Consider the following 72,089-nt stretch of genomic DNA (forward strand, 5'->3'; position numbering starts at 1 on the left):
GTTATAATGGTCAAATAGGACTTCTGCTTTTCTTGTATTTGAATTTTTTTACACCAATGTATCCATATATATCTCATGTAATTTTTTGTGGCAAGTTAACTTCTCATTTCTGTGAAAAAATTTCACTGTAAGAAAACAGCTGACTGACATTCAATAACCTCATGTTTTCTAACAGAACTTTTTTTTTTTGCGGTACGTGGGCCTCTCACTATTGTGGCCTCTCCCGTTGCGGAGCACAGGCTCCGGACGCGCAGGCTCAGCGGCCATGGCGCACGGGCCCAGCCGCTCCGCGGCATGTGGGATCTTCCCGGACCGGGGCACAAACCCCTGTCCCTTGCATCGGCAGGTGGACTCTCAACCACTGCGCCACCAGGGAAGCCCTAACAAAACTTTTGAAACATTTTTTAAATGCCTTACTGCAGTGAGCACTGTTGAAATTTTAGAAATGTTCTAATGAACAAAGGTAGTGATTTTATGTTCTGCTTATTTTATTTTTAAAAAATATAACTTGATAATGTGCTCTGCAATTTTTAAATGTCTTGAATTTATTACAAGGGTCTTATTTTCTAAAATACAACATGAATCTTCAATGTTCATACGAGATTTATGCTTGTAATGAGGTAGTTTTACATTCTTTTTTTTAAATATAAATTTATTTTATTTATTTTTATTTTTGGCTGTGTTGGGTCTTCATTGCTGCGCGTGGACTTTCTCTAGTTGCAGCGAGCGGGTGCTACTCTTCGTTGCGGTGCGTGGGCTTCTCATTGTGGTGGCTTCTCTTGTTGTGGAGCATGGGCTCTAGGCGCCTAGGCTTCAGTAGTTGTGGCTCATGGGCTCTAGAGCACAGGCTCAGTAGTTGTGGCACACGGGCTTAGTTGCTCCGTGGCATGTGTGATCTTCCCGGACCAGGGTTCGAACCCATGTCCCCTGCATTGGCAGGCAGATTCTTAACCACTGCGCCACCAGGGAAGCCCCAGTTTTACATTCTTTATCAAGCATTCTCTTTGTTTTTTCTTTTAGTTCTGATTGAGATTCCCAAAGAGAATTTTCTTCTTTCTCTTTCTCTCTCTCTTTTTCATTTACATGTTCATCTCCATAGCTAGCAAGATTTGTTGAATGAATTATAGAATTACTGAGGTCTTTGGCGTTTAACCTGTCCTTGCCCCCCTCCCTTTATTTTTTAAAGAACCATCTGTTTAGTGTGATTACAGGTCAGAGCTATTTGGATAGTAGGCTGGATTAGGTAATGCCTAGTGGTCACTTTAAACCTTGTGATTCAAACAAGAATTATAACGGAGACTTATGACCTCTTATTATGACCCTTCTAAAGCTATTAACTCTGTTTCTCTTTGGAGAAACTTGAAACTTTCTTAGACGGGTGTCTACAAACCTTTTACGGACAGGACAAGATAGGCTCCTTCGACTCTATTCCCTCAGTGAAAAGGGAGTAAAATTTTTTCCGTTGAATTTCAGTATCCTCATAAAACCAATAGAAATGTTCCCTTTGTTTTTGTATGCTTCGTCTAGTACAGTTTATTAAATTTTAGTGTTGAAAGGGATCTTAGAGAACATCAAGTCCAACGTCTTCATTTTATATGTGAGGACATGGTGTTTCACGAAGATGGAGCTAGTGCCTAAAGGTATACAGCAAATTATAGTCAAAGACAAAACAAAGCCAAAACAAAAATTCTGCTCTTCTGACGTCATCTGTAACATACTGGCTTGAGTCTGTTTCTTTTATTCAACATATTTGTTTTGTCGTATTTACTGGAGAAAACAGACACAGAATGGGAACATAAAATTCAATAACAGTTTGGCACCAGCATCTTCATGCAGAATGGAATTCATACACAAAAATTTTCACAAGGATGAACAAAAGTTCTGTAAAAAATGAAGAGTTCTTTATCAGGGTCAGGATTTGAGAGAAACCACTGCTTGCAAGCTGGGAATCTGAAGTCAGCTTTATGATAGACTTGCAAGGGCAAGAATAAGAATGTAACATATTATGACATGGAACACCTTAAAGTCCCCCGAAACAAAATCCTATGATCTTTCTGTTCTACTTACAAAACATCTCATGGAAAAGTCGCCAAAGGGTTCTTTGAGAGTTTCAAGTGAATGATATGGAATGGCTATACTTGCAGATCTGCACTGTATAGTAACATGTTTGAGGGCTAACTGGAAGGTAAATATAAGACAATATCGTTATTATGTCCTTTTAAAATAGGTAATAGACACACATACACACTTCTAATGAGGAAGCTAAGAGCCCTCCTGAACAATAATGTTGAATCAGAAAAATCAGGTGCTCATGGGTGTATTGTGGATTACCTGACATATATAGAACATATTTATGGTGCCTCTGTGATTCTACTAGCAAACATCCTTCCTACACTCACCCCACAATCCATGTCTCAAGCAGTTGGGGTTGATCAGATGTGTGATAGGTTCTGACTTCAAACCAAAGAAGAAAGTTCAGTCTCAAGTATGGTGGGATAGGAGATAAATTGAAGAACACCAACATTACTCTCAGAGCATGTCTAGAAAGCCCAGTGCATCCCCTGGGAGGTAGTCCTTGTCGTGGAACACATGAAGGCCTGCAAACTCTGCAGTCCTCATGCTGCATTCCTTAGGGTCATTCACGGGGTTCTTGGTGTGCCATTATTTGCTTTACAACCCTCTAGTGAGGGTGGAAGGTTGGGGGAGTATAACTTCACATTCAAAGTTCTCCTAAGTCACTTGGGGCTCCTTTAAATAACTGCAACTGTAGCAGTCATGATCTCATGTCACCAAAGTTCAAGGCCTTGGGCTTCTTCATATAAAATCCAGGATTAATAATAAAAAATTGCCTTACTTCTCTTCTCAATAAGTAAACAAGACAAAGCTAAACACACAACTCTCTTCCTTTATCACAGATTAAAAATATATCCTTATTTATTGAACAAACAATAGTTTTGATTACCTTCAAGTTGGGTGTAATTTCATCCACAAGCAATAAATAGTGCAGCTCTTCTACTGGTAAAGAAAGGCAACATCCACTATTACCATTGTTTACTGAACAACTTAACAAACTTCTCAGCTTTACATTCTACCACTCCCTTCCAGGTACCTTGATGCTCCAGACAAACTGCAATCCACTTGTTTGCCAAACAGGTCTAATACATCCCATTTCCATGTTTTGGTTCATCCGATTACTTCTACCTAAAATGTATCCTCTGTCCCACCACACTGCTCTTAGCCCATTGAAATTTTATCTCACTTATTTCATTCGTTCATTTATTTCAACAATGCATCATAAAGTTACAGTCTGCCTAAGTATTTAAGAAGACTGCACATGATTATCTGCTAATAATATTATAGATTTATGCACTTGGTAAGAAATTGCCATATACGAGCTCTAAGATGCCAGATACATCTAAAGTATTTTGTAATTCTTACCATATGACCCAGCAATCCCACTCCTGGGCATATTCAGACAAAACTATGATTCAAAGAGATACATGCAGCCCTATGTTCATAGCAGTACTATTCACAATAGCCAAGACATGGAAACCACCTAAATGTCCATTGACAGATGAATGGATAAAGACGATGTGGTACATATATACAATAGAATACTATTCAGACATAAAAGAGAACAAAATAATGCCATTTGCAGCAACATGGATGCAACTAGAGATTATCATACTAAGTGAAGTCAGAAAGACAAAGACAAATACCATATATCACTTATATGTGGAGTCTAAAATATGACACAAATGAACCTATCGATGAAACAGAAACAAAATCAGGGACATTTGAATAGACTGGTGGTTGCCAAGGGGCAGGGGGGTGGGAGAGGGTAGAAGTGGGAGTTTGGGATTAGCAGTGCAAATTGGTATATATAGAATGGATAAACAACAAGGTTCTACTGTATAGCACAGGGAACTATATTCAGTATCCTGTGATAAGCCATAATGGAAAAGAATATGAAAAAGAATGTGTATGTATGTGTGTATATATATATATAAAAACGGAGTCACTTTGCTGTACAGCAATTAACACAACATTGTAATTCAACTATACTTCAATAAAAAATAGATTAAAAAAATAAAGTATTTTATAAATCTACGATTAGCCTTAACATATATAACATAGTTGGAAAATGTAGACAACTTATTTTTAGAAAAGGAAGAAAAATATTTCAGATATAAATGTCATGTTTGGGTTTATAATTAATTAATGAAATTTATAAATTAAGTTATATGTTCATTTAAAAAATTTACAGCTTGTGTCCATGAATAATTTAAATAAGATTTTGGGAATATACTGCCAAGAGAAAGAAATATTTTTAAAATATTTATTTTGTAAAGCTATTTGAAACATTTTGCAGAGTGGAAATGTTGAGGGACTATAACTTCTTTTTTTTCTTTTACTTTTTCAAGTTTGTCATCACAGCATTTCAATCAGAAATTAGCAAAAGTAACACCACCATTAAAATGAGTTTGGTGAATTTTATCCCTTAAGTCAGCCCAGATAAAAGCAGGGAGGGGGACACTGGGGGAACTTTAAATATTAGGGGAATTAGAATCCACTTTATTGTCACCAACCCCAGTTGAGTCTCACAAGTCTGGGCCTGGAGACATTTGGAATCCAGGGGAGTCTTTGTGCTTAAGTAAAAAAATTGATATTTAAGCCCTGACTATATCTCATCTACATTTTAATTATAAATATCACTTTAATTATAAAAATCACAGATTGTGAAGTAGTTGGTTATGTGAAAGATTAAAGATCAAACCATACAAAGTAATATTCTCAAGAACATATTTATATAGCTTATTACTAGAAACTAAAGTTATATCCCCATATATGCAGAATATTTTCTTCTCAGATTTTATTTTAATTCCAAAGAAAATAACATCTTAAAACTTATTTGGATACAAATCACATTCTATACAATGGGGTATTATAGTAATTACATGTAAAACATTTCAAGAATCTAAATGATTATCCTTTAAATATTTGCATGAAAAGTGACAAAATTTTTACTAGATGAATTGGATGCATTTATTTACAATCTAAACCTTTAAAACAGCTAGAACAAGTAAAATGTAGACTATTACATAATTTTAAACTTGTTTGTTTGTTTGTTTTTTTGTGGTACGTGGGCCTCTCACTGTTGTGGCCTCTCCTGTTGCGGAACACAGGCTCCGGACGCGCAAGCTCAGCGGCCATGGCTCGCGGGCCCAGCCGCTCCGCGGCATGTGGGATCTTCCCGGACCGGGGCACGAACCCGTGGCCCCTGCATTGGCAGGCGGACTCTCAACCACTGCGCCACCAGGGAAGCCCAATTTTAAACTTTTTTAGATCACCGATCTCTCTGAGAAGCTGATGAAAATTGTAGAATTTTTCACCCAGATAAATACACATACTGAAGCCTGTCTAGGGACTGGGTATTCATTCAATATATATTATTATGCGTGCTCTGTCCCAGGGATCCAGAGGTAAATAGAGGTACAAGCCACTTTTCCTCATAGAGCTTACATCATGGAGATGAAGATAGAAAATTTAAGAAAATAATACATAAATAATCACAGGTTGTGATATGTGCTACAATGGATTTCAGTTATGAGAACCCCTAATTTAGGACAAGGGACAAACCTCAAATCTGAAGAAGTAATATTACTGTAGTAACTATTTTTTAAAAAGAGAATCCATTTTACATCTCATAAGAAAATGTCATTATGTAACAAAGGAAACTTTAAAAATATGTATTAAATCAAACAAATATTGCAAACAGCATAATAGGTAAGTGTATGAACTTTTAAAACCTGAGATAATGGACTTTATGACATTTAAGGTTGAAATAAACCCAATGATGTTGTAGACATCATGATACAATCTGTTAGTATAGGTCATAAAGCTATTTTAAAATTCACTTGGCTTTTAGAAAATGACAGGAAAATACCCTTTAAAAACACACTTTAGATTTCTGTCATATCCTGTCGCTTACAGTACTAGGAGCTAGGCTTTTTAGACATCCATGGAAAGTGCACCAAGACTAAACATGATGAAAGGAAAAAAGAAAGGCAAATTAGCAGATACCAGATAGTTGAGGTTAAAAAGTTAGTGTTTATTTCTGTAAACATTTTTATTTTAAAAAAATATTTCTTTTATTTTTCTTTGAATTTTCCCTCCTGTGTGTCTCACAAGGAAGGCATGGCATGCTTTGTTTATAAACATTTGTAGTGGTCTGGTGTGCTTAAAAATGAAGAGCTTTCTAAAATGTCCTTTGTAATTAGCATGTTAAAACTTATTTTTATTGTGCTATTTATAGCGTATGTAACCACCATTAAAATCCAAGTGTAAAAGTTATTTAAAATTCAAGTTTAAAAGTTTTCTTTTTAACTTATGTATGTAACAGCAAAAACTGGAAGAACATGACCAAAAGTTGACAGAATAATAGCATAGTAACATCCACTACATCAAATTACTTTCTCAAACTATTGCCTCTTCCCTTTCTCAAAATAATCTCCACAGCAAACAACAAAAACTCCCTTCAGAAAAACTAATTCAGCTATAAAGTTGCATTTTAAAAACTGGGCCTTATTGATATCCAGATTAAACAGTTTGGTTTTAAATCTAGAGTAAACATTCTTCATTAACAAGAATGAAATTGCTCTGGCAATAAAAAATCTTTGCCATATAAAATTGTGTGATTATACATAATTTTACTCAAAACAAAAACATTTTAACATTTACTCATCTTTATCAAACATTTTATGAAAATCTGCCTTTAAATTATACTCATATCACTGAATTTTTATGTTGTCTTTGAAAGACATTTAATAAACACTACTTGTAAAGAAAGCTAGTAGACAAAATCAAATTACATAAATCTACTATAGTAGCATTGCTTTATATTAGGTCTTATAATGACTTTCAGGAAGCCCTAGTTTTTGCAGTTCACATGTCATGGCACTTTATAGTTACAAAATGAAATGTCCATATGTTTATTTTGCTTGTAGAAGTACCTGTTCCTTGTATTATGATTAATTCCTGGATTAATGGATTAACAGTCAACTACCTACAACACTCAGTCGTGGATTTTACTGAAACATGTTTTATGCATAAGTTTTAAAAATAAAGTTATGAAACTTTTCACTAAAAGTACAGTGTCAGAATGATCATATATAGAGCCCAAAGCAGTTTGAACCTTAAAGAATTTCTTCAGTGTCTTCTATTTCTAAAACAGTACTTATATTGAATAAAATGCTTCACAGGAAAAGACTGCTAGAATGAAAATAACTAGATATATTTTATAAATCTCTACCAGACAATACAGAAACAAATGCATAGAAGGCAAACAAAACACCCTCCAATCTTGAATTTGGCTTTTATTTTAAAATACATTTAGCATGGAACTATCATAGGACAGAAAACAATAAATCACAAAGAAATGGAATATTTTCAAATACCTTTTAAGCTAGATATAAAAATTAATAAGATAGCATATACTCAAATTATGGGAAATAGTCCCTAAAATTTGATTCAGTGAACACATTTTGAAAGAAAAGTTCTTTGCACATTTTCCAACGTACCGTTATGTTCCTAAGTGCCTTGGTTTTCTGTTAACTAATAGGTAAATGTCGAAAATTTAGTTGCTTTATTTACAATTATCAGATTCACTACTGGCAAAAATTACCATGTCCCTAAATTCTCAATCATAATTATAAAAATATGAGCTCAAATAGTTATGCTGCCCAAAATAGAAACATCTTAAGTTGATACCTCTGGATAATCAGACAGATATTGCACTAAGTCAGTAATTCCATACCTGATGCTCATTTACATGGAAAGTTAATTCTCTTCTTTATGAAAAACTTAATACAAATAAACTTAATGTTAATCTAATTACAATTACACTTCAAAATATAAAGGCACGAACAGAATAAAGAATAGTTTAATATTTATACTCAAATATTCCACCATGAAAATAATAAAAGGTTGAAAAAAATAATAGGACCTAAAATACTGATACTTTAAAATTTTATAATTTACCATAGTAGCTAATAAATGGTATTAAAAGTTAACACTGCTAAACCCAATCATTTGCAAATAATTTAGAAAAATGGTTTGTTTACATATGAAATGTGCATTGTCCCATCTATAAAGTTCAATTACAGTTCCATTCATTGGAAATATCTACCTGTAGTATAAACGATCAAGACAATGTACAAAAAATATATCTTGTTCCTATAACTTACAATGCACAGAAAAATACCTACAAAAATGGAAATATTTATCCATTTAGGTTCCCAATAAATTAGTGAGAAAGTTTAGTCCATTCCACATTTCTTTCTAAACAAAGGCTAAAGAACTGAAGGTGGTTTACTGCTAGCCCTGTTAGCTTGACGATATTTTTTAAAATATTTGTCTGATTATATGTAACTTAAGATAAAGTTAGTCTTATTTTTATATCACAGTATACATGGCATTTCTTAATTCAGCAACAGAAAGGCACAATTAGCAAGCAATAAAATTCAGTACCTGAATTATTAAACTAATGTCCAGAACAAGTGCAAATAAAGTACATTCAACACAGTGTACAGAACTGGGGAACAAAAAAAAGGAATCCAAAAACTAATTTTTCTGAAAATTTGGTCCATTAAAAATGCCTCCTATGTTCAACGTCATGAGTAACATGAAAGGTGATGGCAGTATAAAAAGAGGCAGGAAATCAATATGTGGTAGCATACGAATTCTGGTCTAGTAATTATGCAATTTGATTAGGAAATGGCTCCCATAGTAAATAAACGTTAAATATATCTGTTAATAACAACATACCTGTATTAAGTCCAAATACACAGGCACAACTGTTTGCATATTATTATTGATTTTATAATACACCCCCATGGTTTAAAAAAAAACTTAGGCATATTATTTTATATATAACATATATTAGACACATAATTGTATATTATGTTCCTTAATATATATTATATATAACTTGAATCCGTAACAGAACAAAACTCTCCAAATATTACATGAACATTCCAAATGGATACTTATCATTTTCTCAATGTTGAAATAGCTCAGCTCACCTAAAACAATAACTGGATGTGCAATGATAAAATGCACTGACTCCTATGAATTTACTTAAATAATTATTTAAGTTAAATTCCTGCAAAAGCCTAACTCTGATTTGGCTTTTAACTAGAATATGGTTTTAGATATCAGTAACTGATACCCTCCTTTCTTATCATAAACAATATTTCTCCATCAAGAGATACCAATAAAGAAAAATATGTAAGGAACAAAAAATGTGATAGAGAAACCAACCATTCCATAGGTAATATACCGATAAGGAAGTTCAACTTCCATGTGCTGTCTTGCTTTTCGAACATCATTACATGGTATATTGAAGATTTTACAGGCTAAAGGAATAGTGATCCTTTTCATTATATCTCTGACTACTAGTACAAACAACATCCCTAAGAGAATCCGCAATATGGCTTTTCCAAACAGAGTCACTGAAATGGGGGGCCTAGGTAAAGGTAATATATCCAGAGGAGGATCTAATACTAGACCCATTTTATAGGTAAAATGAGATCCACATGCAATCCCAGCACCACTTCCTAGAATCTCAGCTGTGTCTCCCCGGGATGTACTCCAAGTGTCTAGAGTGAAAGAAAAGATCCCCAAGGCTAAATGAAGCCCGATGATGATTAATGGAGCATATTTGTGAGTTTGGTTGAAGTTGTCAATCAGGTCCACAAATGGATAGAAGATAGCTAAGATTAAAATGGTATATACGAATCCAGCAATAACATCCTGAGAAAAGAAGAAGGTAGAGTTGTTTAGTATAATACTTTTTTGGCATTTAAGGAAATATATATATATATATATATATATATTTCACATTTCAATGTTAATAAATGTACATTTTTTAAATATGTCACATTCTTAAAGTAAACTTTATATAATAGGTACTAAAAGCTGTTTTAATAATACTAAAAAGATTCATTGATGATAATAAAATGATTATGCTTTTATAGCTCTGCCCTTTTACAAATTAATACATATATGCTATACACAAATGTATATTCAAATGAACAATAAACTATGCTTAACATATGTAGTGATTTCTGGGAAAAACAATATACAGCTGACCCTTAAACAACATGAGTTTGAATTGTGTGGATCCACTTAACTGCTGATTTTTTTCAATAGTAAACAGTAGTACAGTACTACATGATCCCCAGTTGGTTGAATCTGAGGATGCAGAACCCCTGATACAAAGGAACTGCAGATACAGAGGAACCAAGTTTATGAAGGGCACTCTAATTATAGGTGGATTTTTTTTTTTTTTTTTGTGGTATGCGGGCCTCTCACTGTTGTGGCCTCTCCTGTTGCGGAGCACACGCTCTGGATGCGCAGGCTCAGCGGCCATGGCTCACGGGTCCAGCCGCTCCACGGCATGTGGGATCTTCCCGGACCAGGGCACGAACCCACGTCCCCTGCATCGGCAGGCGAACTCTCAACCACTGCACCATCAGGGAAGCCCTATAGGTGGATTTTTTTTTTTTTTTTAAATACTCTTCCGTAATGTGATTATTTATTTATTTATTTATTTATTTATGGCTGTGTTGGGTCTTCGTTTCCGTGCGAGGGCTTTCTCTAGTTGTGGCAAGCGGGGTCCACTCTTCATCGTGGTGCGCGGGCCTTTCACTGTCACGGCCTCTCTTGTTGTGGAGCACAGGCTCCAGACGCACAGGCTCAGTCGTTGTGGCTCACGGGCCTAGTTGCTCTGCGGCATGTGGGATCTTCCCGGACCGGGGCACGAACTCGTGTCCCCTGCATCGGCAGGCGGACTCTCAACCACTGCGCCACCAGGGAAGCCCTATAGGTGGATTTTTGATTGTGCTGACCTCCGCGTTGTCCAAGGATCAACTGTACTTATTTTTCAAAGACTTCATCTTCATGCATTTAATAATCACACATTTAAATACATAATTATTTCCATGACTAAAGAGGATACAAAGCCTATTTTTCCTTTTCCCATTCATTCATTTATTCACTGAACAAATACTTATTGAGTACCTACATGTGCCTGATGCTATTTTAGGGGCTGAGTATACACTGCTTAATAAATGAAAAGATTCCTACTGCCATAGAGCTTACATTTTAGTGGGGATGACTGACAGTAACCATGTGAGTAAAAAATAGATAAATATTACAATTTCAGATTGTTATAAAGAAATTAAAACAAGACAATGGGGTAGAATGATGAAAGACCCTATTAGAGTGATTAGGGAAACCTGTCTGAGGAGGTGACCCTTGAGCAGAAATGTGATTCCAAAAAAGAGTCAGCCCTATCTTTAGATCTAAGGAGAAGTGTCCCAGGTAGAGGGAGTGCCAAGGCCTTCAGGCAGAAAAGAACCTAGTGAGTTCAAGGAACTTAGAGAAATTCCGTGTGGCTCAAATAGTGAGAAGAGTGATGTGATATGAGATCCAAGAGACAGGCAGATGTCAAATCATGTAGATAGGGCCCCTGTAGGCTAGGTAAGAAGTTCAGATTTTATTTCAAAAGTGATAGGGAGCCTGAAAGATTCCCAAGTAGGAGTGTAATAAAATCTGATGGATATTTATAGAAGAACATTCCATCTGCTGTGTAGAGAATATATTATAGGGGTAAAGTATGGAAGACAGGAGACACTAGTGGGAGGCTACTGTAGTGGTTCACTCTAGATATGGTCCATATAAAGAGACGTACCTAGATGGATTTAGTAAAATATTTTAAAATTAGAGTTGACGAACTTCAACTTGGTGATGATCTGAATGTAAGAGAGAAGCAAAAGAAAAAGGGATCAAAAATGACTCCTCCTTTTAGGTACAAACAACTGGGTAGAAAATAGAAGATGGTTTATTGGAGGAAATAACACTATTATTAAAAGAACTTTCCTTTCTGAATCATTCCTGACATGAACAAAACTGTTTCAGAATTTCCACCTTAAAACAAACAAAACAAAACCCTGGGATCTAGTATCACTGAAAAACTTATCAGAAGAGTTGCTTATATTCACTGCCTCCACTTTCTCACTTCCTATTTTTTCCTAAACTCATCACTGCATTGAAACCACTCTTTTCATGGATACTAGTGACCTTTATGCTGCCCAAAACAATGGTTACGTCTCAACAGCATTCAATACAGTTAAGCAACAGAGTAGTTGCTTAATGTTTTTCTGTCCTAAGATTTTTATTATGTAATAGTTAGTACACAGAATAAGATACATAAAGTATATATGAAATTACAAAAAGAATATCTATGAAATCACTGCCCCCATAAAGAACTATAATATTACCAGTACTTTGAATCTATTGGTATGCTGTTTCCTAGTTCTATCACCCTGCATAAGCCTGAGTATTAGGTGAATAAATACCTGCTTTTAAAAACTTTTATCACATATCTCCAAACAAAACATTACCTAGTTTTGCTTCTTTCTGAGCTTTATAAAAATGTTAGGCAGTATGCAGTCTCCGTTGATTTGCTTCTTACACTTAACATTAAGTTTTTAAGATTCATTCATCATATGTAGTTAGTTATAGGTCATTCACTGCCACAACTATGTAATATTTTATTGTGTGGTTATACAATTTATCTATTTTCCCACTGATGGTCACTTAGGATGTTTTCAGCTTTTGGATTAGTTCATTGGTTATGGTTAAGCTTGAATGCTTTCTTAATTGGTATATATTCTTAAACCAACCAGCATTATAAACAATGCCTCTATGTTCTTTCTTTTTATGTTCCCGTATGGGTCTATGAAAGTTTCTCCAGGACATATGCCTAGGAATGTAATGGCAGAATCACAGTATATGTGCATGTTCAATTTTACAAGACAATAAAAAATTTCCAGAATGTTTATAGAAATTTATATCCCATGAGTTGTTGGTATTTCTTGATGTTTTATTTGCATTTCCCTTATAATTAATTAAGCATTATTTCATATGTTTATGGACTGTTCCTTTTCTATACAATGTATATTTGTGTCTTTAGGGCAACTATTCCTTTGGATTTTCTTTTGCTTGCTGATTTACATGATTTTATATATATATATATGATAACACATCAATTATATTTTTAGATGTATATTTCAGTATGACATAAAACATCCAATATTTGTTGTCCTCTGCTTTTCTTTTATAGCTCTATGAATAATAAACTTAGATTGCTACAAGTCTCTATACAAATCTGCCTCCTTTTCTGATTGAATTATTAATTATTTATAATATTATCCTGGATAAAAAGGCACATTTAATTTCCATGCTACAGAACCAGAAGGAAGAATGATTGAATTCAGGACATAAACATGGTGGCTATCATTGTAATATCAATTTAATGTACAATATTAAAATGTGTAACTAAGTGGTTTTAAGCATTATAGCACAAAGTATGCAATAAAGAAAAGCTGATGTTAAAGGTAGCATAAAGAACTCAAAGTAGGAAATTTTCCAAAAAGAAACTTAGCAAATAATTTTAGATACTTATTAATTATAGATAACATATATGCTGTAAAAGTTAATTACACATTTGAATGGAATGTTCATGGTTATCAAATTTATGGTAGAAGATATCAAATACCATAAATTCAATAAAGATTTCTTATGTATTAAATCTGAAATTGTCTCCTTTTCATTTCTTCCAATCAGTAAATAAAACTAGAGAGGCTAGTGATTTGCTGAGGCTAGAATTCAAGACTTCTGCTGGTTCCTAAAGGTTTGTTTTTTTTTTAACTGTAACATATTTCAGGTGTTCAGCTTCTAATTCAACATGTCAGTGATGCCAACAGGGTTTCTAACAACAAAATGTATTATTGGAATGCAATCCTTGATTATAAAGGCATTATTAGGGATGGATTTTGAAATTTTTATCTTTAATTAAAATTAAAATTTAATACATGTTCAGTACAGAAAAACTAGAAAATATGGATAAACATTAACAAGTAATTATTACCCAGAAATAATCACTATTAAAACTCTTAGTGTTTACTGTTCTGGATCTTTCTCCATAACATGTTTTCAGGATTTTTCCTGTTGTTTGGTTAGTTTGATTTTTATGTCTTGTTATAAAAATGGGTTTGAGGCTTCCCTGGTGGCGCAGTGGTTGAGAGTCTGCCTGCCGATGCAGGGGACACAGGTTTGTGCCCCGGTCCGGGAAGATCCCACATGCCGTGGAGCCGCTAGGCCCGTGAGCCATGGCTGCTGGGCCTGCACGTCTGGAGCCTGTGCTCTGCAGTGGGAGAGGCCACAACAGTGAGAGGCCCACGTACCACACACACACAAAAAAAATGGGTTTGAGAGGTACATTCTACTTTATGATCTCATAATACCTTTCTAAAAAGACCTTCCACATATAGAAAAATAAACTTTTAGTACAATTTTGGGTAAATGTAATTATAACATGTTCATAATTTTACTAATGTAGAAACAAAACAGTAATTTGTCAAGTACTTAATCTAGTAATTTAAAAATGGCTTGTGTTTCAAGAAATTTTTAGAGCTAAGTTTGATAATGAATAAAGGAAAAATGGGGACTTCCCCATTAAGTTAAGACTCTGCACTCCCAATGGGTTCGATCCAGGTTGGGGAACTAAGATCCCGCATGCTGCATGGCACAGCCAAAAAAGTAAACAAACAAACAAACACATAAATACATACATACATACATAAATAGAGGAAAAATGGATGTAGTAACTCCTCTACTTTTCTGGGGATTAAGAAAATCTATTTAGGAAGGTAGGCAAATGTTAAAAATAAACTTAAGTGTTGCTCTTTGTGTTATAACAATAAAAACAAAGCGTATGGAAAATACTCAACAAAGTGCTCGTTATAAATTATTTAGACTACATTATTAGAACTTTCTTCTTAATGTTAATAAAGACATCTGCTTAGATAGTATGGCATCTAAGCACCTATTAGCAACTTCTAGGGCATACTCTGCCTATAGTTCCATAGTAATTTCACAATAAACAATGCAGATACAAATTATGATTAAGACAATAGTTCAAAATGCAGGTAATTACTGAAGCATTAAAATATAGGAAAAAGTAAAAATTGTGGGAATATATTAGATCCATAATGTAAAAAGGGGGGATTCATTATGACTATAATTTCATATATTAATTATCAAATGATAAAACCAATATGTTATTGATTAGGAATAATTGTGCTTATAATACAGAAACATAATTTACAATGCTTGCAAGTCATCTGTGATTTTACTTTTAAAAGGAAAACAACTTGCAATGCTATACATAATAAAATTCAGTAGCTACTCAGAATAAAACTGATAAAGACATTTTATGAGACAAGATCGTTTTTGAATAATTAAAAGACGGGCTGGGGAATTCCCTGGTGGTCCAGTGGTTAGGACTTGGTGTTCTCACTGCTGGGGCCCGGGTTCAATTCCTGGTCTGGGAACTAAGATCCCACAAGCCTCACAGTGCAGCCAAAAAAAAAGACCGAGGGTTATTGGACTCATGATTTGGTTGTCAGACGCATGATTTGAAAAATAATACATCAATATTGTTTTTACTTCAGCTGATTCAAGAACAGATGTTATCCAGTATATAAACATGAACTGAACTCAGCTTGAATATTTAATCAATTCACTATACATTTCCTTTTTTTGAAGAACAGCATGGTTGAGATTACATATTCAATATATTAAGATTCTTATTCCTCTTTTATGATGATAATGAATCTAGGGATAATATTATCATTCATAGATGTATAACCTTTTGTTAGTTTTTTAGGTGCGATATTGCTAATTGGTAGTGGAAGGGAATAACTGTAACACGGCACAGAGATGGAAAACATTTTCTTGTGACTAATATTAGATTTGATATAAAAATGTGATACTTAGTCTATTATAAAATTAGTAGAGATTAGTCAGAAAGATAATTATATGCCAATTCATAATTTGCATTAATATAAATAATTATAAAAAATAAAACACAAATAGCTTGCTTCTTAACATAGCATTTGGGACTTCTGGAAATTTACTAGTGAAGGGGCAGCTGCTGGAAGCAAGCAATCTGAGGAAGAAGTAGAAACCCAATACTTCTACAGCTACGGAATAAGCTAATGACACACTTTTATGAGTAGAAAAGTCTAAAAATGTGAACTTGTTAAGGACCAGAAAAATTTTATATAACCCATTATAAACTTTTGGATTCCATGAATTCATTTCTATCTCTCCACCTTTCTTCTGATCCTTTATCTACAAGATAATATATAATATATTCACAGAGTGTCCTAAGAGACACCACACTAAATGCAAGGGATAGAGAGTTACTTTTCTCATGGTGCTTATTATCTAGTGGGGATGAGAGATAAAGAAAAAAGCAATAGCAATTTAGCATGAATGCTATGCCAGAATTATGTTCAATATGCTCTGGGAGAAAGGCTACCTAACCAATCTTGAGAAAGGAAAGATGGGGAAGGTAATGAGGCTTTAGGAGATAATTTTTTTTGTGAGTCATGAAGAACAGGAGAGGATAGTCCGTTAGGCAAAGAAAAGGAAAAGGGCATTCCATGTGGCGGTTAAGGCATTCCTAACGGTATTGAGATATGAAACACCCTTTGCATTTGAGGAAACACAAGTCATTCAGTATGGCATCATACTTGCGTTTTGGGCAGTAAACTACAACAGGAGGCTAAACACTGTACGGATCAGTGTCCTACTGGAAGTGGGGCTGCTAATTAAGAAGCTGCTGCAGTAATCTGGTTAAGAGATGGTGCAGGCCCGAACTAGGAAATGTCAATGGGATAGAGGGGAAGGGAAGTGAGTAGGTGTGGCTGGCTGAAAGAGTACAGTGTCTCTGTGCTGCTGCTTTTGAAACTGAATTGCATTCTCAAAATAAAATATCTGATGTAAGCCAAGGAAACTAGAGTTTAATATTCAAATACAAGTGGCACCAGGACAGTTTAAGTTCATTTAGCTTCTAGTCACTGGGTCCTCACTTAGAAGTAGAGCTCCTTGGTGTCTGTATTTACATTGTTGGTTTTGACTCAGTGGTAGGAAAGGCATAGAAGAGAATGAGAAAGAAAAGAAAAGTGAAACTGGAAGGAGGGAGAAATGTTATCCTGAGTATAATACTTGGTTATTGTGGGAACTGTTTGTATGAAATACGTGATAACTACATTAAAACTTTACAAAGCATCCTGTTTCTATTTTTGCAAAACAAAGAAGATTTACAGTAACTATATTTTCTCATTTAGGCTTCCAGTAAGTTTGAAAATGATTAAAAATTATACAATTGCCTGTCGATTTTAGAAAAAAATAAAGCTCTATGAACACAATGTTTTCCTTACCAGAATGGAGTGCATGCCCATGTAAATTCTACTTAGGCAAACTAGAGAACACCAGCAGGGAATAAGAATCAGTCCATATATAAGAGGATACTAAAGGGAAAAAAAAGTAAAATTAGTTAAATAAATTAGGTTAAATATAAACAAGCAAATAAAAAATCACTAGACTACAAAACTCCAGGAGAACAAGAACTATGTGTTTTTTACTCTCCATTGTATTCCCAGCACCTAACCATAAGCATGGCACATAGCAGACATTCAGGAAATACTTTTACATGAATGAACAAATGAATCAAATGGAATGCTTCTACAATCTTCATTGTGGGAATTGGCTCATTTTTGCTTCTACAGTAAAGATTCAATCACTGGTATGCTACAGAAGAAAAACAGGTAAGAGACATACTTTTACTGTAGCTCCAAAATGAAAGTGCCTCTGGAATAACGCCTGAATCTGGTCCAGGTGAATATCATTGCTCCCTTGGGGAGGAGGCATTATCTCCCTCTCACTTCCATCAGTGACTGACTGCTATTTGCCATTTCCACATCTTCCTTTCGATATTCAGCATCACGTAATTTGTTGTCCATTTTTGCCCCTCCACTAAAATTTCAAATGGCAACCTTATTGCAAAAAATTTTGGTGGGATACTGGGAGCAGAAAGCCATAAATTGGGAAAAAACTTAAAATGTAGACAACTCTTAGTATTAATGGCACTGGTATTAGACTTGGCTTTGAAGCTCCTGATATTAAGGGGAAGGAGGAAATGATTGATGGATGGGTATGTGCCTGATAACTTCAAATTTCTCAATGAAATTGAAGCCAAGATAGTTCAATTCAATAAGAATTCAAGGTGGTTCAATAAGAAGTGGAGTTGAAAGAGTTAAGTAAGGTTGCAAGAAGAGTGGTCAAGATTTAGTACACAGTTGTTTTGATTTGACTTCTCTACTGCTTTTAACATGGCCCACATATTTCTCCCTGAAAGTCTAAATACCTTGATTTCGACAGCATCACACTCTCGTGGTTCCCCTTTCACCACCTATTTTTTTTTTCTGTGTTTTCTGCACAAGAGCATGTATTCCTCTAATTGTTCCTTAAACGTTAGTTTAACTAAGGGTTCTGCCCTTAGTAGTTATTGGCAGTCTCACCTTTTCTTATCTTTTAACTACTACTTAGCATGCTGAAGACCTATCCATGTCCTTGGATTAAGAACCATTTAGCCAACCCCTGCACATATCTCCATCTTGAGATCCTTATGGAGGTAAACATACTATACCTCAAACCCAACTCATCATCCTACCACCTAGACTTGTTCCTCCTCTCATATTCCCTATTTCACTTGGAAGTATCATAATCTAAATGCGAAGTATGAATTATCCTTGATTTCTCCCTTATCCCTCATATTCAACCAATAAGCAAGTCTTGCTGATTTTACTTTCTAAATATTTCTTGATTCTGTCATCTCTTCACCCTACTTATACTGTCCTTATTCGGATCCTCATAGTTTCTTTTCTAGGCTCCATGTATTTCTTCAGACATTCTTCCATATGCATGAGGAACTTGGTTAATGGGGCAGACAGACATGTAACCCTATAAGGAGGTTAAGGGCTACGATAGGAGTATAATAAAAATTCAGAGGGAGTCTAAGGGATGGGCCTTTAACTTAGTTTAAGGATGTTAGTTGAGTCTCCCAGATTAAGATTCAAATTGTCCCAAAAGATAAGTAGGATTTACTCTTTAGAGGAAAAAGAAGCACAGGGCAAAAAAGATAGAGGACATTACAAAGAGCAGGAGCAAATGAAGAAATGCTTGTGTCCAAGAAGCTGTAAGTAGTGAGGTTTTCTAGGAGAATAAGTTTTAAATTCTTGCTGAGGAAAGGCACTAAATAATAAACACAAAATATGCAAATTATACAATATGTAAATATATAAATGACATTTTATATAACATATACAAATTATACAATAAAACATGATAAGTACTATGGAGAAATAAAAAGAGAACAGGTGTTGAAACAGTAATGTTCACCAAATATTCCTTGTGCTCCTTTTGCAGTTAGATTGGGGCCATGTGACTGGTTCTGACAATGAACTGGGAAAAAGGTGGCTTCTGCCCCTTTCAATCATTCTATGAACTCTCTCTTCCCTATAGATGTGATGCTGGAAGCTGCATGTTGAGATGCATCACAAGATGGGCAAACTTCTATCAGCCTGGGTCCCTGAGGTTCTAAGTGGAACAGAGTTGTTTGCTAACCCATAATGGATATGAAACACAAATGAGAAATAAGCTTTTGTTGTTAAGCTGTTTTCAGGGTTAAGTCATTACCAGAGCATAACCACACCTATCATAATTAAAACTGTAACAGAAATAGGATGAGGAGTATGGGAGTGTGAGTGGGGCAGGTTAAAGTATTAAAAGATAGTCAGTGTAGGCTTTATATTGACAAGCTGAGATTTAAGGCAAGACTGGATGGAAGTGAGAGAATTAGCCAACCAGGTATCTGAGGAAAGAACATATATGAGGCAGTGGGATCAGGTAGAGCAAAGTCTTTAATGAGGAAATGCGACTGGCAAGGAAGCTAGTGTGGCTGTAACAGAGAGAGCAGGTAGGAGGAGAGGTGAGAGACGTCATGGCAACCAGAGCCTAAGAGCCCTCCGTAAGAAATTTGATTTTGGGGGGAATCAAATGGGGAGCCATTGCAGGGTTTTGAGCAGAGCAGTGTCATGGGATTAGACAATAAGGGAGCAAGGGTGGAAGCAGGAAGACCAGTTAGGAGGCTGCTGTTACAATCTAGGTGAGAGATGATAACAGTGGCTTTTGTCTCTGTAGCAGGCACTCAGGTTTTTTCAATTTTTCTGTTAATTTTTTTTTTAACTGTTAATAGCAAGGGAGAGGCAAAGAAGTAAAAACTACCACCACCACCAAAAAAGTCTCCTATGCGTCTTTCTTCTTTCTCTTTTTTCACTTAGACCCCATAAGGAAGTAAAAAAGTACAAAGTTATTGGTGGGAATTCTCTTACACAATAGATAGAAGAAAAATTCATTTATTAAGTCTCAAAAGCTAGGACTGAAGGTAGGCAAAAAGAAGCATTTTAGGTTAACTGAATTTAACTTAACCTAATCCACCTTTATTCAGGTTTACTAACTCCAAGGTGTTTAAATGGGAGAGTTAGGAATGCGAACAAGCTAGATGCGGAGGCTTTTCCCCTATTCCAGAGCACCTTTAGATCTCACTGGGGTAAGATGACTACTTGGGAAAAGAACAAGTCACTTTTTTTTTCATTGATGGTTGATTTTTTTAAGCCATTAGTCTCTACCTTCACAATATTTTCCCTAGATTTTTTTTGTGGAAACAAACACATTTGGGGGAAGACCTGATTCAGTTCTGACTACATAACTTTCACATTCGCTCCCCACAGAACAGAATTCAGTATAATTACAGTATCAAAGCAAAGAAGTATTTTATCAAGCAATCTTTTAAGCAGATAAAAAAGATCACAGATCTTAATGACTATAAAAAGTAAAACCACCTAGAAAAACTAGATAAAGTAATATTCCTAAAGTGGGACCACGTTGGAGGAGGAAGATTATGCATAATAACCAATTCATCTGGCACACTTATTTTATATTTAAGAATATCCAAATTATAACTACCTTTTTATTTTATGTTAAACTGTCTCTAAAATTTAGGACCACTAATATTTAGGACCACTGTCCTCATTTAGATATTGCTGGAAAGAAAACAGATTTATGTGGAATTATCCTTTCCTAAGAAATGACAGAATCTATTACAAATATATAAAATATACATAGACCACTCCTTTTCAGTCATTTTTGTTAGTTCCCCCCTTTATTCACAGCTCTTTAGTATTAGTGTGCCCATTTCCCAATCTACACTCACTCCCTTAGTGATCTCATCCAGTCCCAAGGATTTATATACAATCCATATGTTCATGACTCAAATTTCCATCTCTAGCCAGGACATGTCTCCTGAATCTCAGACTTTTATATCCAACTGCCTATGTGATCAATGTCTAACAGGCATCTCAAATGTAACATGACTAAATCTGAACTCCTGATTTCTCTGCCATCTCCACATCTGACCAGCTTAAATTCCTATAGTTATCTCCTTCCTAATAAATGACTTCTCCACTGTTCCATTCCTCAGGCCAAATACCTTGTTGTTAACCTTGACTTCCTCATTCATACCCATCATCCAATCCATTAAAAGTGTCAGTTATACCTTCAAAATATATCTAGTTATTAATTGTAATCTCCATGGTAACCAAAAAGTATCTAAAAAATATACACAAAAGGAAATAAGAAGGAAATAAAAATGGTATGCTATAACCCTCCAGTTCCCTTTCCCATTGGATATGAACCCTGGTCTTGGTGGTCGTAAAAGGAGGAATAGTAGTCCTGAAGCTGTGCTCATAGTGTCTGCTATATAGCATGTGGGCTCGTTTAAAACAAGGTAAAAAAAAAAAAAAAAAAGGTACGCTATAAAAAACTCAAACACAAAAGAAAACAGTAATGTAGGAAATTAGAAGTAAAAAATGCATAAGACACAGAAAACAAATAGCAAAATGTCAAAAGTCATTCCTTATCAGTAATTACTTTAGATGGAAATGGTTTAAACTCTCCAATGAAAGGCAGAGATTGGTAGAATGGATAAGAAAACACGATCCAACTATATGCTGCCTAAAGAGACTCACTTTGGATCCAAAGACACAAATAGGTTGAATGTGAACAAATGGAAAAACATATTTCATGCAAATAGTAACCAAAAGAGAGAGCTATGTGGCACTACTAAAATCAGACAAAACAGACTTCAGGTCAAAAATTGTTACCAAAGACAAAGGACAATATGTATTGACAAAAGGATCAATTCATTAAGAAGATATAATGATTGTAAACACATTTGCACCAAACAAAGCCCAAAAATAACTGAAGCAAACATTGACAGAATTGGAGAAATAGTTCTACAAGCCAGTCTCATCAGCATTGAAAACCTGCTTTTCCACATAGCCTTTTTCCTAAATAACACTTAGCAGACAACCTAAAGATTCTCCCACAGCCTCTTGATCTTGACTCAGGATTATTGCAAGTTTAACATTTTTCATGCTGTATAGTCTTTTGAAATGTGCAGGCCAGTCAGTACTACAAGAGAAGAATTTAATATTTTCCTTACTCTGGGTAACATGATTTCATTGGCTTTCAGCTTCATAACAATGCTGTCCACTATGCTTTCTTTTTTTAAATTGGTTATCATCTCATGAATCCACAAAGTCAGCCACTTTTCCATCTTTTCCACAGCTTCATCAGACACTACAGATACTACTTCAGCATTTCCAGAGTGGCCTTACATACACATCAGTGAATTTCCTCTTCCCTTTTCTGGATGTACTATATTGTTGATGCATTAATATTGAACTCATGGCCAAAAGAACTATAACTGGTGCCTGAATGAATCTTACCTCACACACATATATTTCCTTTGTAAAGCATATCACAGCCTCCTTGTATGTAGGAACACTAAACAGCACTGCAGCTTGGGGACCACTTTAAACAGCAAAGCCATCAAAAAAAAAAAAGCACAAAGAGGGCTTCCCTGGTGGCGCAGTGGTTGAGAGTCCACCTGCCGATGCAGGGGACACGGGTCCGTGCCCCAGTCCAGGAAGATCCCACATGCCGCGGAGCGGCTGGGCCCGTGAGCCATGGCTGCTGGGCCTGTGCATCCGGAGCCTGTGCTTTGCAGCGGGAAAAGCCACAGCGGTGAGGGGCCCGCGTACCACAAAAAAAAAAAAAAAAAAAAAAGCACAAAGACATGACAAATGTGGTACTGAGCAGACTGCAAAAAGGACTCTTGTTTGCAGTATAACAGCTGAAACAAGAAAGCAGTTTATTGCCTTGTTCAGCCTTGGCTGGGAACACGTACGCCAGGTGACTCAAATTTTTCACCACTCTGCACAGGTCTGAATGTACTGATTCTCGAGTGACAAATTCTACTGAGTAGGTAAACTTACAAACAAGCAATCCATGAATAATGAGGATCAACTGTATGTAGAAATTAAACTAGTCTTTTTTTTTTTAATTGTTGTTTGGCTGTGTTGGGTCTTAGTTGCGGCACGCGTTGCAACTCAAGGGCTCTTCCTTGCGGTGCGGGGGCTTCTCTAGTTGCAGCCCACGGGCTTCTCTCTAGTTGTGGCCCACAGGCTCTAGAGCGGAAGGGCTCAGTAGTTGCGGTGCAGGCTTAGCTGCCCCGTGGCATGTGGGATCTTAGTTCCCTGACCAGGGATCGAACCCGTGTACCCTACATCAGAAGACAGATTCTTAACCATTGGACCACCAGGGAGGTCCCGAAATTAAACTACCCTTAAATAACCATAGGCCAAAGATGAAATCACAGGGAAGTTATAAAATAGAGACAAGTAAAAACGAAACACAACATACTAAAAATCATGTAACACAATAAAAGCAGCACTCAGAGGGAAGTGTATAACAGTGGAGCCCTACATTAAAAAGAAAGAAATCAGTCACAACTCTGTACCTTGAGGACTAGAAAAAGAAGAGCAAACTAAATGCAAAGCTAGCAACTGAGGGAAATAATAAAATGACAAGAGTGGAGAAAAATGAAATACAGAATAGAAAAACAAGAGAAGCAACACAACTAAAAGTTATTTCTTTAAAAAGAACAACAAGACTAATAAATCTACAGCTTGGCTGACAAAAAAAAAAAAAAAAAAAGAAGAGGATGCAAATAACTAAAATCAGAAATGAAAGTGGAAACATTACTATTGATCTTACAGAAATAAAAAGGATTACAAGATGGACTTCCCTGGTGGCACAGTGGTTAAGAATCTGCCTGCCAGTGCAGGGGACACAGGTTTGAGCCCTGGTCCAGGAAGATCCCACATGCAGCAGAGCAACTAAGCCCGTTCGCCACAACTACTGAGCTTGCGCTCTAGAGCCTGCAAGCCACAACTACTGAACCCACGTGCCACCACTATTGAAGCCCTCACACCTAGAGCCTGTGCTCCACAACAAGAGAAGCCACCGCAATGAGAAGGCCACGCACCGCAATGAAGAGTAGCCCCCGCTCGCCGTAACTAGAGAAAGCCTGCACACAGCAATGAAGACCCAACACAGCCAAAAATAAATAATTAAATTTATTTTTTTTAAAAAGGATTATAAGAGAAAACTATGAACAATTATATGCTAACAAATTAGATAACCTAGATGAAATACACAAATTCCTGGAAAAACACAAACTACCAAAACTGACTCAAGAAGAAATATAGTCTAAACAGACTTACAACAAGTAAAGAAAATGAATAAGTAATCAAAAACCTCCAAAGTACTAGAGAATGGACTTGAGGATATGGGGAGGGGGAAGGGTAAGCTGGGACAAAGTGAGAGAGTGGCATGGACATATATACACTACCAAACGTAAAATAGATAGCTAGTGGGAAGCAGCCGCATAGCACAGGGAGATCAGCTCGGTGCTTTGTGACCACCTAGAGGGGTGGGATAGGGAGGGTGGGAGAGAGGGAGATGCAAGGGGGAAGAGATATGGGAACATATGTATATGTATAACTGATTCACTTTGTTATAAAGCAGAAACTAATACACCATTGTAAAGCAATTATACTCCAATAAAGATGTAAAAAAAAAAAACCTCCAAAGAAAAACCTGAGTCCAGACAGCTTCACTGGTGAATTCCACCAAACATTTAAGGAAGATTTAATGTCAGTATTTCCCAAACTCTTCCAAAAAACAGAAGCAGAGGGAACACTTCTTAACTCATTCTGTGAGGCCGTTATTACCCTGATATCAAAACCAGACAAAGACATCACAAGAAAACTACAGGCCAATATCCCTTGTGAATACTGATGCAAAAATCTTCTACAAAGTATTAGCAAACAAAATCCAACAGCACATTAAAAGTATTATACACCACGATCAAGTGGTATTTATCCCAGAAATACAAGGGCGGTTCAACAAAGAAAAATCAATCAATGTAATACACCACATTAATAGAATGAAGTAAAAACAAAACAAAAACACGGGCTTCCCTGGTGGTGCAGTGGTTGGGTGTCTGCCTGCTGATGCAGGGGACACAGGTTCGTGCCCCAGTCCGGGAAGATCCCACATGCCGCAGAGCAGCTGGGCCCGTGAGCCATGGCCGCTGAGCCTGCGCATCCGGAGCCTGTGGTCTGCAATGGGAGAGGCCACAACAGTGAGAGGCCCATGTACCACACAAAAAAAACAAAAACAAAAACAACACATTATCATCTCAATTGGTGCAGAAAAAGCATTTGACAAAATCCAACACTCCTTCCTAATAAAAGGTCTCAAAACCTTGGAATAGAAGGGAACTTCCTTAACGTGATAAAGGGCATTTATGAAATATCTACAGATACTATTAAGTTCAATGGTTGAAAGACTGAAAGGTCCCTCCTACCCTGCCTGTCAAGATTAGGAACAAGACAAGGATGTCTACCTCTCACCATTGCTATCTAACACTGTATTGTAAGTTCTAGCCAGAGCAATTAGGCAAGGAAAAGAAATAAAAAACATCTAAATTAGGAAGTAAAACTATCTCTATTCACAGATGACATGATGTTAAAAACAGAAAATCCCAAAGAATCCACAAAAAACTACTAGAGTTAAGAAATTAATTCAGCAAGTTGCAGGGTACAGGATCAATGCACAAAAATAAGTTTTGTTTCTATACACCAGTGATGAGTAATCTGAAAAGGAAATTAAGAAAACAATTCAATTTACAATAGCACCCAAAAGAATAAAATACCTAGGAACAAATTTAGCCAGATAAATAAAAGAACGGTATACTGAAAACTACAAAACATTAATAAAAGAAATTAAACTGAAAACTATAAAATATTAATAAAAGAAATTAAACACCCTTATATTTGACAGGATATATTTATGCATTAGGATATATTTTATGTATATTCTATATGTACATATATATTACAAATACTTATATGTACTTAAAATAATAGTATTTATTTTAATTATTGTCTAGTGTCTGCATATAGTAGACAGTCAATAAATACTTGTTGAATGAAGTAAACGTAAGCCTTTAGCCACTAAGAACATCAGTCTTACAGTATCTCATTCAAGATAACTTGGGGTCAAAAGCCATGGTATCATTCAATTCCTGGCCTCAAACCTGGGCTATGTTAAACTTTAGTTCTAAGAGCATCTCTGGAATTCACCATGATAAACTGCAATCTGAAAATCCTGTTGATTAAACTAGGAAAGGGAACTTCCAATACTTGTTTTAGAATAAACATTATTAGGTAAGGATTCTGTAGCTTAAGCTTTTAAAAGTAATATACACTTTCTAAAACAAAGTAACTCAAGTTGCATAGAAATATAAAAGCCACTTCATTCAACAACACAATATGAACTATATTTTCTACACTAAAAGCAAAAATAAATAATTTTAAAAAATTTAATCAAAATAGCATGTTTTCCTTCATGGTACCTTCCACACTGGTAGACTAATGTAGAGTAATATGTCGGTTCAAATAGGTAAAACAAAATCTGACCCATATATAGTCATTTAATGTACATATTAATAAAAATGTGTACTAAAACATTTTCAACTCAATCTACTGTTTTGACCTATACATATTTGTTGTCATCTTAGTTACTGTTTCACTGTCAAACTTTTATATCACAATTTAGCAAAAGAATTCATCAATAGAACTTAATTATAATTTTAAATGTCTTTTATATTACAAACCACAGTAAGGAAATACTATTTATTAGCAAACTAGTTGATGTGACCTTATGTTAACAAAATAAGTCCATTTCCCAATTCCTATTATAGGGAAGGGATTTGTGAGGAAAAAAGATAAGGGCTACATGTAATATTATACAGATTGCATCATTTTAGAGCTGCTAAAGGAAGCTCTAAAGCCCACAGCTTTCCAGATAGTTAAGGTGAACAACAAATTCTTAATTCCCTCTGCAGAAACCAGAGTAGAAACAAAAGAAATTTAGTAAATCCAGGCAGTATCCAATTCATTAATTCATTATGATTGTAACCTGTCAAATCATTTTTAATCATTTTTAATCTAATTGTCTCTTGGATAATATAGCCTATTTGCTCACAAGGTCCCAGAAAATCTCTCCAGTGTCTAGTACAGGTTCTGTAGAGATTTTTTTTTTTTAATTCCTAATTCAAATCTCTAGGGTTGGGAGCAAATCTAGTCTGGGATGACAACAGGTCTTCTGGAGCTGCCTCAGCACTTGGGAGAGTAAGTGGAATAAAGGCAATTAAGTACAGTAATTTTCAAAATGCAAAAGGCATTGCAACAGAAAACTCAAACTGGATTTTTTTATACCCCAAATTCAATTCTAGGCAGATGTTAGAAGAAATGTGTGTGGGTTTGTTTTTTACTGAGATGTTAATAGATTAAATAATTTAGCGTACAATTTACCATGTACCAGGCACAATTCTAAGAGCTTTACAAATATTAGCTCATTTAATCATCAGAACAACCCTAAGGGGTAGGTGTTCTAATTTAAATGAAACAGGCAGAGAGAGGCCCAAAATCAAACAGGTATTAAGTTACAGAGATGAGATTCAAACACTGGAAGTCTGATTCCCAAGTCTGAGCTCTTAACCACTATACTAAGCTGTATAAAGTGTATTGTTTGTTTAATTCCTTGTATCCCTAGGATCAAAAATACCACAGATACATTTTACTTAGTTTTTCTTAGAATGGAGGCTAGGTACAAATTTCACTTAATTACAAGTACAAAGGATCTTACACTAATTCCTCTCTCCTCTCTTTACAAAATAAGAAACAGACCCAGCAATGCTAAATAACGTTTAGTATTATATTCTAGTGGCCTATTCTGATGACTTTTCCAATTTACCATGCTTATTACTTTACACTTTTATCACTACACAAATAGGTTATAATTTTGAGTTTGGTAGGGATTCCTAGCTTCTATTTTCTTTTTCTTAGAGAATGTTGAGCTTTATCTGCTGAATTTATGTTATTTCCTCTAAAAAGAGTGTTTTTACTTAAGTCTTCAGATCTTATCAAAAAAGATGAAAGAGAGAATTCCCTGGCAGTCTAGTGGTTAGGACTCCTCACTTTCACTGCCGAGAGTGTGGGTTCGATCCCTGGTTGGGGATCCTGCAAGCTGGGCAGCCAAAGAAAAAAGCAAAATGACAACAACAACAACAGCAAAAAGATGAAAGAAAAATGTACAAATCCTTCCTATTTTCAAATCAATAAAAAATTACCAAACTCAAAACAGATTATATGACCTCCTAGATGTTTTTAAATTTCATGCCACTATCTAATCTTTTCATTGCAAATCCTATCACAGAACACTTATCTAAACATTTCCTTCAGTTATTCTACCAAATGTTTTTACTCTTACTGATATGCTTTCCTTAAATATTTATCACTCATAATTGGAATTATTTTTTATATTAGGACATTTTCCATTCACACTCACTGAAGTCAGTAAGTCAATAAAATTACTTACAATTAAAGCAGTTATAGGGCTGCTGCCCTGCTGGCACAGTGGTTAAGAATCCGCCTGCCAATGCAGGGGACACGGGTTCGAACGCTGGTCTAGGAATATTCCCACATGCCGCACAGCAACTAAGCCCGTGCGCCACAACTACTCAGTGCTCTAGAGCCTGTGAGCCACAACTACTGAGCCTGCGAGCCACAACTGCTGAGGCCCACGTACCTAGAGCCCGTGCTCCACAAGAGAAGCCACCGCAATGAGAAGCCCGCGCACCGCAACAAAGAGTAGCCCCCACTCGCCGCAGCTAGGGGGAGCCCGCGCGCAGCAACAAAGACCCAATGCAGCCAAAAAACAAAAAAACATTGAAAAAAAAAAAAGCAGTTACAAAGACTGTTCTTAGTAGAATTCAAAAATTTTTAAAGTAACTTAGGGCTTCCCTGGTGGCGCAGTCGTTAAGAGTCCACCTGCCGATGCAGGGGACACGGGCTCATACCCCGGTCCGCGAAGATCCCACATGCCGCGGAGCGGTTGGGCCCGTGAGCCATGGCTGCTGAGCCTGCGCGTCCGGAGCCTGTGCTCCGCAACGAGAGAGGCCCCAACAGTGAGAGGCCCGCGTACCGCAAAAAAAAAAAAAAAAAAAAAAAAGTAACTTAAACATGGGACAAAGGCAAGCACCAAGAAAAAAATTATATTTTCCATTTGAGGAATGGACAGTGTTTATATGAACAACAAAGGACAGGAAGAACACATTACTGATATATCTTGCACTGTTCTCATACACTGCTAGTGGAGTAAAAATTGAGGCAACCTTTCTGAAAAGCATTTTGTCAATACATAAAAGAGCTATAAATGTTCATATACATTGAATCAGTAACCTCTCTCCGAGAATTCTTCACTAAAGAAATAGAAATGAGGGCAAGGATTATATATATAAATATGTTTATCATAAAATTATATATACCATACAACAATGAATAAATCAACATTTATTGATAATAAAGTAGTGCTTAAAATATCAGTTTTTGGGAATTCCCTGGCAGTCCAGTGGTTAGGACTCGGCGCTTTCACTGCCAAGGGCCTGGTTCAATCCCTGGTCAGGGAACTAAGATCCCATAAGCCACGCAGCAAAGCCAAAAAAATAAAATAAAATATCAGTTTTTGGAGCTACACAGACCTGGATCTAGCCACTTACTACATGCATTTATTGGGACTCTAAAAATATAAATAACAGATATTAAATTATCTTAAGGGGAAAAAAACAGATGTATCTGTAAAGATACAGAGCATCTCACAGAACCCTAGGGCAGAATGAGGCTAAGCTTCAAGAAAAAACTGGAGGGCTTCCCTGGTGGCGCAGCGGTTGAGAGTCCGCCTGCCGATGCAGGGGACACGGGTTCGTGCCCTGGTCCGGGAAGATCCCACATGCTGCAGAGCGGCTGGGCCCGTGAGCCATGGCCGCTGAGCCTGCGCGTCCGGAGCCTGTGCTCCGCAAAGGGAGAGGCCTGCGTACCGCAAAAAAAAGAAGAAACTGGAATTATAAACTGGACAGTCAGAGGACCATCTCTTCTCTTTACATATCCACTTCATTCTTCTTTTTCTGCAGACTAGTTTCTCTGTTCTTCAGTCCACATGGTAGATAAAGGTTTCTGAATTCACTACTTCTTCACTGAGGAACCTGCCCAAACAGTACTCTTCTCAGTTCCTGATGGGCAAGAACATGTAGAGAAAATATGGCAGCCCTATAGGTGAGGGAACCTTCAGAGGGTTGGGAACTCAGCAGACTCCCCGAAAGGTGCCTACTTCTTCAGGTGTGGGACCATGGGCTAGTTTTATAGTCTCTTTGCAATGCAGTTTCCTCGTTTATAAAGATAATAATGTCAACAGTAAGGACAACCCTATAGTATAAAAAGTATTTTGCAGGAATATGAAAATATTTCATTCATTAATAATGTTTTCTAGGAATTTTTACTGATAGAAAATTTATGACATAATGTATTAGAATTCTTTAGAGAAAAAGAACCAATAGGATGTATATGTATACACATATATTGAGAGATTTATTATAAAGAATTGGCTTTATTATTGGATTTATTTTAAGGATTATGGAGGTTGGCAAATCCAAAATCTTCAGGGTAGGAAAGCAGCCTGGAGACCCAGGGAAGACTTGATGTAGCTCAAATCCAAAGGCAGTCTGCTGGCAGAATCCCCTCCTCCTTGGGGGAGGACAGTCTTTTTTCTCTTAAGGCCTTCAACTGATTGGATAAAGCGCCATCCACATTATGGAAGGTAATCTACTTTATCCAAAATCTACTGATTTAAATGTTAGTGTCTTCTAAAAATATCCTCATAGAAACATCTAGAATAGTGTTTGACCAAAAATCTGGGTACTGTGGCCTAGCCAAGTTGACTCATAAAATTTACCATCACACATTATATTAAATAAAAAAAGAATAAAGTCCATATACAATATGGTCCCAATTATTTCAAAATTGTAAGGAAATAAAGTTAATACTAGCTTTTTCCTATTCTTGTATTTTCCAAGCCTTCTATAAGGTTCAGTACTTATCCTGTTTATCCTCTTAGTAGCATTTAACAATATTAACTACTTTCCTTTTCCAGAATACCCTCTCTTTCTTTCACTTGTAGTTTATAGTATATTCTTTTTATGATACTGTCCAATCTATATCCCTCTCTTCTGCAAACATCCCCACTTAGACCCAGCAGTGTGGCCCTGGAGACATGCTCATACTGTGTGATCCTGCTCTATTGACCACAGCCCCTGAATCAGACACGGACACTTGGCTCTAGGGAAGCAAATCCATTGGCTGGGCTGAGCCGATTAGATTCTTTTTCCTAATAGTAATAAAGTCAGAAAGTCAGTCAGTCTCTGTTACGTGCTTGAATTTGAAAATGACATAGAGCTAGGGGTGAGGCTGACATACACATGCCAAAGTGGAGACAGAAAAGGAAGAAGCAGAAATGCGAGACCATGCAACCTCAAGAAACAAAGATGGATGGCATGCCTTTAGTTCTGATAGCATTCCAGAGCCTAGCTCCAATCCCTCAGGAGGCCTGGTAGCACTTTCTTATCCTTGACTTCCACGAGACAGTCCCCCTCTAGCCTTCAAATAACGTTTTTTGGTTTTTTTGTTTGTTTGCTTAAGCTAGTTCAAATGGGTTACTAGAACACTGCACCTCCACAACACACACACACACATACACACTCACACTCACACACATGCTGCCTTAGTTAGACAATCCCTAAGACATCCTCTTAACCTCTTGAACTGCTACTTGTCAGATTCTGTTCCAGGTTCTTTTTACTCTATCCATTCCTTAAATATTGATGTTTTTAAATTTCTTTTTCCTATAGACCCTCTGTTCTTCTTACTCTGTATCCTCACTGGGGGCAATATCATCCACTCTAATCACTTCATTCTGCACGTCTATGTTGTTGACACCAAACCTGTCCAGGTCTCTTTCATGTATACAGCTGCCTCCTAGATAGTTGCAAATGGCTGTCTTACAGACACGTCAAATTCAACGTATCTAAAACAGAACTCATCTCCTCCACGCTCCTGCCCCTTTCCACAAATCTGACCTGATTTCAATATCTTCTATCTCTATAAATCAAACTAATATTTCTCACCTTTCCAAATATCTGCAAATTTGGGAATAATCCTTTATTCCACTTTTTCCTCTTTACAGCCACACCCAGTTAATCACCATGCCTTGTCAGTCTACCTCCTAATAACTCTCAAATTCACCATTTCTCTCTACTGCCACCTAAAGGTCAGGGGCCAGCAAAGTCTTTTTCTGTAAAGAGCCAGAAAGTAACTATCTTGGGCTTTGTGGACTATACAATCAAGGTCACAATTACTCAATTCTGCTGTTGTAGCACAAAAGCACCACAGACAATTATGTAATGAATGAACACGGCTGTGTTCCAGTAAAGCTTTACTGTATAGTCCCTAAAATTTTGAATAATATAATGTACACATGTCACAAAATATCATTCTTCTTTTGACTTTATTCAACTATTTAAAAATGTGAAAACCATTCACAGTTCACAAGTCATATAAAATCAGGCAGCAGGCCTGTCTGCAGTCTCCTGATCTAGGTCCCCATCGTCTCTCCCTTACACTGGCAGAGTAACCTCTTACTAGGACTGGCTTACCTGCCTCCAGTCTTGCTTCTCTCCAGTCCATTTTCCATCCTACAGACACAAGAGTATTTCTAAAACACCAATCTAATCTCCTTGAGCAAACAGACCATATTTGTTTTAGTCACTCTGATATCTGGAGGGCTTATGTTATTGCCTAGTACTTATTAGAAATGTGAAGAGATCATATTTGTGGAATTGAATGTCATTACCTTGATTAAAGCTTCTCAGTCAATGAGAAGGAAAAAAGTGTACAACTACAACAGAACAAATATACTTGTCATTATTCTCAGCTGAGATGATTTTCCCTATAGAGAACAGATGAGACTATCCTACAAATTATTAAACTAATGGAGAGTTGAACAAAGTTTATATGTGATCAATGTATAAAAACCAAGGGCATTTCTATATTCCAGCTACAAAAAGTTAGAATATTTGAATTTTAACAAGATATCATTTACAACAGTAACAAAAATAAATAAAGTAACTAGAAATAAATCCAACAAAAGATATGCTTGATCCATATGGAGAAAATTACAAAACTTCATGAAATGCATTTAAGAAAACATAAATAAATAAGATTTACCATATTCAAACATAAGAAAATTCAATATTGTCAGGCTATCAATTCTCTCCATATTAATTTATAAATTCATTGCAATTTCAATAAAAGTCCAGACACGTTTTTACATGGAAATTAAAGGGCTGATTCTAAACTATATATTGAAAACAAATATTCAAAAATAGCCAATACAGTCTTGAAGAATATGATAGAGAATTTTCATAAACAGATACCAAGACTTATTCTAAAGCAACTATACCAATTAAGAAAGGCGATAATATTGCTAAGGAGATAGACAAACAGGCCAGTGAAACAAAACAGAGAACCCAGAACTAGACCCATACATATAGGGGAACTTGATATGTAACATAAGTGGCATTATAGATAAGTGGAGAAAGGATAAACTATTCAAAAATGGCACAAGGTCAGTTAATTATTTATATAAAACATTACATCAGATCCATACCTCACAGCACATACAAGGCAACTGAAGGTAGATCAAAAACTTAAATGTGAAAGGACAACTTTATCTTTCCAATTAAAAAAAAACCGCAAAAGGATTTTTCTTTTAGAACTAGACAAAATCGAAAGTACACGAAGACAGATAAATAAAACCAGCAAGAATCCTGAAAAAAATATTTATAAAACTACAATAAATGTAATAGTATAGTACTTGCACAAAATATTAGATATATCAATTCTAAATCAAATAATGGACATAGACCCAAATATATACCTATACTTAATATATGATAAAAGTGACAGTTCAAGTCAGTAGGGAAAAATGGATTATTCAATAAATGGTGCCATTGGGAAATATCAAGTTGGATTCCTTTCTCAAAACAAGAGATGATTCAAAAATTTAAGCATAAAAAATGAAACCATAAAAGTACTATAAGAAACCATGGTAGAGGGGGCTTCCCTGGTGGCACAGTGGTTGAGAATCCACCTGCCAATGCAGGGGATATGGGTTCGAGCCCTGGTCTGGGAAGATCCCACATGCCGCGGAGCAGCTAAGCCCGTGCGCCACAACTACTGAGCCTGCGCTCTGGAGCCTGTGCTCTGCAACAAGAGAGGCCGCGACAGTGAGAGGCCTGCGCACCACGATTAAGAGTGGCCCCTGCTCCCACAACTAGAGAAAGCCCTCGCACAGAAACGAAAACCCAACACAGCCAAAAATAAATAAATTAAAAAAAAAAAAAGAAACCATGGTAGAAAGCCATCCTAATATTACACAAAACCGCGAAACTATGAAATAAAAGATTGATACATAAAAAGAAAAATTTCTCCTTGGAAAAAAAGTCAGAAGAGAAGTAATGATTAGGGAAACATACTTCCAAATCACACCACAGTCAAAAGGCAAATTTCACCACTACATAAAAGGCTTCAAAAACTAGTAAGTAACCCAAGAGGAAAAAAAAATATGTCCACACAAAAACTTATGCAAAAATATCCATGGCAACATTATTCAGAATAACTAAAAAGTGAACTCAAATGTCCAACAACAGATGAAAGCATAAATAAAATGTGGTATGTCCATCCAATGGAATATTACTCTGCAATAGAAAGGAATGAATTACTGATACCTGCTATAATATGGATGAATCTTAACACATTATGCTAAGTGAAAGAAGCTATTCACAATAAACTACATATGTATGCTTCCATTTGCATGAGATGACAATAGTAGGCAAATCTCTAGAGTGGATTAGTGGTTGCCTAGGGGTGCCTAGGGATTGGGGGAAAATAGAGAACAACTGCTCTGGGTATGGGGTTCCTTTGGGGGATGATGATAAGGTTCCAAAGTTGATTCTGGTGATGGTTGTACAATACTATGAATACACTGAAAGCCACTGAACTGTATATTTTAAATGGGTGAATTGTATGGTATATGAATTACATCTCAGTAAGCTGTTGTATGTTAAAAACAAAACAAAACAAAACAGTAGAGGTAAGAGAATTTCTGTTTCTGCCCATAAATGATTAACTGTTGTAAAAAAAAAAAAAAAGCTGTTCCACTGTAAACAACCAGAAAACTAGACAAATTATATGAAAGAACTGTTTTCAGATACTGGAAAACAAATAGCACAGGACTGTGATTCATGAGAAAAGGGAAAACAAATGAGATGGGCCCTATGACTGCCCTGGCTTGCTGCTAGAGGCAGTCTCCAGGCTGTAGCACAGGAGGAGGAAGCAAAACAAAGTCCAACAGTCTCACTGAGTTGAGGGGAGAGAAACAGGAGTTCCCAGAGGTCAAAGCAGCAATAATTTTCAAGAGAGTACTGAAGAGAGGACTCTGCACAGAGAAAGAGCCCCGTGGGGGTGGAGGGGTCTCTGCAAATCATTGGCTGAGTACTAGCCTGTGAACACACGGGATGAAAATCCACCAGGCTGGGGGAAAAACTATTGGAAAGCAGTAGGCCAAATAATTCCCAAAGCTTACACAGGCCTGTAATTGCTTTCCCACCAGGCAGAGTGCTGAGGGAACTGGGTAGTCTTTGGAAGGTTATCACCTTAGTAGTGAGGCTAAATTAGCTCTAGACTATGGTTATTCTAGACCCACTCTAGCAAGCCTAAAAAGATTAAACTGACAAGTAATTTAATTGTACACTAGACCAAAGACCCAATAGGAACTTCCAGATATAAAATATATAGTATCTAAAATCATATCTCATTCTAATTGATGAATTTACCAGAAAACTAGACATTGCAGAAGACCAGTGAATTTGAAGTTGTACCAATAGAAACTATCCAAAATGAAGCACAGAGAGCAGAAACACTGCAATCATCATCATCATCTTCTTCTTCTTCTTCTTCTTCTTCATCATCATCATCATCATAGCATTAGTGATTTACAAGTGACCAGTGTTAAACAAATCTAACATACATGAGATTGAAGTTCCAGAAGGGGATGATGAGAGAAGAAGGGAGAAAAAAATATTTCTAGAAATAATGCTGGAACACTCTACAAAAATAATAATGTATTCTGAGTATTCTAACATATGGAGATGTAAAATGTACGACAACAATAATACAAAGGAGGGAAAAGGGAAAAATGAAGTATACTGTTGCTATACTTGAAATGGTATAACATTATTTGGAGGTAGAGCAAGGACTTAAAGAAAAAAAAAAAGAAAACCAAAGAGGTATAGTTTTTAAAAATTAGTAAAATACCAACAATCTGATAGGAAAAAAAATAGAGAAAGTCTTTGAATTTGTAGTACTGGAATCGTCAACTTTTAAATAAATTACGCTGTTAATATACTAGAACATCATGCACATGTGAAAAAAATCAGATAGCTCTCTGTATAAAACATGGAAAATGCTAATATGGAGAGGCAATATAACAGTAGTATAGTGTCACTTCATAGCAGAACTGCCTGGGTCTGAATCCAGGCTCTGTTAGGTACTTGCAGAGTCATTTTGGGCTAGTTACTTATCTTCCCTCTGCCACAGTTTCTTCTACAAACCAGTGACAATACTCATGGGATTTTATGGAGATTAAAAGTCATGTAAGGCATTTAGACAATCGTAAGCACAAAATTAGTATTCATTAATTTTGGGGTAAAAGAAAAGGAAAATCTCCCCAATATATTTCCACATTAAAAAAGCAAGGTCCAGAACGGTATGTTGCCATTTGTATGAAAAATAAACTATATAAATATATGCCTACAAAAGTAAAGACTATCTCTAGAAGACTAAATAAGAAAGTTCTAACAATGAATCCCTCTGGAAATGAGATTCTCATAGCTGTGGAACAGAAAAAGAAGAGAAACTGTACTCTCCTCTTCATATTTTTATGTAAATATTGAATTTTCTACAATCTATTACCTATTCAAATAAATTAATTTAAAATGAAGATTTAATAAAATCAGGAAAATGTGCATTTCAAACACAAGTATCACACTAGGTAAAAAGAAATAAAGTAGCAAACCAATTTGATTTTTTAATAAACTGTGTTTCTTCCAAGAATTACTATAATGATCAGTTTCCTTGGCTCTTGAAGCCTTTTCTGGTCTCTCTCATTTGTGACCTACTTTTCTAACTCTTAGTTCTTGCCTTTCTTTTATTGTTTCATGATCTCACAGATATCTTCCTTTTTAATCTACAATAAACTACATTATGATGGAATATCTTATGCTCTTTTTTTCCCCAAAGACTTCATTATGCTTAATTTTTTATTTATATTAGGAAAATAGAGGAAAGGAAAGGTGATCAAATCAGCATTTGATTTCGGTCAACAACTTAATGTTTAAAAGAAATATTTGTCACTATTGCACATGTATGTACACATTATCTTCTCAAGGCATATAAAAGCTGTTTTTGTATTTTAAGAACACACATATCTATTTCAAAAATTTTATTATTGCAAAGATTATTTAAAAATCACAAAGTATGATATGAAAAGAGTTTTCTCTGTAAGCTCTGGAGTTTGTCTATAAGTTTAAAGACAGCTTGTGGGGCTTCCCTGGTGGAGCAGTGGTTAAGAATCCGCCTGCCAATGCAGGAGACAGGGGTTCGAGCCCTGGTCTGGGAAGATCCCACATGCCGCGGAACAACTAAGCCCGAGCGCCACCACTACCGAGCCTGCGTTCTAGAGACCGGGAGCCACAACTACTGCCCGCACGCCTAGAGCCCATGCTGCGCAACAAGAGAAGTCACTGCAATGAGAAGCCTGCGCACCGCAATGAAGAGTAGCCCCCGCTCTCTGCAACTAGAGGAAGCCCGCGTGCAGCAACGAAGACCCAATGCAGCCAAAAATAAATAAATAAATAAATTTATTTTTAAAAAATAAATAAATAAAGACAGCCTGTGACTCACTAGCTCTGTTACTCTAAGTCATTTATCCACCCTCTATGTCAGTTTCCTAATCTGTAAACTTGTATTAATAGTAGGACCAAACATTGGGATGTTTTAAGAGCAGACTAAATGAGATAATAAACATTTCAAACAATGTCTGACCCATAGTAAGACCTTAATAAATGTTAATAAAGATAATAATATAACTATTATTATTATGAAAAGTAGTGAAGCATATGCCCTAGTTGGGAATGGGTTAGCCTATAAAGTGTGAGATGTCACTAAGTTTTTAAAAATGAAATTCATCTAAAACTTGCTTAATGTTATTAAATTAAGTATATAATTAGAACTCATTATATGCCATATTATTTAAAAATTAAGACTTTATATTTCTGGAAAGAACATGCAGACATAAATACAAAAGGAGTGCTTTATTTTTTATTTTAGATTATTCTTCAAAAGACTATGTTCTTAATATCTGATGTCCCTTACTTCTTATTTTTTCCCAATTCAGGCTACAAAAAATTCCAACAAATAATATGAGAGCAATAATCATTACCTTGGCCAATGGATCAAGCTATTTAATACCTGGAGAAATGCCATAACATTTTCTATCTTGCATTACTGGAAAAAATTCTTCCAGCATCAAATAATTGTTTGGAGCCATACTGTTTCAATCTCCTGCTTTGTATTATTAACATATCTTTAAAAGATTCAAAGAATCGAACTGCAAAAGAACTGAGACAGCAATGTTGGAGAAATAAAATATATTCTAAGGATCAAGAGTTGATTTTACTGGCTGGAGGTTGGTTTGTTCGTTCTGCGGACCAGTCCCTTAATTTAAGAAAAAAGTTAATAACTATGAAGAATCTAAGGGGACTTCCCTGGTGGCGCAGTGGTTAGGAATCCGCCTGCCAGTTCAGGGGACACAGGTTCGATCCCTGGTCTGGGAAGATCCCACATGCCGCAGAGCAACTAGGCCCATGTGGCACAACTACTGAGCCTGTGCTCTAGAGCCCGTGAGCCACAACTACTGAACCCATGTGCCACAACTACTGAACCCGGGTGCCTAGAGCCAGTGCTCTGCAACAGGAGAAGCCACCGCAATGAGAAGCCTGCATACCACAACGAAGAGTAGCCCCTGCTCACTCCAACTAGAGAAAGTCCACGCGCAGCACTGAAGACCCAATGCAGCCAAAAATAAATAAATAAATAAAATATTAAAAAAAAAAAGAATCTAAGGAATCAGACTTCCTTGATATTTTTGAAGGGATTGAAGAAAGTACATTTTTTCCTCAAAAATATTTGGGGAATTTCAGTAAAATGCAATACCCCTCACTTATCTAATGGATCAGAATCTCTGGGAGTAAGGTGCAGAAACTGCACTTTACAGAAGCCCCAAGTAATTTTTCTGGCTTACTGTCATTTTAAGAACAAATGAATAATGAAACAGAAAAGGTTCATTTAAAAGGCTCCATGTAAGTGAACCTTGTCCAGATTTCAAGTTAAGAACATGAAGTGAGGAGTGAGTGAAGTAGTTGTCTCAAGCCAAAGGGATGGCATGTGAGATAACTCAGTTTCCAGAGAAGTTTCAGCATCCTAGGCACTAGAAGTAAACACACCTGTCCTGAATAAGCAGTAGGAGCACAAGCAGATGGAAACAACTGTCAACCAAAACTGCTATTAATTAGAAAAACACTAGGCTTGCATTGTTTAATTCTTATCCCACTTTCCAATATATATTTTTTTCATTACCCGCTCTGGAAATATAAGCCTCCTAAGTACTATAACACTAATTGGCAGAGAAGAGGACCAAAGCACCTTAAGCAAAGGAAGGTACTTTTGTTTTCAATCATCACAAGGATTTTTTTAAAAAGTAAAAAATTTAAAAAGTCATTTTGGTTTTTTGTACTGCATTATTACAACCAAACATTTATAAACACAGACCTTTCATGTACGGGAGTCTTTCTTTCAAAACAACTAACCAAAGACAATCATTCAAATTTTGGAAGTTTATTCAAACTTAGAGTGGACACGTAATTTTCCAAGATTAATTCTAATGTAACTGGTCAGTTTCCACATCTGTAAAATGACAGTTTGAGACTAGGTGATTTTTAAAGTCCTGTCTAGCTCAAATTCTAAAACTGTATGATATATAAATTCCTCAAACTTTGAATTTAATATACTAGGTTGTTCAAAAACTGTAATGTAAGCATATTCTGATAATTCAAATAACTCTGAAGTGTTAAAATATTGATAGCTACATCCCATAAACAATCCAGCAGTACTGTTTTCAGACTTCCGGTTAGCATGTGTTCTGAATGAATGATGAGCAACAACGACTTTCTCTTTCTTGGACTGCTAATATTAATAGCTTGCAACATAGCTACTCAACGAGGAGTTACAAAAGGCTCTATCATTATGGAATCTGGAAAATCTCATAAAAATAAGAGAAACATCATTAGCTAACCAGTTAATATTATAAGTCAATGACAGTCTTAAATTCTGAAGCATTTAGATTAAATAAACTTGAGATATTTATCTATTATGCAAAACAGGCAGCACTACTTTACAATCTGAATATTACTGTGTATCTCCTTAGGTTAAACAGGAAAAAAAAGCACTGTTCATGCTACTCTTCCCTCATAATTCTGCCATTCTTGCTATACACATTACATACTTTCCATGTTCCTGTAAGAGAGAGGCAACTGCACAGAAATGTCGATGAGGACAAGGGTTTATCTATACTGAAATTAAGTCTGAGATAAGTAAGCTTACCATAATGGAGTTTTATACAGAATGTGTATTTCTCAGTGTGAGATGATTTTGTGCTGTAATGGAAAAAAGATCAAGGAAATCTGATTCCTTAGATTCTTCATATAGTTATTAACTTTATTCTTAAATTAAGGGACTGGTCTGCAGAATGAACAAACCTCCTTACAATTTAAAAGGCAGATAACTAACACAACATTGTAAACCAACTATACTTTTTAAAATAAGAATTTTAGAAAGACATAAAAAATCAGTCTAAGAATAAATTTTGCTTCTATATAAAAAAAGAATTAGCTTTTAAATCTAAGTAACATTTACAGACCATGAAAAACTGAAAAATGGGAGGCCAGAAGAAGTAGGCAAAATATAAAAGTTTACTGTTAAAAACTCATCCCCAGCTGTCAGGCTGATCTTGCTATCATATTTACCATTTTTACAAACCCACTAGTCTGACCAAGAACCCTAATTTTAAGAATAACTTTAAAACCATTTGTAAAGCTAATTCAACAATAATACTGTAGCTCAAAGTGATAGTTCAGATCAGTGATCCAAAAGCTAATTAAACTGTGTCTCTCAGCAAATTAGCAACCACACCCCTTAAAAAGAGCAGTCAGGCGGTGCTCCATTAACTTCCACAAAGGGTGGCTTTCATTTAAAATTCATTACTTCATTGCCTGAACGACCATGTTTGTTTCATAAACATTGTCTCGGGATAAAGCCAATGACTTTACCTACGCCTGAAACAGAAATCAGTTTGGGGAAAGGCACCGTATAAAACGGGTGAATCTTAGTCACCCAACTATTAATTATAAGGACATTACATTACATTAAGGAATCATAATTATATTCTGTGCACCACATGAATTAAAACCGCTTAGAAACTCAACCGAAGCCCGATGATAATGTATTACTCCACGAATAGTGTTTACTTTAGGTTCCAAGAAAGGTATTACTATTAAAATAGAGTTTGACGACTAAGTCTGAAGGTTTCCCCCATCGTTTCATTATTTTTTTTTAAGCTAAAAGGGGCCTGTTTGCGGGTACTGTGAAAACCTGTGGGAAGAGAGGTTTGGGAGGGGAACGGCCAAATTCAAATAACTGCAGACAGCAACAACGGCTCGGAGTCCTTTAACTCCCCTAGGCTGAGCCGGGCGAGGACAGGGACCCTTACCTGCCAGCGGCCATAGGTGAGGAGGATCATGGAGATGGGGATGGCGGTGCCGGACATGGCATGGGTGGAGGGCATGCTGTACTCTGAGTTGTAGAAAACCTCCAACTTGACCACGGGCGGCGAGGCGGGCCGCGGCCAGCGGATGATGTCCTTGGTGCACTGGCCCAGGTACATGGCCAGCACCCAGATGACCACGAGCCTCCGGCCCACTAGGGCGTCCAGGTTCCAGATCCAGAAGGGGAAGAACAGGATGTAAAAGAGTTCATTGCCCAGCTCCGTGCCGAAGCAGAACAGGTAGTAGAGAGGCATGTTGCTCACGTGGGCCAGCTGGCCCTCCTCGCCCGTCAGCGAGTTGCGGCGCAGGACCCCCGCGCGGCGCTGCGAGGCCGGGCCCAGCTCGGTCGCCCGCCCGTTCCGCACGCCATTGGGGGCGCCGCCGCCGCCCGGCTTGGCTGGGCACTGATTGCGGTCGCTCCCGGGCCGCGGGGCGCCTCCGGACGCCCCCGGCTGCCGCTCTCGGCGCCTGGATTCTCCGGCGAGGGGCGCCTCCGCCTTCTCATCCTCCCTCGGGTCGGCGGCAGCTGTGGCGGTGCGGCTCACCGGCGCTTCCACCCCGCACAGCCGTTGGAAACGAGCCACTTTCTGCGGGTCCTGCAAACTGCCGACCAGCTGGACCAGCCGCTGCCTCAACGACATGATAACGGGACCGCGCGGTCCGCGGGCCGGAGGACGGCGGCGGGAGGGTGGACCGGCCGCCGGTGCAGCCCCGATCTGTCTCCGCGCGCCTGGCCGGCGGCGCCTCCCTCCACCCGCTCGGGTCTGCCGGGTGACGGCGCCACAGGCCTCAGCGGCCGCCGCGCGCCGCCGCCCCGCGCGCCGCCGCCCCGCGCGCCCCTCCCTCGCCGCGCGCTCCGCCACCGCCGCGCGCTCCGCCACCGCCGCGCGCTCCGCCACCGCCGCGCGCTCCGCCACCGCCCGCGGCCTCCACGCGCCGGCGCGCGCCGCGCCCCGCCCCGCCCCCATGGCCACTAGGGAAGGGGGCCCGGCCGCTTGGGTCCGCCCCGAGCTCACACGGGCGGTGTCAGGGCTCCTGAGGCTCGGCGGGGCCGCGGCCTTGAGGTTCTCCTTATTAATACCCACCAGGCGTCGCGGCGCTCGGCGGGCGGGACTTTGCGCGTCCTCCTTCTCCAACTTCAGCCCTCGTTCCCCGCCAGCTGGGGTTGCTGGCTTTTCTCGGTCCAGCGTTGACTGGGAGAGGCCACGATCCTGGTGCCAGGTTCGGCGGTGCCAGTGGCCAAGCACCCGGACGACCTGCTGGCACAGAATCAAATGGTGAATGAAGGCTAAGTAACCACCATGCGCCCGGAATCGTTCGACTCAAGGAATAACAAGTAATTACGGAGCTGTCCCTGAGGGTTGGTGTCCTGAAAGCCACGTGCCAGTTGACTAGTGGTGACAACAGTAGATATAGATCCCAGGACAATAAGGTGTCATTGATTGTCAAAAGTTCACAAATAGCCGTATTAAAACCAATAAATCACTGAAGTAGTAATTAGTGAAAGGGTATTGTGCACACACCAAAAAACAGTTTGCAAACTGGAATCACTCAAACCAAAACATGGAGTGAGGCTCAGGGATATATTGTTACAAAGCAGCTTATATAGTGCAAAGGCAGTGACTGTTTCTTCTTCATAGTGATTGGTTAAAATAGTAGAATTTTCAGTGGTTACCTCATATCAACCTTGAGAAACAGTTCAAGTTTTGTTTATAATTTCCAAAGGCATAAGCAAGAAATGACTAAATTGGTTTTGTCTGCCCAGGGAATTTTCAAGACTGGCCTTTGTTTGGTTTTAAGAGATCACAGTTATTATTGACTTACATATAGAATTTCCTTTTAGTAAGTTCTAATAGCAGGGTTGCACAGAAGATACATAATTGGTGGCTGAACACAGGGTGTAGATTTTTGAGTTTGGTAAGGCTGGTTGAGAGACTTAACTTTCATGTTTCACAAGTTACAAACTTGACTTCTAGAAAGAACGGTTTTTTATCAGAAGGGCTCTGAACTCTAATTCCAGGAAGTTATTTCAGGTATGGTGAATGTCTATAATTTTAAAATTTGAACTTCTTCCAAGAAACAGGCTGGAAAAGTCCCCTCCCTTATGTCATTAGAAATATTTTCTTCTTTCCCAGGGAGAATTATTCTCCTTCTCCCACTCCACTTGCCAGGCCGTGGCCATGGAAAGATGAATAAATCATCAACCGTGTGCTCAAGTTGCTCACAGTATAAATGGGAGACAGAGATAGATCCACCTCTGGAGTACAGAGCAGATGGTAAGTGCTAAAACTGAGTTATAAACAACATGCTCTGGAAAGAAGAAACAAGTTGACTAGGGACAGCAAGAAAGGTGTTAGGAGGTGATCCAATTGAGCTGGTTCATAATTGAAGAGCAAGATATGAATAAGTGGAGAAGTCCAGCTGAGGAAGAGAGAAAATGAATAAAGACAGGGGATGGAAATGTGCAAAGATGTATTTGGTAAACAATTAATAGCTCATAGAATACAGAGTAGGAAGGGTAAGTGGCTGGAATGGGGTTAGAAACGGAAGATAGGACCAGATTGTAAAGGCTGGGGATTTTATTTCGTAAGCAGTGGGGAGCCATCAAAGGCCTTTAAGCTAGTCAGTGACACCAGCAGAACTGTGCTTTAGAAAGATGACTAGGAAGGAAATCAGCAGTGAATTGCCAGAGGTTAGAGACCAAAGGCCAGGTAAATCATTAGAAGATGATTACAGTAATCAGGTGAGAGAGAATGAGTGCCTGAACTAGAATCGGGTTCTGGGAATTGGAAGGAAGGGATTTGAAAGGATTTCATTTGAATTCAGAGATCTGCAGGCAAATAATATCCATCCCTGATTGGAAATTATTGTGTCTAATATTGAGACATTTCTAATCTAGTGAGGAAGACAAAACATGAGAAAACATGCAAGTATATTCAAAGATGTAAAGCCAGGCATAATAAACAGTTCTAGGAAGTGAGATACAAGCAATCACTATGCGGAGTGAGAGGCAGAGAGGCAGCATTGGGTTAGCTGTGACTGGTTCTGTGAAACAGATGGTTAGCTGGCATAGTCAAGGAGCAACTTTGTTTGTAGAAAGAAATGTCGAACAGTCTCAGTGAGGCACTTTACACATGCTTTTCTGTGAAAATAATTTGTTTGTAGGGGAATTATTCAGATTTATCCAAGAAATTTTTATTCTGGGGATTAGTCTAAAGATAGCAGAAAAAGAGGAAAATATATAAAACAAAGTAGAAGGTGATCTTTACAGATCTTACTCTATTTGCAGTGGGGGTCCTGATAAACCCATCAGAAATTGAAAATATCATAAGTCAAAAATGCCTTTAATACACCTAACCTACCCATCATCTTAGCTTAGCCTAGCCTACCTTTAAACGTGCTCAGAACACTTACTTTAGCCTACAGTTGGCCAAAATCACCTAACACAAAGCCTATCTTATAATAAAGTGTCAAATATCTCATGTAATTTATTGTATACTGTAGTGAAAGTGAAAAACAGAATGGCTGTATGGATACAGAATGGTTATAAGTGTCTCAGCTCTTTACCCTTATGATCTAGTGGCTGACTGGGAGCTGCAGCTCCCTGCCCTGCCCAGCCTTTTGTACTGCATATCCCTAGCCCTGGAAAAGATCAAATTCAAATTTGAGGTATGGTGTCTACTGAATGTGTAATATTTTGCACCATCATAAAGTCAAAAAATCTTAAACCGAACCATCACATACTGGGGACTGTCTGTGTATTCCATGGCTAAATTATGACTCCTTCAGCACTGGCAGATTTTATCAGAATGCAATATTCCCATTAAAGGCAATGGAGACAAAAATGATGGGGAAATGGGAATTTGGCCTACGACCGCACTAAAGAGGAAAAAAGAATGCAAGTTGACCAAACTTGAAGAGGCTAACACTGTCCTGCGTGTGCAATAAATCTGTTAATGATAAGGACAAAGTCTTAGCTGAAAACCAAAACACCACACTGGAAAGAATAGTAGTTTTGGTGGATTCTATTCACATTCACTCTGAACTTTTTATAATAGAATATCTTAAAACTTAACAGAAATTTAACTATATCAAAAGATTCAAGTTTAAACATTCTGTGGCAAGCATTTTTATAATAAAGCATAAACATTTTTTAAAACAAAAAAAATATTGCTCCCAAGTAAGGATATGACTATATGGGTATGATTCAGTGTCTTGCCTGCAAAGCCAAAAATGTCTTAATCCATGTCCCACAATTGACATGTTAAACAAATTTTGTTATATCCTCTCTCTCTGTACTTCAGTTTAACTTTATGTAATATTGAAACATTCTTCTTTTTTTAAAATTTAATTTAATTTATTTTTTTTTATACAACAGGTCCTTATTAGTCATCAGTTTTATACACATCAGTGTATACATGTCAATCCCAATTGCCCAATTCATCACACCACCACCACAATCCCCTACCACTTTCCCCCCTTGGTGTCCATATGTTTGTTCTCTACATCTGTGTCTCAATTTCTGCCTTGCAAACCGGTTCATCTGTACCATTTCTCTAGGTTCCACATATATACATTAATATACGATATTTGTTTTTCTCTTTCTGACTTACTTCACTCTGTACGACAGTCTCTAGATCCATCCACATCTCTACAGATGACCCAATTGCGTTCCTTTTTATGGCTGAGTAATATTCCATTGTATATATGTACCACATCCTCTTTATCCATTCGTCTGTCGATGGTTATTTAGGTTGCTTCCATGACCTGGCTATTGTAAATAGTGCTGCAATGAACATTGGGGAGCATGTGTCTCTTTGAATTGTGGTTTTCTCTGGGTATATGCCCAGTAGTGGGATTGCTGGATCATATGGTAATTCTATTTTAAGTTTTTTAAGGAACCTCCATACTGTTCTCCATAGTGGCTGTATCAATTTACATTCCCACCAACAGTGCAGGAGGGTTCCCTTTTCTCCACACCCTCTCCAGCATTTATTGTTTCTAGATATTCTGATGATGCCCATTCTAGGTGGTGTGAGGTGATAACTCATTGTCGTTTTGATTTGCATTTCTCTAATAATTTGTGATGTTGAGCAGCTTTTCATGTGCTTCTTGGCCATCCATATATCTTCTTTGAAGAAATGTCTGTTTAGGTCTTCTGCCCATTTTTGGATTGGGTTGTTTGTTTTTTTAATATTGAGCTGCATGACCTGTTTATATATTTGGGAGATTAATCCTTTGCCTGTTGATTCATTTGCAAATATTTTCTCCCATTCTAAGGGTTGTCTTTTTGTCTTATTTATGGTTTCCTTTGCTGTGCAAAAGCTTTGAAGTTTCATTAGGTCCCATTTGTTTATTTTTGTTTTTATTTCCATTACTCTAAGAAGTGGATCAAAAAAGATCTTGATGTGATTTATGTCAAAGAGTGTTTTTCCTATGTCTTCCTCTAAGAGTTTTATAGTGTCAGGTCTTACATTTAGGTCTCTAATCCATTTTGAGTTTATTTTTTGGTATGGTGTTAGGGAGTGTTCTAATTTCATTCTTTTACATGTAGCTGTCAAGTTTTCCCAGCACCACTTATTGAAGGGACTGTCTTTTCTCCATTGTATATCCTTGCCTCCTTTGTCATAGATTAGTTGACCATAGGTGCGTGGGTTTATCTCTGGGCTTTCTATCTTGTTCCATTGATCTATGTTTCTGTTTTTGTGCCAGTACCATATTGCCTTGATTGCTGTAGCTTTGTAGTATAGTCTGAAGTCAGGGAGTCTGATTCCTCCAGCTCTGTTTTTTCCCCTCAAGACTCCTTTGGCTATTTAGGGTCTTTTGTGTCTCCATACAAATTTTAAGATTTTTTGTTCTAGTTCTGTAAAAAATGCCATTGGTAATTTGATAGGGATTTCATTGAATCTGTAGATTGCTTTGGGTAGTAGTGTCATTTTCACAATATTGATTCTTCCAATCCAAGAACATGATATATCTCTCCATCTTTTGGTATCATCTTTAATTTCTTTCATCAGTGTCTTATAGTTTTCTGCATACAGGTCTTTTGTCTCCCTAGGTAGGTTTATTCCTAGGTATTTTATTCTTTTTGTTGCAATGGTAAATGGGCGTGTTTCCTTAATTTCTCTTTCAGATTTTTCATCATTAGTATATAGGAATGCAAGAGATTTCTGTGCATTGATTTTGTATCCTGCAGCTTTACCGAATTCATTGATTAGCTCTAGTAGTTTTCTGGTGGCATCTTTAGGATTCTCTCTGTATAGTATCATGTCATCTGCAAACCCTGACAGTTTTACTTCTTCTTTTCCGATTTGTATTCCTTTTATTTCTTTTTCTTCTCTGATTGTCGTGGCTAGGACTTCCAAAACTATGTTGAATAATAGTGATGAGAGTGGGCAACCTTGTCTTGTTCCTGATCTTAGAGGAAATGCTTTCAGTTTTTCACCATTGAGATTGATATTTGCTGTGAGTTTGTTGTATATGGCCTTTATTATGTTGAGGTAGTTTCCCTCTATGCCCACTTTCTGGAGAGTTTTTATCATAAATGGGTGTTGAATTTTGTCAAAAGCTTTTTCTGCATCTATTGAGATGATCATATGGTTTTTATTCTTCAATTTGTTAATATGGTGTATCACATTGATTGATTTACATATATTGAAGAATCCTTGCATCCCTGGGATAAATCCCAATTGATCATGGTGTATTATCCTTTTAATGTGTTGTTGGATTTTGTTTGCTAGTATTTTGTTGAGGATTTTTGCATGTATATTCATCAGTGATATTGGTCTGTAATTTTCTTTTTTTGTAGTATCTTTGTCTGGTTTTGGTATCAGGGTGATGGTGGCCTCATAGAATGAGTTTGGGAGTGTTCCTTCCTCCGCAATTTTTTGGAGGAGTTTGAGAAGGATGGGTGTTGGCTCTTCTTTAAATGTTTGATAGAATTCACCTGTGAAGCCATCTGGTCCTGGACTTTTGTTTGTGGGAAGATTTTTAATCACAGTTTCAATTTCATTACTTGTGATTGGTCTGTTCATATTTTCTATTTCTTCCTCGTTCAGTCTTGGAAAGTTATACGTTTCTAAGAATTTGTCCATTTCTTCCAGGTTGTCCATTTTATTGGCATAGAGTTGCTTGTAGTAGTCTCTTAGGATGCTTTGTATTTCTGTGGTGTCTGTTGTAACTTCTCCTTTTTCATTTCTAATTTTATTGATTTGAGTCTTCTCCCTCTTTTTCTTGATGAGTCTGGCTAATGGTTTATCAATTTTGTTTATCTTCTCAGAGAACCAGCTTTTAGTTTTATTGATCCTTGCAATTGTTTTCTTTGTTTCTATTTCATTTATTTCTGCTCTGATCTTTATGATTCCTTTCCTTCTGCTAACTTTGGATTTTGTTTATTCTGCTTTCTCTAGTTCCTTTAGATGTAAGGTTAGGTTTTTTATTTGAGATTTTTCTTGTTTCTTGAGGTCGGCTCGTATAGGTATAGAACTGCTTTTGCTGCATCCCGTAGATTTTGGATTGTCGTGTTTTCATTGTCATTTGTCTCTAGGTATTTTTTGATTTCCTCTTTGATCTCTTCAGCGATCTCATGGTTATTTAGTAACATATTGTTTAGCCTCCATGTGTTTGTGTTTTTTACGTTTTTTTCCCTGTAATTCATTTCTAATCTCATAGCGTTGTGGTCCGAAAAGATGCTTGATATGATTTCAATTTTCTTAAATTTACTGTGGCTTGATTCGTGACCCAAGATGTGATCTATCCTGGAGAATGTTCCGTGCGCACTTGAGAAGAAAGTCTAATCTGCTGTTCCTGGATGGAATGTCCTATAAATATCAGTTAAATCTATCTGATCTACTGTGTCATTTAAAGCTTCTGTTTTCTTATTTATTTTCATTTTGGATGATCTCTCCATTGGTGTAAGTGAGGTGTTAATGTCCCCACTAATATTGTGTTACTGTCGATTTCCTCTTTTATAGATGTTAGCAGCTGCCTTATGTATTGAGGTGCTCCTATGTTGGGTGCATATATATTTATAATTGTTATATCTTCTTCTTGGATTGATCCCTTGATCATTATGTAGTGTCCTTCCTTGTCTCTTGTGACATTCTTTATTTTAAAGTCTATTTTATCTGATATGAGTATTGCTACTTCAGCTTTCTTTTGATTTCCATTGGCATGGAATATCTTTTTCCATCCCCTCACTTTGTCTGTATGTGTCCCTAGGTCTGAAGTGGGTCTCTTGTAGACAGCATATATATGGGTTTTGTTTTTGTATCCATTCAGCAAGCCTGTGTCTTTTGGTTGGAGCATTTAATCCATTCACGTTTAAGGTAATTATTGATATGTATGTTCCTATGACCATTTTCTTAATTGTTTTGCGTTTGTGTTTGTAGGTTCTTTTCTTCTCTTGTGTTTCCCACTTAGAGAAGGTTCTTTAGCGTTTGTTGTAGAGCTGGTTTGGTGGTGCTGAATTCTCTTAGCTTTTGCTTGTCTGTAAAGCTTTTGATTTCTCCATCGAATCTGAATGAGGTCCTTGCTGGGTAGAGTAATCTTGGTCATAGGTTCTTCCCTTTCATCACTATAAGTATATCATGCCACTCCCTTCTGGCTTATAGAGTTTCTGCTGAGAAATCAGCTGTTAACCTTATGGGAGTTCCCTTGTATGTTATTTATCATTTTTCCCTTGCTGCTTTCAATAATTTTTCTTTGTCCTTAGTATTTGCCAGTTTGATTACTATGTGTCTCGGCTTGTTTCTCCTTGGGTTTATCCTGTATGGGACTCTGTGCTTCCTGGACTTAGGTGGTTATTTCCTTTCCCATGTTAGGGAAGTTTTCAACTATAATCTCTTCAAATATTTTCTCGGGTCCTTTCTCTCTCTCTTCTCCTTCTGGGACCCCTATAATGCGAATGTTGTTGCGTTTAATGTTGTTCCAGAGGTCTCTTAGGTGTCTTCATTTCTTTCCATTCTTTTTTCTTTATTCTGTTCTGCAGCAGTGAATTCCACCATTCTATCTTCCAGGTCACTTATCCGTTCTTCTGCCTCAGTTATTCTGCTATTGATTTAGTGTAGTTTTCATTTCAGTTATTGTATTGTTCATCTCTGTTTGTTTGTTCTTTAATTCTTCTAGGTCTTTGTTAAATATTTCTTGCATCTTCTCGATCTTTGCCTCCATTCTCTTTCTGAGGTCCTGGATCATCTTCACTATCATTATTCTGAATTCTTTTTCTGGAAGGTTGCCTATCTCCACTTCATTTAGTTGTTTATCTAGGGTTTTATCTTGTTCCTTCATCTGGTACATAGCCCTCTGCCTTTTCATCTTGTCTATCTTTCTGTGAATGTGGTTTTTGTTCCACAGGCTGCAGGATTGTAGTTCTTCTTGCTTCTGCTGTCTGCCCTCTGGTGGATGAGGGTATCTAAGAGGCTTGTTCAAATTCACTGATGGGAGGGACTGGTGGTGGGTAGAGCTGACTGTTGCTCTGGTGGGCAGATCTCAGTAAAACTTTAATCCATTTGACTGCTGATGGGTGGGTCTGGGTTCCCTCTCTGTTGGTTGTTTGGCCTGAAGGGACCCAACACTGGAGCATACCTGGGTTCTTTGGTGGGGCTAATCTGTACTCAGGGAGGGCTCACGCCAAGGAGTACTTCCCAGAACTTCTGCTGCCAGTGTCCTTGTCCACACGGTGAGCCATGGCCACCCCCCGCCTCTGCAGTAGACCCTCCAACACTAGCAGGTAGGTCTGGTTCAGTCTCCCCTGGGGTCACTGCTCCCTCCCCTGGGTCCAGATGCGCACACTACTTTGTGTGTGCCCTCCAAGGGTGGAGTCTCTGTTTCCCGCAGTCCTGTCGAAGTCCTGCAATCAATTCCCACTAGCCTTCAAAGTCTGATTCTCTAGGAATTCCTCCTCCCGTTGCCAGACCCCCAGGTTGGGAACCTGATGTGGGGCTCAGAACCTTCACTCCACTGGGTGGACTTCTGTGGTATAAGTGTTCTCCAGTCTGTGAGTCATCCACCCAGCAGTTATGGGATTTGATTTTACTGTGATTGCGCCCCTCCTATGGTCTCATTGTGGCTTCTCCTTTGTCTTTGGATGTGGGGTATCTTTTTTGGTGAGTTCCAGTGTCTTCCTGTCGATGATTGTCCAGCAGCTAGTTGTGATTCTGGTGTTCTCACATAAGGGAGTGAGAGCACGTCCTTCTACTCTGCCATCTTGATTCCTCCTCTGAAACATTCTTAAGACTCATGTTCTATAAAGGTAAATGTTGCTGTCATTTCTAATGGAACTTTCCTAAAAGTAGTGGGAAAACACAATATACAGTCTTAGCCTTGGTCATTTTACCTTCAACAGGTAATTTATCATATTGAGTTGTGATAAATCATTGATTCAGCTACTTTTACAATGAGTTCAAAGAACTTTATCATTAGAAATGCACCTTCTAAGTAATTTATGTTCAAAACTATGTTATACTGTATTGTATACTTGAAAGTTGCTAAAAGAGTAGATCTTAAAAGTTCTCATCACAAGAAAAAAAATTGTAACTATGTGAAGTGATGGATGTTAACTAAAATTGTGGTAACGATTTTGCAATATATACATATATCAAATCATTATGTTGTACACCTTAAACTAATACAATGTACAATGTGAATTATATCTCCATAAAACCCCCTGGGGGTGGGGGAAACTGTGTTACTTAATACGAAAATGATGATATTCATTTTAAACTGAATATTCATTATAATTAATTTATTTTCTTTTGTCTACCAGGAACCCAAATTAATTTCATTCTTTTTTTGTTTGTTTAGAATTTTTTAAAATTTTTATTGAAGTATAGTTGATTTACAATGTTGTATTAGTTTCAGGTGTACAACAAAGTGATTCAGTATATATATATATATATATATATAATTGAATTCATATATATATAAGTTACATATATGTGTGTGTGTGTCTATATATATGTTCTTTTTCAGATTCTTTTCCATTATAGATTATTACAAGATAGTGAGTCTAGTTCCCTGTGCTATACAGTAGGTCCTTGTTGTTTATTTCATATATAGTAGTGTGTATATGTTAATCCCAAACTCCTAATTTTTCCCTCCCCCTGCCCTTACCCCTTTGGTAACCATAAGTTTGTTTTCTATGTCTGTGAGCCTATTTCTGTTTCAACTTAATTTCTTATTTGTTAAACTATAGAATTTATATGTTGTAAACTATTTACCTTAAATTATTGCTATTACTAGAATATTTTTGACATGTAGATGTCATTACATAGCACTTATGGCATCAATAAGTGGTCATTATGAATATTTTTGAAAGATTAAACCCATGTTTATTAACTTCTTTACATATAACCTAATGGTTTTATCCTGCATCTTTGATTAGTTTTATATTTCTCAAAAATAGGATTTCCTTTGAATTTTCAAAAAGATACCTATCATACCACAAAGGTAAAGAAAATGTGTGACAAATATAGATAAAATTTTATAAGTAACCGTTGAATTTTTTATCCTCTACATTTTCTATGCCCCAGCCTTTAAATCACTTTCTCCCAAAGAAAGATTCTATGGGAAAAAAAACCTTATAGAAAAATGGTCTGAGTGTATCTCGGTCAACAAATTAAATGGCCTCTCACCCACTTTGTTTCTGAATTTTTTTCCTTACTGTGCAGACCATTTACACTCAGGTTTATTTTACCCCAACTCTGTAGTACTTTTTTTAAATCATTTTTTTCTCCCTAATATTTTACTTCTTTGTTTGTTAACATCTCTCCTTGCAGCTGTACTTTTCTTATTCTCAAAACCTGATTCCTGGCTCACCCCCACCCCACCTCCAGCTTCCCAGAAATGATTGGAAATACAGGTGTACAACCAACTCAGAAGGTTTTTTTTTTAAGTTCAGTACATGAAACCTCCAACCTCATCTGGCCATTCACCATTCCAGACATTTTGGCAGGTGTTAATTTGCCCCTAATATTTTGATGTTTGTAATGTACTAAATTCTCCAATAAATATCCAATGGAATATTCTGGTTAAATTTCTAAAGAAGGTAAACTTTTTAATAAACTTCTGCTCTCGGTGACAATATTTATTAAATGTGTTTGTTATGTTTTTGAAAGTACAGTAGAATGAACAACCTGGTTTTTTTTGCATTTTTTAATTGTGATCAATAATACATAACAAAATTTACTATCTTAACCTTTTTTAACAACCTATCTTTTTTGTGTGTGGTTATTTGAGGACTTTGAAGACTTTTAAGATCAGGATTAGAGGTGGACTTATAGAATTGAAGAGCTGGAAGGGGTTTAGAAGCCATCTTATTAATTTCCTCATTTTTGAGAGTCATTCAGTCTATTCATCTGGTAAATGAAGCACCAAGTGTGCTAGATTCCCAGAGATACAATGTTATTAAAACACAGCTCCTGCTTTAAAGATGCATATGTTCATATAGTCACTGAGAGTGCTATCTTCCTTCTTTTGGGCTGGCAGATTAGATGATTAGGTGTTGTCTTGAGTTTCCTTCTCAGAATTCTCTCACCCATTCTTTATTCTTAAGCCAAGTTCAGTTGACAAGGAAGGAAGGATCATTCTAGGAAGTGGTTGAAGATTTACATTGTAAAGTGGGGTTTCAGAGTCACAGTTGACTCTATACAGGAAATCTATAATGGTTGCTTCAACCATAACAAATTCTGTGTTTATCTTTTAGGTTCAACATAATCAGTTTCTACCTTAGCAATCCAATGTTATTTCCAAGGAACAAGGATGAAGCCTCCATGCCAGTCAGGCTTGTCTTTCATTCATAGACCACCTACATCACTAACTCAGAGCCTCCTTTGCCTACCTGGAACACTGGCTTTCCTTCCTTCTACCTACCAATATCATGCCCCATATTCAAGGTTCATGTGAGAGAAAGTGAAACTGCCACAGATAGCAGCAGAAACAAAAGGTTTCAAAGACTCCTGCCAAGGTTTGAGCCCCTCCTCCCAGTTGTTCCTCAGGCCACCTTTGCTGCCCTGCCTTTCTTCATGCTTGACTGTTCAGTTTTTCCTTGGATTTCATGAGCCAATAAATTCCCCTTTCTATTGAAATTTGTTTGAGGTAGGTTTTCCAATTTTCAAATCAAATATAATCAGGCAGGTAGTTAGAGGCAGAGTTAGAACTAGAAGTCAGATCTGATTGCTAATCTACAGCTTTGCTGACAACTTTTTGTTGCTGCAGAACCTCTTGCTGTCCCCCAGAGGCAAGGCCCTGTGCTGAGCTTCTAATTCCTTTTTATTTCCAGTAACAAAATGCTGGGAGCAAAATTGACATTGAATAGTTAATGAGTTACTATAAACGTATGCAGTTATGGAAAGAACACTATCTTGATTCAGAAGAGCTAGATTTGGGGCTTGGATCTGCCACTGACTTCCTCTAAGATTCTAAGATCCTAGGCAAATAAATCACTTACAACCTCAGAGGTACAAATCCTCATTGCAAAGTGGAGAGAACAAGAGCCTTATAGGATTATGGAAAGACTAAAATGACATTATATAGGTAAGAAATTTTTTAACTCTAAAATGAGTTAATCACAGAATATACCTTGGAAATTTTATTTAAAGAACTGAATCTGGTATATTATCATTTTAACATCACCATACAAATATCCATCATTATCTCAAACTCAGCATATTCAGTTAGAATCATTGTCTTCTTCATACCTCTGGCTCCATTCACCACCCACTCAAATCTCTTCCCTGCTTTAAAAACTGCTTTTTGAGGGCTTCCCTGGTGGCGCAGTGGTTGAGGGTCCGCCTGCCGATGCAGGGGACGCGGGTTCGTGTCCCGGTCTGGGAGGATCCCACATGCTGCAGAGCGGCTGGGCCCGTGGGCCATGGCCGCTGAGCCTGCGCGTCTGGAGCCTGTGCACCGCAACGGGAAGGGCCACAACAGTGAGAGGCCCGCGTACCGCAAAAAAAAAACAAAAAAAACCTGCTTTTTGAAAGGCAAACTGGATCACAGTTCTATCCTGCTTAAAATCCTTCCGTGTTTCCCCATGGCCTTCAGGATAAAATTCAAATTTTACTTTGGCATTCCTGAAGGGCTAAAGTTAGATCTCTCAGGATGCAAGAGGAAAAACAGGTGATTGAGGTCTAGTCTATCCAGAGCTTTGGTTTTACAGAGGCTGCTTGGCTACTACCAGACTTTTTGTTGTCTTCTCCTCTCACCCCATGAGGTATGCAAGCTAAGGGGACATTGACAGGCAGAGTGAGGGAAGCCAGGTGCTATTCAGGCCTCATATACAAGGTCGTCATCATCCTGCTCCTGCCTCTCACTCCTACCACCGCCCTGATACCCTCACTCTATATTTAGTTATTCTGAAATGAATTGCTCTGAATATTTCATTCTCCCTTGTGCCTCTGTGTCAGTGCTCTGTGTCCGTTCTCTGTGTCAGTTTATGTTATTTCTGTCTTGAACTCACTTCCTTCCATCTCTCACCTGGCTGAGTCCTTCAAGACTGTTTCCTACACGAGAACATGAATTAGTTGAAGACAGGAATAATATCCTTGGTTTCTATATACCTAGCACCTAAATGTTGTCAACCAAAAATATATATATATGTGTGTGTGTGTATGTGTGTGTATAATAAAATATAGAAGGCTGAAAATAGGAAAAAGGTGTATTGGGGGTCTTAAGAATTGCAGTTCAGGGCTTCCCTGGTGGCCCAGTGGTTGAGAGTCTGCCGCCCATGCAGGGGACACGGGTTCGTGCCCCGGTTCGGGAAGATCCCACATGCCGCGGAGCGGCTGGCCCCGTGCGCCATGGCCGCTGAGCCTGCGCGTCCGGAGCCTGTGCTCCGCAGTGGGAGCGGCCACAGCAGTGAGAGGCCCGCGTACCGCAAAAAAAAAAAAAGAATTGCAATTCAGAAGATACAGATTCAGGTAAAACCAAAAGAGTGTTTCGGGGAAGAGAAGGAGTCAGGAGCTTATAAAGACAAAAGCCATGAGGCTGTACTCTCACACAAGAAAGGAAATATTTGTCCTCAAGGGGTAGGCTGTCCCAACTTTTTTTAGGGTCCAACAATTACTTTGAGCTTCTGGGCAGATTTTCTAGATGCTTTTGTCAGGACAATAAGTGGTCAAAAGGTCAGATTCCATCCAGGCAGAGACATGCATAAGTCATATTTCCTCAGTGGTCTCCTGGCTCCATTTTAGAGAGCTCTCCTAGCAACACCAACTCTATTTTGATTTTCCTTCCTCAGTGTTTACTGAATAACTGAATGAATATATATGAGTGAATGAGCTTTAGAAATCCATTCCTACAGAACTCTCCTAGAAAGACCCTGAAGCCTAAAGAGATTGTTAAAACGTATATGAACTTGATTATTTGGCTTTGGCTCATTCCCAGCACAGCTGTAGGTTATAAGAGGTCATTCCCTTGTCTGTCCCTATACAAATCTTTGAGAGACCTGATGATCCTTAGAGATGACACAGGTCTGTTCAAACCAGTGTGTCCAGTAACTATTTGGTAACAAATTCCTTGGAATTATTTGACTTAAATGATCACTAGAGGGAACAATAAAGTGAAGCTTTTCCTTTTTGGATACCCAATTTTGATATTAAAGTTAATATTTATTGGATCTTGTTATGTGATGTGTACTATTTGATATGCTTTACAAATAGTAACTAATTTAATCTTCACAACAACCCTGTAAGATAAACCTTTCTATCTTCATTCTACACATGAAAAATTGAGGCATAGAAACATTAAAGAATATGCCTGAGGTCACAGAGTTGGTAAGTAGTAGAGCCTGCTTTGGACACCTGAAACCAGAGCCCACAGTCTTAACACATTATCTATATTGCCTCCCAGGAGGTCGTAAAACAACCAGTTCAATCTTTGCTATTCTCTTATTACCATTATTAGTCAGGAAATTCCATCTTCTGCCTTATTGTAAACAACATTCAATTGACTTCTGAGTCCTGAACTCTCATATTTTATCTCCATTCATTTTAATTACAAGAGCAAATATTGAGTGCTTACCAAATGCAAGGCATTAGACTAAGGGCCAGAGAAGATACACAGAGGAATGGGCACAGTCATGCCCTCAAGAAGTTTATAATCTGGAAGGAGAGAGAAAAAATGTAAAGTTACTGTAATAAAAGATGACTGTGTTAAGTACTTTAATGGAGGTACAGACACAGTGTCAGAGGAATAATGGTGGAAGAGATTAATTCCCAAACAGGGAAAGAATAGCATGTGTGTTGGATAGAAATTCAGAGGGGGGAATTTTGGAGGGAAAACACTCAAGGTGCAGAAAATAAAATGGGCAAACACAACAAGACTGGAAATATCAAGGAAGGTTTTAGAAACAGCTGAAAGCTTTCAACGGGAGGAAGAAGAGATGAGGTTAGACCTCTTGGAAAGACGTAAAAGCTTCACTAAGGAATTTGGGCTTTATTCTTAGGCAACAGAGAGCCAAAAAAGAACAAAAAGAGTGCAAAGAATGCTGAGGCTGGAGTAGTGATCTTGAGGGAGATTAATTTGCTAGCCATGTGAGAAATCAAATAAAATTGGAGGCTAAGGATACCAGTTAATAATGGGCAAGGATGAAGTTAATAAGGGCCTGAATGAGAGCAGTAGCTGTGGAAAGAAGATGGCAGATGTAAGATATTCAGAAACTATGTCTACTTAGGATGAAATAGTGTGAAATCAGTTTAATAAATGTCATATTCAAGGACAGACTATGTCAAATCTGAAAGCATTGTTCAGGGGAAGTGGGGGGACTGTTGCAATAAGGGGGAACCTGTGACCAGAAGACCTGCAAGTATCTCAGCAGTTGTGCAAAAAGGGGTTCTCGTTTATAGAGAGGAGTGAACAAGGCTAGAAAGGACCAGGTGAGGGGATGTGGGATGCAAGGGTGGGGTGATGGGAGAGTAAACCAGGCATGTTTTACCCCGAGGCCAGCCTCTTTTCAGAGAGCTGCCCTTAAGGAGGGGCTGTATGCTGCCTCAGGCTCAGGGTGGGTCCGAGTTCAGGGTCCTGGGGGAAGGAAAGAAGCTTAACCAAAGTTTGCTTAATATCATTTTGTTCCTGTTGATCAGTGGGGACAAAACAGTTCAGCTAGTCATTTAGGAGGCAAAGAATGAGGATTTAGAGGGTCTGTGTGTGGCACTGTCATAGACAAACAAGGCAAGCATCTTATCCAAGTCCTATGGGGAAGAAGGATGAGGGGACTGCTTAACCTTCAGGTAAAGGTCAATGTTGTCAAATAAAATAAGAAGACATTACTTTATACTCAGATTCTTGTTGAGGAGCAAAAGTGTTAGTATTCTTGGGATGTCAAGTGCAAACCTGTCTGAGTTTCATTTCAACACCTAGGCATACTCATTCATTCTAACACACCCACATCTAGTAACAGGACAAAGGCTCCAGTATTATAAAATTTATCTGGAGCTTAATCATTCCACTGTTTTCAAAGTTGTTCTTATTACAGTTTAGTGCTAGTCACTAAGAACAGAAATGGTTGCCAGATACTAAAATTATTGCTGAAAGGTGAAGTCCAAACGTTGGGTCCTAGGCTTCAAACCTGTAATTTGAACACTGTAGTTTTAATTGTTGCTAGTTCAGGATAACAAGGCGAGTTGATATGAAGCAACCCTAGATTATCTCAATGTGAGGCTAGAAAAAGCTGACATTTCAACCATCCAGTCAAGAGGCAGACAGCACAGCCACTGACAAAGACTCTCCTTGACCAAGCCTAAATCAACCTTGGGCTCAGTCCTTGGCCCCTTAGTCTAGTTTTAGCAAGAATCCTGCTGAGTGGGTTTAGTGAAAATCCCCCACCTTTGGTATCTGATCGCCTTTAATATCAGATCAAATTCCTCATACTGCACTCTTGATATCTTATTACCATGGGCCAGCCTTCAGCAAGAATCTCCCTTACCCCTGATGTTTCCTCTTAGTAATGTTCTATTCACTGACCTCTACCCTGCCCCTTGGCTGTAAATCCCCACTTGTCCTTACGGTATTCAGAGTTGAGCCCACACAACCTGCCCTACTGTAAAATCCTCGTTGCAGTAGTTTGTCTTGAATGAAATCTTCCTTACTCTCTTTAAAAATGTCATGAACATTTTTTTTAACAACGTCAAGTTCGCCTATACATCCAGAAGTAGGCTATCGCTTCAGAAGCAGGTCCCTATTACTTTATTCTTCTTTTTCATATTTTTTTTTTTTTTTTTTTTTTTTTTTTGCGGTACGCGGGCCTCTCACTGCTGTGGCCTCTCCCGCTGTGGAGCACAGGCTCCGGACGTGCAGGCCCAGCGGCCGCGGCTCACGGGCCCAGCCGCTCCGCGGCATGTGGGATCTTCCCAGACCGGGGCACGAACCCGTGTCCCCTGCATTGGCAGGCAGACTCTCAACCACTGCGCCACCAGGGAAGCCCTTCATATTGTTTTGATTGTCTGGTGCACAAAGTTATTTAGTTTCATGTATAAATTATGAGTATATAAATCCATATCACTCCCACTTACTGTCTGAGGAGAACAAAACAATCTTTCGACTTCATAATTTCCATTTTTAAAATCTTTTTATATTAACTCTGCAATTAAATTTAGCTGCTTTAGATTTTCAAAAATAGGTATTTTCATCCAAAAATATACTCAACTGAAAAAGAATTTAAATGGAATACTCTTATACACTGAGTTATCAAGAATACCAGAATATCAAAAGAATAATGATGCTTCATTATTTCATTTGATCCTAACAGTGATTCTATAATAAATTATTATCACCAGTCTATAGTTGAGACAACTTAGAATGTGGCAGAGCTGGAATGAGAATTAAGTCTGCTGGGTATTGGTGGAGTACTGTCTTCTTTTTACTACACTGCCCTATACAATACATAGCCAGAGAAATATTCTATGTAGGAGTGAAAGAAGATTAAATTAAAAGGAATGATAGTATAGATGAAAGCATTTAGTTTGAATATATCAGTCTTACCTGCATTCTTTAACTGGTTCATCTTCAACATAATTCAGAAATCACCATTTACAGAGGAATAATATTTGTGTCTACAGATGTATATATTTCTCTTCTATGGATAAATGGCACTCCTGAACAGTTTTTAAGTATATTAATGGAAATGATTGAATGAATGTTTGGGGCTATATGCTATAACTTAATTTATTAAATATATATATTATTTGGGGGATTCCAGAGCTGATATAGTTTCTAGATGTACCATTGCATAGGGTAATATTTAATCAGACTAACATGGCCTTGATAACCAAAATCAGAAAAGGACAAAACAAGAAAGGAAAATTGCTGGCTACTTGCACTCATGAAATAAGATATGGATATTCTAAACAAAACATTAGCAAATCAAATCAAACAATGCATTAAAAATGCTAGCATATCAGATTTATCCTGGGAACACAAGGTTGGTTTAATAGTAGACAATTGATTAATGTAATTTACCACATTAACAGATCTAAGGACAAAAACATGATCTTCTCAGTAGATGAAGGAAAAATATTAAATAAAATTCAACATCCATTCACAACAAAATCGTTTTTTTAAATTAGGACTATAATGGAACTTACTTAACTTGATAAAAGTTATCTGCAAAAAACATATACCAAATATTTTATTTAATAGTAAAATACTAAACGTCTTTAAGATCAGGAGCAAGTAAAAGATATCCATTATTACCACTTCTCTTCTTGTATTGGAAATCTTAGTTGCTTCAATAAGACAAAGATAGGGATGGAAGAAACAAAACTGTCATTATTTTGTAGATGATAAAATTTAAAAATCTAGAAATTAATTATTAAAATCGATAAGAGAAATTGGCAAGAATGTATAAAAACCAATATACAGGGACTTCCCTGCTGGTCCAGTGGCTAAGACTCAGTTCTCCCAATGCAGTGGGCCCGGGTTCAATCCCTGGTCAGGGAACTAGATCCCACATGCTGCAACTAAAGATCCTGTATACTGCAACAAAGATCCCATGCGCTGCAACTAAGACCCGGCACAGCCAAATAAATAAATAAATAAATAAATATTTTTTAAAAATCAATATGCAAAAGTCAACTGCCATTCAACAAGTAAAACATCAACAGCAAATGTCAATTAGAAGACGTAATTTTTATTTTTTTAATGATTTTTAAATTTTTATTTATTTATTTTTGGCTGTGTTCAGTCTTTGTTGCTGCACGCAGGCTTTCTCTGTTGCAACGATTGGAAGCTACTCTTCATTGCAGTGCGTGGGCTTCTCATTGCGGTGGCTTCTCTTGTTGTGGAGCATGGGCTCTAGGCATGCCAGCTACAGTAGTTGCGGCGCATGGGCTCAGTAGCTGTGGCTCGCAGGTTCTGGAGCACAAGCTCAGTAGTTGTGGTGCATGGGCTTAGTTGTTCCAAGGCATGTGAGATCTTCCTGGACCAGGGCTTGAACCCATGTTCCCTGCATTGGTAGGCGGATTCTTAACCACTGTGCCACCAGGGAAGTCCAGAAGACGTAATTTTTTAAAAAGATGCTATTTTCTCTTCTTTTCTTTTTTTAAAATAAAAATTTATTTATTTATTTTTATTTTTGGCTTCATTGGGTCTTTGTTGCTGCACACGGGCTTTCTCTAGTTGTGGCGAGTGGGTGCTACTCTTCATTGCAGTATGCGGGCTTCTCATTGTGGTGACTCCTCTTGTTGCGGAGCATGGGCTCTAGGCACGCGGGCTTCAGTAGTTGTGACACACAGTCTTCAGTAGTTGTGGCTCATGCGCTCTAGAGCGCAGGCTCAGTAGTTGTGGTGCACGGGCTTAGTTGCTCTGCAGCATGTGGGATCTTCCCGGCCCAGGGCTCAAACCCATGTCCCCTGCATTGGCAGGCAGATTCTTAACCACTGTGCCACCAGGGAAGCCCCAAAGATGCTATTTTCAATGGCAACAGAAAAACCAAAAGTACTCAGGAATAAATTTAATAAAATAGATATAATCCCTTTTTGATGGAAATGATAAAATGTTATGAAAATACAATACAATACATTAAAATCCTAAGTAAATAAATATGTCAGGTTATTAGATAAGACTCTATTTGATAGTTTTAGTTCTCCCTAAATTTAACTACAGATTCAATTAAGTTAAAATTTAAAACTAGACAGATTTTTAAATTTTTAGTGGAAACTGATAGCTAATTCTAAAATTCATATGCGAGAAAAAGGACTAAGGTTAACCAAGAAGAAGAACTCCTAAAGAAGGAGAACAGGGTGAGAGGACTTGATCTACCAGATAACAAGACATTAAAGAACTATAGTAAGGAAAGCAAAGTGTAATTGGCATGGACTTGTATGCAAAGACCAACAGAGCATAACAAAGACCAAACAAACAAGCAGAACAACCTACCAGCATAATGGCCATTGCAGATCATGGAGGAAAGACTGGGCATTCAATAAACAATGCCGAGGCCATTATGAATCCCTATGGGAAAGCAACAGATCATTCCTCATATAATATACAAAAGAAAATTCCAGGTGGATTGAGATGTAAATGTGGAAGGTGAAACTTCAAACCTCTTAAATGATATGTAAGAAGGTACCTTTATTATATCAGGAGTAGAGAAAGGTTTCTTAAATTGAGCACAAAAACCATAAACCATGAAAGAAAATATGGATGAATTCAATACACTTAAATTAAGAACTTCTATTTATCAAGACACCAAAAAGAGTAATAAACTGAGAAGATACTGTGACACATAAAACTAACAAAAGATTAGCATCCAGAATAATTGTAAGACTGTTAGTTAATAAGAATAAGACAAACTAATACAAAAAAATTGATGCAAGACACAGGCATTTCACCAAAGAAGAAATGGTTCATAACCATATAAAAATATGCTCAACCTCTTTAGTAATCAGGAAAATGAAAATTTAAACCAAACAGAGATACTATTTCATGGCAACCAGACTGGCAAAAATTTAAAGTGCGTTAATACCAGATATTGGTAAGAATATTTGGAGTAATCAGAACTCTAATACATTGCTGGTAGAAGTTGAAATTGCTACAACCACTTTGGAAAATAATTTGGCATTTCCTGGAAATAAAGAACACAAGCATAACCAACATCCCACTGTTTCCACTCCTAGGTACACTTTAAGGCATCTCTTGCACATGTGCCTTAGGAGCATATAAGAATGTTCATAGAAGCAATGTTTGTGGTAGCAAAAAATGGGAAACCCAAATGTCCTCCAACAGAAGAATAGACAAATAAGTTGTTGTATGTTCCCACAATGGAATACTCAATACAGCAGTGAAAGTAAATTAACTTTTTTTCTACTGTCAATGAAAATTCAATTAACTATCAAGTTAAGAAGAAAAAAGGGAATTTTATTTGAGCCAAACTGAGGATTATAACCCCGGAAGTAGATTCTCAGAAAGCTCTGAGATCTGTTCCACCTATTATAAGTTGAAGGAATAGTCATATACATTTTTGAAACAAAGAATTATACATCAAAATAATATACAAAGTTCGCCAAGGTTACATAGTCCAGGTAAACATATACAGCGAGCATGACCCCCTACAGAGATGGGAAAGAACACTTTTTTTTTTTTTAATAAACTTAGGTACAGATCTTATTTGGATTGCGCTAATTTTATTTTTTTACTTATTTATTTTTTAATTGATTAATTATTTGGCTGCATGGGGACTTAGTTATAGCACATGGGATCTTCATTGAGGCACGTGGGATCTTTCATTGCAGCGTGTGGGCTTCTCTCTAGTTGTGGCTCATGGGCTCAAGAGCACGTGTGCTCAGTAGTTGCAGCATAGGGGGTCTTAGTTCCCAGACTGGGGATGAAACCTGCATGTCCTGCATTGGAAGGAGGATTCTAAACCACTGGACCAGCAGGGAAGTCCTAAGAGCACTATTTTTTTTTAATAGTTGAAGAGTTTTATTTTCTTTTATTTTTTAATTTTATTGGAATATAGTTGATTTGCAATGTTGTGTTGGTTTCAGGTGTACAGCAAAGTTATTCAGTTTTACATATACATATTCATTCTCTTTCAGATTCTTTTCCCATATAGGTTATTAGAGAATACTGAATAGAGTTCCCTGTGCTGTATAGTAGGTCTTGTTGGTTATCTATTTTATATATAGTAGTGTGTGTATGTTAATCCCAAGCTCCTAATCTATCCCTGCAACCACAAGTTTCCCCTTTGGTAACCATAAGTTTATTTTTAAAATCTGTGAGTCTGTTTCTGTTTTGTAAATAAATTCATTTGTATCATTTTTTCAAAATTAGATTCCACATATGAGTGATAGCCTATGATATTTGTCTTTCTCTGACTTACTTCACTTTGTATGATAATCTCTAGGTCCATCCATGTTGCTGCAAATGGCATTATTTCATTCATTTTTATTGCTGAATAATATTCCATTGTATATATGTACCACATTTTTTTTTTTTTGCAAATCCTTTCAGGCATTTAAAAAATATTTTTTAAACATCTTTATTGGAATCTAATTGCTTTACAATTTTGTGTTACTTTCTGCTGTAAAACAAAGTGAATCAGCTATACATATACATATATCCCCATATCCCCTCCCTCTTGTGTCTCCCTCCCACCCTCCCTATCCCACCCCTCTAGGTGGTCACAAAGCACCAAGCTGATCTCCCTGTGCTATGCAGCTGCTTCCCACTAGCTATCTATTTTACATTTGGTAGAGTATATATGTCAATGCTACTCTCTCACTTCGTCCCAGCTTACCCTTCCCCACCCCTTGTCCTCAAGTCCATTCTCTACATATGTCATTATTCCTGTCCTGCCCCTAGGTTCATCAGAACCATTTTTTTAATTCCATATATGTATGTGTTGGCATACAATATTTGTTTTTCTCTTTCTGACTTACTTCACTCTGTATGACAGACTTGATGTCCATCCACCTCACTGCAAATAACTCAAATTCGTTTTTTTTATGGCTGAGTAATAGTCCATTGTATAAATGTGCCACATCTTCTTTATCCATTCATCTATTGATGGACACTTAGGTTGCTTCCATATCTTGGTTACTGTAAACAGCACAGCAATGAACATTGAAATGCATGTATCCTTTCGAACCACATTTTCCTCTGGATATGTGCCCAGGAGTGGGATTGTTGGGCCATATGGTAGTTCTATTTTTAGTTTTTTAAGGAACCTCCATACTGTTCTCCATAGTGCCTGTATCAATTTACATTCCCACCAATAGTGCAAGAAGGTTCCCTTTTCTCCACACCCTCTCCAGCATTTATTGTTTGTAGATTTTTTGATGATAGCCATTCTGACCAGTGTGAGGTGATACCTCATTGTGGTTTTGATTTGCATTTCTCTAATGATTAGTGATGTTGATCATCCTTTCATGTGTTTGTTGGCAATCTGTATATCTTCTTTGGAGAAATGTCATTTAGGTCTTCAGCCCATTTTTGGATTGGGTTGTTTGTTTTTTTGATATTGAGCTGCATGAGCTGCTTGTATATTTTGGAGATTAATCCTTTGTCAGTTGCCTCGTTTGCAAATATTTTCTCCCATTCTGAGGGTTGCCTTTTTGTCTTGATTATGGTTTCCTTTGCTGTGAAAAAGCTTTGAAGTTTCATTAGGCCCCATTTGTTTATTTTTGTTTTTACTTCCATTTCTCTAGGAGGCGGGTCAAAAGGATCTGGCTGTGATGTATGTCATAGAGTGTTCTGCCTATGTTTTCCTCTAAGAGTTTTACAGTGTCTGGCCTTACATTTAGGCCTTTAATCCATTTTGAGTTTATTTTTGTGTATGGTGTTAGGAAGTGTTCTGATTTCATTGTTTTATATGTAGCTGTTCAGTTTTCCCAGCACCACTTATTGAAGAGGCTGTCTTTTCTCCACTGTATATTGTTGCCTCCTTTATCAAAGATAAGGTGACCATATGTGTGTGGGTTTATCTCTGGGCTTTCTATCCTGTTCCATTGATCTATATTTCTGGTTTTGTGCCAGTACCATACTGTCTTGATTACTGTAGCTTTGTAGTATAGTCAGAAAGCCAGGGAGCCTGATTCCTCCAGCTCCATTTTTATATCTCAAGATTGCTTTGGCTATTTGGGGTCTTTTGTGTTTCCATACAAATTGTGGAATTTTATGTTCTAGTTCTGTGAAAAATGCCATTGGTAGTTTGATAGGGGTTTCATTGAATCTGTAGATTGCTTTGGATAGTATAGTCATTTTCACCATGTTGATTCTTCCAATCCAAGAAAATGGTATATCTCTCCATCTGTTTGTATCCTCTTTAATTTCTTTCATCAGTGTCTTATAATTTTCTGCATACAGGTCTTTTGTCTCCTTAGGTAGGTTTGTTCCTAGGTATTTTATTCTTTTTGTTGCATTGGTAAATGGGAGTGTTTCCTTAATTTCTCTTTCAGATTTTTCATCATTAGTATATAGGAATGCAAAAGATTTCTGTGCATTAATTTTGTATCCTGCTACTTTATCAAATTCACTGATGACTCTAGTACTTTTCTGGTAGCATCTTTAGGATTCTCTATGTATAGTATCATGTCATCTACAAACAGTGACAGTTTTTTTTATTTTTGTTTTTGTTTTTTTTGCGGTACGCGGGCCTCTCACTGTTGTGGCCTCTCCTGTGGAGCACAGGCTCCGGACACGCAGGCTCAGCGGCCATGGCTCACAGGCCCAGCCGCTCCACAGCATGTGGGAACTTCTCGGACTGGGGCACGAACCTGTGTCCCCTGCATCGGCAGGCGGACTCTCAACCACTGCGCCACCAGGGAAGCCCAACAGTGACAGTTTTACTTCTTTTCTGATTTGGATTCCTTTTATTTCTTTTTCTTCTCTGATTGCCATGGCTAAAACTTCCAAAATTTGATTGAATAATAGTGGTGAGAGTGGGCAACCTTGTCTTGTTCCTGATCTTAGAGAAATGGTTTAAGTTTTTCACCATTGAAAACGATGTTGGCTGTGGGATTGTCATATATGGCCTTTATTATGTTGAGGTAGGTTCCCTCTATGCCCACTTTCTGGAGAGTTTTTATCATAAATGGGTGTTGAATTTTGTCAAAAGATTTTTCTGCATCTACTGAGCTTATCATATAGTTTTTATCCTTCAATTTGTTAATATGGTGTATCACATTCATTGATTTGTGTATATTGAAGAATCCTTGCATTCCTGGGATAAACCCCACTTGATCATGGTGTATGATCCTTTTAATGTGTTGTTGGATTCTGTTTGCTAGTATCTTGTTGATGATTTTTGCATCTATGTTCATCAGTGATATTGGCCTGTAGTTTTCTTTCTTTGTGACATCTTTGGTTTTGGTATCAGGGTGATGGTGACCTCGTAGAATGTATTTGGGAGTGTTCCTCCCTCTGCTATATTTTGGAATAGTTTGAGAAGGATAAGTGTTAGCTCATTTCTAAATGTTTGATAGAATTCACCTGTGAAACCATCTGGTCCTGGGCTTTTGTTTGTTAGAAGATTTTTTTTTTTAACTGACAGGTTTTTTTTCAACCTTATTTTATTTATTTATTTTTGGCTGCATTGGGTCTTTGTTGCTGCATGTTGGCTTTCTCTAGTTGTGGCAAACAGGGGCTACTCTTCGATGCAGTGTGCGGGCTTCTCACTGCAGTGACTTCTCTTGTTGCGGAGCATGGGCTGTGTCGCGTGGGCTTCACTAGTTGCAGCAAATGGGCTCAGTAGTTGTGGCTCGCGGGCTCTAGAGCGCAGGCTCGGTAGTTGTGGCACAGGGGCTTAGTTGCTCCACAGCATGTGGGATCTTCCTGGACCAGGGCTCGAATCCATGTCCCCTGCATTGGCAGGCAGATTCTTAACCACTGCGCCACCAGGGAAGTCCTTACATTTAGGTCTTTAATCCATTTTTTATATTTGTGTATAAAGTTTATATTTGTGTATGATGTTAGAGAATGTTCTAATTTCATTGTTTTACATGTAGCTGTCCAGTTTTCCCAACACCAGGTATTGAAGAGACTGTCTTTTCTCCATTGTATATTCTTGCCTCCTTTATCAGAGATTAATTGACCATAGGTGCATGGGTTTATTTCTGGGCTTTCTATCCTGTTCCATTGATCTATATTTCTGTTTTTGTGCCAGTACCATACTGTTCTGACTACTGTAGCTTTGTAGTGTAGTCTAAAGTCAGGGAGCCTGATTCCTCCAGCTCTGTTTTTCTTTCTCAGGATTGCTTTGGATTTGGGGTCTTTAGTGTTTTCATACAAATTTAAAAAATTTTTGTTCTAGTTCTATGAAAAATGCCATTGTTAATTTGAGAAGGATTACATTGAATCTGTAGATTGCCTTAGGTAGTATAGTCATTTTGACAATATTGATTCTACCAGTCCAAATACATGGTATATCTTTCCATCTGTTTGTGTCATCCTCAATTTCTTTCATCAGTGTCTTATAGTTTTCAGAGTACAGGTCTTTTGCCTCCTGAGGTAGGTTTATTCCTAGGTATTTTATTCTTTTTGATGCAGTGGTAAATGGGATCATTTCCTTAATTTCTCTTTCTGATCTTTCATTGGTAGTGTATAGGAATGCAAGAGATTTCTGTGTATGAATTTTGTATCCTGCAACTTTACCGAATTCATTGATGAGCTCTAGTAGTTTTCTGGTGGCATCTTTAGTATTCTCTATGTATAGTATCATGTCATCTGCAAACACTGACAGTTTTACTTCTTTTTCAATTTGGATTCCTTTTATTTCTTTTTCTTCTCTCATTGCCGTGGCTGGGACTTCCAAAACAATTTTGAGTAAAAGTGGTGACAGTGGACATCCTTGTCTTGTTCCTGGTCTTAGAGGGAATATTTTCAGCTTTTCACCATTGAGAAAGATGTTACCTGTGGGTTTGTCATATATGGCCTTTATTTATTATGTTGAGGTAAGTTCCCTCTATATCCACTTTCTGGAGAATTTTTATCATAAATGAATATTGAAAGGAATGCTATTCTTTTAAGAAGTTACATGCTAGAGATAGAAGAAAGAGAAAAAAAATTGATTTTTACGGTTGGGCAGGCACTCGCATCTTTGAGGAGCTCTGGTTAATGTGTAATTCAGATGCACAGTGCACATTAGGGAGGGAGGAGGCCCAAACAAACACACACAGAGAATTTTGTGTTTAATTTTTTCTTGTCCTGCCTTAAAATATAAATTTTATTTCATCACTACATATCAACATAGATGATTCTCAAGAACAAATTGTTGAGAGAAAAATTCAAGTCACAGAGGAAAAACACAGTATGATTTCATTTATACAGAGACCAAAGAAACACAGACCCAGATAATATATAGTGGTTACCTCTTGGGCAATGGGGAAAGGGCATGAAGTAGCTTCTAAGGTACCAGTGACTTTCTATTTCTGAATTGGGGTGGATGATCCTTTTATTAGGATTCTCTAAACTGCGCAGATACCTTTCAAAAAAAGGAATGAAAACAAAAAATTTTAAATTACGGCCATCGTGGTGGAGTTTGTGTTTCATCATACCACAGCAAAGCCTTTGGCACATTTGCCAGAGTTTATGGACTCCTGATCCACAGGCACCTGAGATTATAGCAATATCTGGGTGTTACTGTACTTATAGCATACATTTATAGTGTACCTTTGGTCAAGGTTCACTTTTATTTGCAAGTGGCAGAAACTAAACTCAAATTAATTTAAACACAAAAGGGTATCTATTGGCTGTGTAACTGGGAAATGCAAAATTGCTTCTAGCTTTAACTACAGCTAGATTCAGAGTCTCAGATGATGTCATTGGAATAATGTCACAAACCCACAATTCTCAGCATTTTCTTCTCGCTGCTTTTGGCTTTATGCTCTTACAAGCTTTCTCCAAATGGTGACAATGATGGCCATCTGCCACTATAGACTTATTTTCCTCACAGCAGCAGAAGTGTGCCTTTTCTTCAGCACAAATGTCCCAAAGAGGGCTGTGATTACCCCTGCTTGGTCCCTCCCCATGATCAATCTCTGCTCCACAGATGTGCAGTATCTAGCTAGGTCTGCACCATCTGTTTATTTCCTAAGGTAATGGTGGTGGTGGTGGTGGTATATGCAGAAGTGTACCCCTGATGGAGAGGGGTAGGAAATCAGCCCCACAAGAAATGGAGTCCCCACAAGAAAGCAGGGAGGAAATGTCTACTGGGTAGAAAAGACTAACTATCATAATTCTCTGGCAATACTAAAGTGGCCTGTCATGTCCAGCATCATGTGTTTGTTGCTCACAAGAATAATTTCAGATCCTCAATAGGCACTCCTGTTTCAAATTCTTAAACTTTGGAATCAACTCCAAGAAATTATCATCCTTCTTATGGTATATGAACCGTTTCAGTACATGGATCTGGCAAGTATCCAACAATATTATAGTTCAAGGATTAGCTCTATTCTAAAATTAAAATTCTATAGTTCTAGAATTTCTCAAGAAAGTCATGTATTACAGCAATACATAGTGTGACATTTTATGATTTATGCAAAATGATTCACAAATTATCTTAACCAATGGCCCCACACCGTCAGTGCCAATAGCATTTCTCTTGGCTTAATTGCTTGCTCGTGGACTAATTATTTTACTTTGTCTAAAGCAGGTATTATTGCCCAAGATACCAGACAAGTGCTAAGAATTTCTGACTAGATTTTGGAACTCATTTAGAGACAGTTTTGTCCATTGCCTCCCCAGTGTTCTTCCC

General features: G+C 37.4%; 1 protein-coding gene across 1 annotated transcript; it reads right to left on the minus strand.

Annotated features, from left to right (window-relative positions):
• Positions 1 to 9,261: 9,261 nt before the first annotated feature.
• On the minus strand, positions 9,262 to 43,041 carry SGPP1 (sphingosine-1-phosphate phosphatase 1; the record flags this gene model as incomplete). Its single annotated transcript, XM_079700122.1, has 3 exons — positions 9,262 to 9,813; positions 17,358 to 17,447; positions 42,346 to 43,041. 3 exons carry the CDS (start codon positions 43,039 to 43,041, stop codon positions 9,262 to 9,264), a joined length of 1,338 nt encoding a protein of 445 aa, XP_079556248.1.
• Between the last annotated feature and the right edge of the window lie 29,048 nt (positions 43,042 to 72,089).

The sequence above is a fragment of the Hyperoodon ampullatus genome, assembly GCF_949752795.1.
Source record: "Hyperoodon ampullatus genome assembly, chromosome: 3".
Classification (NCBI taxonomy): domain Eukaryota; kingdom Metazoa; phylum Chordata; class Mammalia; order Artiodactyla; family Ziphiidae; genus Hyperoodon; species Hyperoodon ampullatus.